Source organism: Panicum virgatum, chromosome 5K (assembly GCF_016808335.1).
Source record: "Panicum virgatum strain AP13 chromosome 5K, P.virgatum_v5, whole genome shotgun sequence".
In the NCBI taxonomy this organism is placed as follows: domain Eukaryota; kingdom Viridiplantae; phylum Streptophyta; class Magnoliopsida; order Poales; family Poaceae; genus Panicum; species Panicum virgatum.
Window position 1 is genome coordinate 10,361,721 of NC_053140.1, and position 69,323 is coordinate 10,431,043.

General features: G+C 47.1%; 7 protein-coding genes and 1 pseudogene across 10 annotated transcripts in view; 2 read left to right on the forward strand and 6 right to left on the reverse strand.

Moving 5' to 3' along the window:
- Positions 1–419: 419 nt before the first annotated feature.
- LOC120706225 lies at positions 420–2,896 on the reverse strand. The gene is made up of 4 exons (XM_039990807.1): positions 2,199–2,896; positions 1,899–2,017; positions 1,618–1,743; positions 420–1,029 (listed from the first exon to the last, which is right to left on the reverse strand). Exons 1-4 carry the CDS (start codon positions 2,412–2,414, stop codon positions 948–950), a joined length of 543 nt encoding a protein of 180 aa, XP_039846741.1. The 5' UTR covers positions 2,415–2,896; the 3' UTR covers positions 420–947.
- Positions 2,897–12,836: 9,940 nt separating this feature from the next.
- On the reverse strand, positions 12,837–18,327 carry LOC120706226 (protein decapping 5-like). 2 transcript variants are annotated; one of them, XM_039990808.1, is made up of 8 exons: positions 17,973–18,327; positions 17,387–17,487; positions 16,342–16,419; positions 15,303–16,265; positions 14,724–14,789; positions 13,773–13,967; positions 13,572–13,685; positions 12,837–13,506 (listed from the first exon to the last, which is right to left on the reverse strand). In XM_039990808.1, the coding sequence occupies exons 1-8, from the start codon at positions 18,190–18,192 to the stop codon at positions 13,306–13,308; spliced, it is 1,938 nt and encodes a 645-aa protein (XP_039846742.1). In that variant the 5' UTR covers positions 18,193–18,327; the 3' UTR covers positions 12,837–13,305. The 2 variants fall into 2 exon arrangements, with proteins under 2 accessions (XP_039846742.1, XP_039846743.1); XM_039990809.1 differs by having other exon boundaries at positions 15,303–16,262; positions 17,973–18,325.
- Positions 18,328–21,121: 2,794 nt separating this feature from the next.
- Positions 21,122–34,822, reverse strand: LOC120706227 (protein ROS1A-like). Of its 2 annotated transcripts, none has more exons than XM_039990810.1 (18): positions 34,305–34,822; positions 29,380–32,295; positions 28,904–28,994; positions 27,284–28,811; positions 27,095–27,174; positions 26,635–26,719; positions 26,465–26,556; positions 26,315–26,383; positions 26,204–26,240; positions 26,032–26,114; positions 24,836–25,282; positions 24,669–24,705; positions 24,528–24,585; positions 24,324–24,463; positions 24,168–24,233; positions 23,964–24,078; positions 23,609–23,647; positions 21,122–21,802 (listed from the first exon to the last, which is right to left on the reverse strand). In XM_039990810.1, exons 2-18 carry the CDS (start codon positions 32,171–32,173, stop codon positions 21,675–21,677), a joined length of 5,889 nt encoding a protein of 1,962 aa, XP_039846744.1. In that variant the 5' UTR covers positions 32,174–32,295; positions 34,305–34,822; the 3' UTR covers positions 21,122–21,674. The 2 variants fall into 2 exon arrangements, with proteins under 2 accessions (XP_039846744.1, XP_039846745.1); XM_039990811.1 differs by lacking the exon at positions 34,305–34,822 and adding an exon at positions 33,309–33,366.
- An 8,329-nt stretch (positions 34,823–43,151) lies between these two features.
- Positions 43,152–44,398, forward strand: LOC120706230 (peptidyl-prolyl cis-trans isomerase CYP26-2, chloroplastic-like). The gene is made up of 2 exons (XM_039990812.1): positions 43,152–44,033; positions 44,152–44,398. Exons 1-2 carry the CDS (start codon positions 43,198–43,200, stop codon positions 44,261–44,263), a joined length of 948 nt encoding a protein of 315 aa, XP_039846746.1. The 5' UTR covers positions 43,152–43,197; the 3' UTR covers positions 44,264–44,398.
- On the reverse strand, positions 44,274–45,042 carry LOC120706232. The gene has a single exon (XM_039990814.1). The coding sequence runs from the start codon at positions 45,038–45,040 to the stop codon at positions 44,483–44,485; it is 558 nt and encodes a 185-aa protein (XP_039846748.1). The 5' UTR covers positions 45,041–45,042; the 3' UTR covers positions 44,274–44,482.
- A 1,211-nt stretch (positions 45,043–46,253) lies between these two features.
- Positions 46,254–47,414, reverse strand: LOC120706231 (receptor-like protein EIX2). The gene has a single exon (XM_039990813.1). It carries the CDS (start codon positions 47,275–47,277, stop codon positions 46,624–46,626), a length of 654 nt encoding a protein of 217 aa, XP_039846747.1. The 5' UTR covers positions 47,278–47,414; the 3' UTR covers positions 46,254–46,623.
- A 462-nt stretch (positions 47,415–47,876) lies between these two features.
- On the reverse strand, positions 47,877–51,656 carry LOC120706229 (annotated as a pseudogene).
- Positions 51,657–65,883: 14,227 nt separating this feature from the next.
- Positions 65,884–69,323, forward strand: part of LOC120706233 (piriformospora indica-insensitive protein 2-like) — a 3,517-nt gene continuing 77 nt past the window's right edge. Inside the window, exons 1-3 of one of the 2 annotated variants that reach the window (XM_039990816.1) lie at positions 65,887–66,548; positions 67,802–68,222; positions 68,304–69,323. The exon at positions 68,304–69,323 is cut by the window's right edge and continues 77 nt beyond it. In XM_039990816.1, coding sequence (XP_039846750.1) covers positions 66,297–66,548; positions 67,802–68,222; positions 68,304–69,046 — 1,416 coding nt within the window. In that variant the 5' untranslated portion in view covers positions 65,887–66,296 and the 3' untranslated portion in view covers positions 69,047–69,323. Of the gene's footprint in view, positions 66,549–67,801 lie in introns of both variants that reach the window. The other variant, XM_039990815.1, reaches the window with a different exon arrangement.

Here is a 69,323-nt window from a genome sequence, read left to right on the forward strand (position 1 = left end):
AGATGGGCTGAGTATGGGTTAAATTTTTTGACCCAAAACCTAACCGGATCCGATGGGATTTGAACATAAGCAGCGTCAACTATCACAGGCCTAGGGGATGAAAACGGATCGGATACGGACGGATATCACTGATATCGTATTTATTTTCATATTTGTGCTCGAATACGGAGTCGGATACAGATAGTGTTAGTTTTTGTCGGATAAGATTGTAATGGATATCGATATCATAAAAATGTAGTAATTTTTAAGCATTCGGATACGGATCAGTTACGGATATTGGATACTCGGAATCGGATACGGACGGATAAAAACCCTTCCAGACCGAATCGAATTCGAATACGGTCGGGAAATATCCGTACCATTTACAACCCCCATCTGCAACAGCCTGTTCAGCTGACTGGTGGATGATGCTGATTTGATTTGAGAGAAAATATTGCTAGCTGGCTGATAGCTAATATTGATTTGATGTAAGAGAAAAACACTGCTAGCTAGTTGGTAACCGGCCGAACAAACTAATGCAAACACTTCCACCCTGCAGGAGCCACTGACGATCCACGTCAACGGTGTCTAAGTCCTAGTGAGGGCTAGTTTGGGAGGTCTGCTTGACTTACCCTATATATGGGGACAAATGCCGTATATATAGACACAACCATCGGAACGAAACCCCTGATTTTCCCTCTGCTTTTTTCAGAGACAAAACTAGCCATCTAACTTTGGTAAATCATCTGTCGATTCACTGCTACAGGTTGGAACCGGAGTATACCCTTTCATTTCTTTCTACATTCTGTGCCGCTGCAGCTGCCGTTACAGTTATGTCAATCCGCTGACTGCTGGTGTCGTAGTGTTCTTGCATGTGTGTTTGTGTATCTACCCGTCAGGCTCAGCTCGGCTTCAGCCCGCCGTGCTGTTCCCCCCGACAGAAGAAGAGCTCCGTCCTCCTCGCAGCATCACTTTCGCCGCTTCGATCTCCTCCATATCACGCCGAGCGGGAGCGTGAACATCGGGAACGGGATCTTTGGCGGTGGTATGCTGCAAGATTGTTCCAGGAAAAGGTTATTGACCTAGTCAACGGCAATCAGAGACAGATAATGCTGAACTGAAAGCATGAACTGCTCTAGTACTATATGGATCTTTATTGTCAGCGTGCATTCTTTCTGTTTAAATGCGATGGATGAACGATTTTCCAGCACAGAAAGCTGTGGCATTTGCAGTATTATACTAGCATAACGACGCAGAAGAGGTTCAGATCGTCGGGATGCAGCCGGCCTTTGAATGCCTGAATGAATTGTTCACGGGGACAGAAAGGTAGTACCGGAAGCAGGTTATCTGAAGAATGCTGCTCGAGTTGCAAAGCATTCGAATCGTCAGAGCGGGCTAACTCCATTTGGGTTTTCAAACCGCCTAAGCACAATTGACTATAAAATTCAAACCTCGCACGATGTCCAAGTTGTCTAATCTCGAACAGAGCCGCTGAACTAACCCATTGCGATTTTTTTTTTTTTTTTGTCGCCCGTGGTTGTCTATTCTGAATGCCCTGATGCTAAACCAGCAAACTACTGTACTCCGAACGACCCCATTTGCTATGTTCAAAGTTTCAGAGTTCAGAGAGATACTTACTGCAAGCTTATGGTCTCGATCTGGGTGAGGTCGGCGTTCAAGAAGCCGTCCCGCGCCGTGGCGTGCTGCCGGACGGCGAGGACCCTGCACCCCAGGCTCCTCACTCTCGTGTACGGGCTCGGCGCCCTGCGCCGGAAGAAGCGAAATGTTCAGTAGAAGTAAAGCAGTTGCAGTTGCAGTTCCATGTTCAGAGTTCAGAAATTCAGAACGCAGGTGTGAAATGAAATCAAATTCGCAGAACTGCCTGCTGGTTCGACCGAATTCGGCGATCGCGCGCTCACCTGTAGAGGAAGCTCTTGTCGTGGAGGCCGACGACGAGCGTGGTGGCGCCGAGCTGGTTGACCGTGGCCACCACCGTCTCCCCGAGCTCCCCCTCCCTCACCACGATCTCCACCTTGGCCTGCAATCCCATCGCATCCACCGTCAGCCATCGCCGCCGAGACAGCGACCGTGGTTGACGCCGCAACAACCGCGTCACGCCGGTGGATTGATTGCGTTGGGTGCGGAGTCCCCGCCCGCCCGACCGGCCAACCAACCCTACCCCAAGTCCCAACCCGACCGCGCCGCCGGCGGCCACGTACCTCGGCGATGCCGTTGCAGAGGTCCTTGAAGGCGAGCGCGAGCTGGAAGCCGCCGAGGCGGAGCCTGCGGCGCTTCCGGCGCGAGCGCGCGGGCGGGCAGACGTGCAGCAGCGTGATGGAGTCGCCGCCGCGGATGAAGTTGCCGACGGCCCACTGCAGCGCGGTGCGGGCGGCGGCCGCGTCCTCCACGACCACCACCACGCGCTGGCTCTCCATCGCACGCAGCGCCGCCCTCCCCTCTCCAAGACTCTTGATCGGAGCCGCCAAGAACTCCCTAGCTGCTGCTGCTGCTGATGGCAACAACTAATTCAGCTGGCTGAGCACCCATTCTGTCCCCATGGCGTGTGCCGCCTACCATGGAAACAAAAAAAGCTCGAGCCTTTTTCTTGGCCTCCTCGCTCCGCAACTGTCAGGACAGGGATGAACTAAGCGTGTACACAAACAGCTACGCACTAATGGCGAGTATGGTTGTTGTAGGCGAGTAGCTGATGGAGTATTAGAGCAAGGCTTATGAATTTCGCCGACTACCGGCTGCAACGCACGCTGGGGCCCGCTAGATTCCATGCACACCAGTGCGTTGGGCCAATAGCAGCGGGAGCAGCTTCTTTCAGCCAGTTGAAGCGGGCGCTTGGCCAGACGCCTTCTCTCTCTTCCACGGGTGATTTAGTCGGTTCCCAGCCGCCCGTAATACTTGCTCTTAGAGCAGAACAGAGCAGAGGAGGCGCGGCCTGTAGGCCGGTAGCTCGCTAGCTAGAGTTAAGAGAGGATGATGAGGTGGGCATGGCCAGGGGACCAAAGGAGGAGGAAGACAAGAGGCGGTGATGGAGAAAGCAAGGAGGATGTGGCAGCTGGTAGGGAAGGACAGCGTCTTGCTAGAACCCACTCCCGCCGTCTGGTTAACATACTGATACTGATGGTCTCATACGGCTCCTAACCCTAACTACTATGCTCGAACTGAAACTGAAATTGAATGGCAACCTTGTGGGTGGTGTGTGCCCGCGTAAGCATGCCATTGCTGGCACCAAGCAGATCATCATCCCATCGTACGTTTAAAAAATAGTTGCTTGGAGGTTACTGTTTGGATGTTTATAAATTTGCTTCTTGTCCGCAAGCTAAACCCTGTTGGATTATTCGCTTTCTTCTGTGTGGCACTGTTGTGTCCGGTGTACGGGGTTGTTTGGTTCTGGAGGCTAAATTTTAGTCTGTGTCATATCAAAGAGAATCTTAATATTAAATAAAAATTAATTATAAAACTAACTGCAGAATCCGAGGGCTAAATTGCGAGACGAATCTAATGAGGTATATCATTTCACGATTAGCGAATCGTTACTGTAGCATAACTGTAGCAAATTATAGATTAATTAGGTTTATTGGATTCGTCTCGCCAATTAGTACTCAGCTGTCAAAAAATATTTATAAACAAATTTTATTTGATACTCTAAAATAGTAAAAAAAAATTGATGTGACAGGGGCTTAAAAAATTCTGTGGAACCAAAGTCGTAGTCGTGCGTGCGTCGCGTACGGTCCCCCTTTTCGTTTGGCTCGCCGCTGCGACATCAAACCCGGGGTGTTTTGGGGGTCACGCGGTGGAGGCAAGCAGCGGATCACGGCATCGGTTTAGGAATCTTGTTACCTCGTGTTATCAACAGCAAGCTCTTTTCTGTGCAATCTTCAGGGAAGGAAGCCAGGTCAGGAAGAAATGGTCAGGACACTGTTGACACAGAATCGCGCCAACACACTGAAAATGTACTAGAACGCGCAACGATCATCAAAACGATCAACATAACGAAAACCCTAGGCGGACCGGTCTGACCGGGTTCGCCGACCGGTCTGACCGGTGCAAACAAGAAGCTCGCGAAGACCTAAAACAGCGAGCTCGGGAGGGACCCCGTCGGAGCTCGTAAACGTAGGGGTGCTCTGAGGTCGGCAGGCTACTCAGAACGTCTTCAAACGCCGTCGAGACGAAGAAAGAAAGCAATCTAGGGTTGAAAAAGATTAGGGTTTGAGAGATAAAAAGTAATGCGATTTTTGTATTGATTCGATTGGGTAATTTTCTCAATCAGCCTTAGCCTTTATATTTATAGGTCGGGAAAAATGTACCCCTTCACGAGTAGAATTACATGAGGACTTTTTACAAAAAATCTAATTCTACTCGGACTGTACAGACCAGACAAGTCTGACCGGTCAGACCGGTCGGCCTCGGCAAGTGACAAATTTGGATGTCAACAGACACATTACATGGGTGTGGCGGCGTCAGATGAGAGTGACCAGACAGGGCCGGGTTTCATTTCTTCTCAATAGTAGTAGGTAATTATGAATTTATAAATGCACTTAAGTAGACTTGGCTAGTGTAGCAGTTGGTCCATTAGGTGGAATCGCTCAAAAGAAATGTGCGTAGATGGTGGTGGCTGAGGGGCTCATGTCATGGCGTCATGCTGCAATCTATGAATATAAATACGCACAGCGTATGCTTGCATTTCTGCTTCTCATCAATAGCTAGCTTTCGTCAGATAGGATTTGTAATTTTGGCATTGTTTTAGGTTGGGCTGCGAAGAGACCTCTTGCTGAACAACCGAAGACCGCAGTGCAGCCATTAAACGTGTGGCGCATTGTAACAGAACCGCCAAATTAAAACTCTAATTAAGCGTAATGGCCGTTATTTGAACACATCGGGCCCGTTAGCTTAACGGTTTAATTTGGCGATCCTTTCTCAACCCACGGCCTGATCGAAACAACACCGGTAGTCCCACGCGAAGGTGGGCGCAGATGGTACAAGCATCACTCATTACTTGAAAATACAAGAGTGATCACGACACGAAACATTTAGTTTTACAAACCGAGTTCAAATACATAAATAATCTACAAGATTAACACTTACATAGACCTGACTGAAGTCGAATACAAAGACCCTACAACTACTCTAGTTTACATCAGTTCTGATCCACCCCGACCGGTCGGACCGGTTCACCCAACCGGTCGAACCGGTCGGCACCCCGCTGCCAACTCAACCGGTCAGACCGGTCTACGCAAAACAGAAAGGCTGCACACTCAGGCCACAAGTGTACAACTCGATAGCGCCCTAATCTAAGGGTCTCTCTCCACCACTTTCCACCCCTCTGCGTCTCTGCGGATGAATTTAACGCAGCAGGGGCAAAAATCGACGTCCGGGTGTCCTGTAATAATAAATGTGGTAATAAACCCTGAGTATTCTAATACTCAGTAAGGCTTACCCGACCAGTGGGTATAACTTAGCCCACATAACTAGACATGCAAGGCTTTTGGCTGGTGGTTATTTTGCAGAAACCGCGGCTAAAGTAAGTCCTTACTTTCATGATTTTAGCCCAGATTGTATATATAATCTAACCATGATCTATCATTCGCATAAACTAACTATAGCAAACATGGTGGAGCAACAGGTATGAAATCAATATAGAGAAACCTTATATTAATCACTTATCATCCCTACTCACACTACGCTGCGACTCGGTGATCAAGGTGCTCATATCCGAGAGCAACTGACGGCGAATCGATCCGATTTAACCTTGCAAGGTGGACCTAACCAACACGGCACGTATTTGCCCCGTCGGACTATACATGCCAACCATTCCCCTCCCCGCTTCGAACTACAAGAACCAGCCAACGCCATATGGTCAGCCGAGCTCAACGTGAGACCACCAAAAGTAAACATATGCATCCCAATTCTCCGCGACTACTCGACTCGCCCCAGGAATTGGGTGCGGGTTCCTGTACTTTCGAAGCAAGGTAGTACTCGGCTTACCGGTTTCGACTACCTCCTACTCCCGGTATGCGGTTAGTACAGTTCAAACATGATCAGCAGGGCCAACAACAGCTCGGTCCTTAACCGACAAAGACGGGACTAAGACACCCAGGAACTCTGTCCTGCTGCCATACCTATACATCATCATTCCCCGTCCGGTCTCAATTCTCCATTCATTGCGTATCGATTTCACAACACATGTACTGGAATATGACTATACCCTGTATCTCGCGAGTAACCGGAAATTACTCGACTTCTAAACATCCTATATCTCGCGAGTGGTAAGAGGTCACTCGTCTTCTACCGGGAACTATTCAGCATAGCACTTCTATCGTCCTATACATACTAGTATAAGCACAAGGAAACCTAGGGATCATGCAGCTAGGGTTCCAATCAATTCCTAATACGTAATGCACAGGTAATAGATAAAACATATACATAGTGAGTCATATTTTAAATTAATAGGACATGCACTGGGGCTTGCCTTGCGTCTGCTGCACCACACTGGGGTTAGCCGGGCCTTGGGCCGACTCCCCGCGAACCTCCTCCTGCGGGGCTTGCTCCTGCGGCTCCTGTGGCTCCGCAACCACCTCGTATACGACCTCCTCCGCCGCGGCTGCTACACGTATGCATATGCGTATGACATGAGAATACATGCATGATTTTATAAAAAAATACAAGTAACCCATAGCCAAATACAATTCTAACTTTTTGCATCAACTAACCCTAATCGAACCCTTCTCAGCCCAGCTATACCGGTCAGACCGGTCCACCCGACCGGTCCTACTCAACCTACCGTGACACCGGTTAGACCGGTCCCTCCGACCGGTCAGACCGGTCCTAACCAGACCAGAACCTAAGACCCTTATCGTGGTGAAATCCAGCCACCAATCCTAAGACCCTTCTAGGAACTAACTCAGGGATACCTTTGGACGTTTTTAACCAGAGGGAATCACCTGAAACCACATAAAACTAGAGATCGACCATCACAAGCAAAATACCTTGAATGAGCTCCTATTCGCGCGAAGGACTTGAATCCCAGGCTTCCCAGGGAGGGGATCGCGGAGAAGATGACTCCCCACGCCGGTTTGACCCTTCCTTGACCTTGGAATTAAATGGAAAGGGAGAGTTTGGGGATTCTAGGGTTTGGGTGAGGAAAGGAGAGGGAGAGAGCTCCAGCTCGGGCTCAACACGGTGGGGAGGAAAGGAGTCGGTGAGGGAGAGAGAGGTTTAAATGAAATGGGGCCCTTAAAAACGGTTGGCTCAGATTCGACCGGTCTGGCCCAGGCTGACAGGAAAAATCTTTCGTTTGGTGATTTGTCGCGTGATTGAAACTAATGATCGTGATTAACTTAATTAACTAATGGATTAACATCAGAGTGTTACACGCATCATGCATGCCACAGCTGGCATCGTCGTGGTATAAGGAAGGTACTACTTTCTGGTATCGTGGTGCTGTCAGCGATGCCGTGGCCCTGCAAATGGAACCCTGGTACAGTAGGTCAGTACTAAATTTTGCAGGCAAGATTTTCTCGTATGCACTCCTACTTCCTCCATTTCACTTTTCACCGTATTCGTGCATTCGGTTAGGTCCTAAGTAGTAAGGAGTCGCGATTTGCCAAATTTTGATACGCTTAGTCTAAAACTGTTCAATTTTTTGCGAGACAAATTGATTCAGCTGCAAAGAATTGTAGCCTCAAGCACGTTAGCAAGGGCAAAGAAGGGATATATAAAGTAAAATGCATAAAAATCTGGTTCTAGAATTCAAGGATTCTAGCCATAATTCAGATTATGCGAATCCACCTAAAATCCAATATTCTAAAAATCCACCGGCCTTAAACAGCCCAGCTTGATTGAATAATTATAATTTCATAATCGCAATGAGCATCGCATGGTCGCGCTCGCGCTACATGGCGCAGAGAGCAACAAGGCCAGACCCAAGATGCCAAGATGGGGGGGGGGGGGGGGGGGCATGGCCATGGCGCACACAGGCTTTTTGCCTTGGAGCGCTCGTGTGTTTTGTTGCTGCTGCTGTCCTGCTCCGCACGTGCGCGTGCGCGTGCTCACTGTCACCGCGACTGTTTAGGACACTGGTGTTAGCTGCGTCAACCAACCCGGTCGGGCCGCCGTGTATCCCACTCGCTTCTTCCTGGGTCCTGCGGGAAGATTCCTCTATCGCGAGCCCAGTAGAGCTTGTCACGGTCCAACTGGCTCGCGCTTTTTTCCTTTTTATATTTAAAAAAATCAAAATTTCAAAAATATATGTCTGTTTTGAAAAATTTTAAAAATACTCCAAGGTCGGCCTATGGTGTGGCGACAAGCCCTAAATGTAATTTTTTTCTTCAAATTTGCAATGAGATCCCTGGCCGGGGGTGCGCGGGGCCTGTGGGGGGCGACAAGGGGGCCTGTCGCCCCCCCTCGGGCGACCGGTGGGCCCCGTCCACAGGCGGGGCCTGTCGCCCCCCTGCGGGCGACAGTGGGGCGTGTCGCCCCCCTCCTCGGGCGACCAGGTCTTGCCCCTCTATATAAACATTTTATCCCCATTTCTTCCTCATTTGAGCCCAAAAATTCCATCAAAAATCCAGAAAAAAAGAGAGGGGTGAGGAGAAGGGAAGCGGCGAAGCCCTGCCGGATTCCGCACTTGTGATCTGCAGGTTAGTACATTTAGCTTATGCATTTTTCCATTGGTATTGTAGAGTAATTTAATTTAATTAGTGCTATAGTAGAACCATTTAAGTAGGAGTTTAATGATATTTTAGTTATGTAGTAGTAAATTAGTTTAGAAAATTAGTACTACGCATTTATTATTACAATTACAGTACTATTAGAGACGTGTTTATAAATTAATTAAGATTTAGAATAGAATTTCGCATATGCAGTATAGAATTTGAGTGTCATCACGTAGTTTTGAATACTTATATGTTGTAGTTGAAATCCATACTTAGTTTTTACGAATTATTGAATAAGGTAGTGAAGTAAAGAGTATAACTCGATAAGTATTCTGTGATATACAGATATGTCGAGCAAGATGCAGTTTCAAGTATTTTATGGTGACTACAATATTTTTTATGGGCCAAATGGAGTAGACCTTTCTGCCTTTAAGTGCACATCTAGCGCCATAGATAAACCTCTAGAAGGAGTTTTGGTTCCATATATAAGTGGCTGCAACGTGGGTTCCGTGTTGATCCGTTGACACATGTGATGACCGTCCAGTCTCTTGTTAATTGGGAGGTAGAAAGTGATTTATGGGAATTGATGATGATACACAGCACTGATGACTGGCAGAAGTACATGCAAGCAGCTCTAGAGCGTGGGTGGCCTCTGGCCATTCTTGTTCAAATCCGGGAGAAGACACAAAATGAAATCCAACATGGTGCAGATCAAGCAACTCCGAGTATCGAAGAGAGACCAACTATGTTGAGTAAGATGAGTCAGAAGAGATGAGCACGATCGACCGAGCGGCAGCAATGCAGTGCTGTAAGTCTGCATGCACTTAGATGCTCTACATGCACAGAGATGCATCGAGTAGTCAGTTCGAGAATCGAATCTAGCATTTTCAGTGTTAGGTCAGCTATCCTCTTCACTGTGTTGTCACGTAGGCTTTTCAGGTGCATTTACACTCCACACTACGAGTATCAGACCTTTGTGCGCCTATAAATACTCCGAAGTTTGTGAACTCCCAGCAGCACTCAAACACCAAAGCTCATTGTATACCCAATGTCTGGAGGTGGGTCTAGCGGGAAGAATTACTACGTTTTGGGAAAGGAAAAGGGGGAGAAAGGGAGACCCCATAATATAGGAGGGGCCTCTTGGACCTGATTCCTTTCCGGAACCAGTGTTTGAGTTTCCGCCATAGCACAAGAGTGAATTTACCAATGAAACTCCTCTTCGACAATACGATAACCGTAGAGAACCGTGGCCAAAATGCAGACATGGTGAGGACTGCTTAGTGCAGATGTGCACCGACAGGATGGATGGCGGTCGGCGTTTCTTTAAATGTCCACACGCATGGGTAATACTCGGTTGTTTCATTTCTTTATCTTCAATGAGACACCTTACATGAAATTTATTTTGCAGTCTTCCGATGCTCCAGAAAACTGTGGTTTTACTTGGTGGGTCGATCCTGCACCAATTGATTCAGTTCAGGAGTTCATCGAGTACCTCCAGATAAAAATCTTTGATCTGGAATGCAAGGTGAACCATTATGAGGAAATGAGCGAGGGTAACAAAGACGACGAAGATGATGATACCAGCAATGCTGCCGGTTCACAGGATGAGCCATGCACTATTCCTTACTGCAACTGCCCTTGTCACAAGAAGAAGGGCCATGCGCCTCCGGCACCACCGCCTGCACCACCTGCAATGGGTGGATACTGCGGAGAAGGCTCAACGCAGTTTGCTATGTGGGGGTACGGCTACTAGGACTACCCTAATGCTAGTGACATGCTGCATCGTTGTGTTTGTTCTGTTTTTTTTAAATTACCTAAGTCATGTTAGGTTAGTCCAGAATCTGTTTACCGTAGTTTGCAACGGGTTCTGTCATTCCACTGCATGTGTGATGTGTGTTTCATTACCGTTGTATTATGATGTAAACTTGATGGTTCATATTATGTAATGTATTTCTTAGTTCTTATTTCTTATCGTTATATTAAATAAATGTGTGCTTTTTAGTATTCTAGTGACATAAAAAGCACCGAAAATATTAAGGACAAGTTCAAAGATTTCATAGATTCCCGACTACAACTGCAAATTAATGGTAAAAGTTACAACACACATAGTCAAGCTCTCAACTGAAAACATAAACAACTAATTGCAGTGGCATGTGCACGCGATAAGGTAATTTCTTGTTGCATCTAAACCTACCATGCCTTATGGAATGTAAAATACCGGGATTACATGGTACTACTCTATTGAGTGCACCGAGGATATTTGTCCTTCCTAATTGCTTCGGACCCGGCTTTCTTCGCATGGCGTGCCCTCTCTCGCTTTCTCTCCCTATCAGCTTCACGTTCCGCCACCGCCTTATGATCCACCTCCTCCATCCTCTTGCGGATCTCTTCTTGCTCATTCTTGCGCTTCTCCTCTTGCTGTTCCTCGTGCTTCATTCGGCGCCAACGTTCTGCAGCCCACATTGCTTGTTGTTCCACAAAATCTTTTGCCTCCTGCGACTGCACGGTGTCGAACCACTGCATAAAATCACAAAGAGGCGGAGGAGACTTTGTCCAACAAAAGTTAGAATCATAACTCAATGTTAGGTCACAAAGAAAAATAGCGTCTGTTGTCCTGCTACCTTGGCTCGGTCTTTGCCGTATCGCTTAGGTGGATCATATTCGTAGTTCTCACACATAAAGAACCTCGTGCTGTAGTCATCTCCTAAAACCTCAGATTGCATGAACTTGCATAACGAACCGCAGAAGCACATTGGCACATCAATTTCTTCGGGTACGGTGGCTTCACACTTGCTCCACGGAATGTATGTTGATCCTGACGAAGACATTAGCGCTATAGTGTGGTGCGCCAAATGACGAACAATGATTTCAATAATGCACCTATCGTATACCAAATCGATGCATGAAAATATAGGTACTGTCATAATTCTATTGCCTTATGCTGCAATATCAATAAGGTATTGTCATAATTCTATTCTAATTCATAATTAATTTAAAAACAAGTCTGTAATAATACTGAAATTGTAATACTAAACGAGTGTTCTAAAGCACCAAATCTAATTTAGCTAATTCGCTAATTAAATTAAATTGTTATACAATATCAACGGATTCATACGGAAGTTACCGGTAGATCACAAGTGCGGAATTCGGCAGAGCTTCGCCGCTTTTTTTTTATCCTCACCCCTCTTTTTTTTGAATTTTTAGGCTCAAATGAGAAGGGAATGGAGGCCCGGGCTTATATAGGGTGGGAGACCCCTGTCGCCCGTTGAAGGGGCGACAGGCCCCCTCCCCCCGGCCAGGGACCTCTTTGCAAGTTCCAAAAAAAAATTACATTAGGGTCCTGTCGCCCAAGCAACAGGACCCTATCGCCTCCCATAGGGCGACCAGGGGTATTTTTGAAATTTTTCAAAACAGACATATATTTTTGAAATTTTAGTTTTTTTTAAATATAAAAAAAGCCGCAACTGGCTCTGTCATCACAGCGGTGGTAATTCGCCTTTGTTTATTTTCCTCGTAAATTTTGCTATGTCCGGTGGCTTGAATTATTTATTTTAAATTTTATATATTCATAATCTTTTCCTAAATTATTTATTTTAATTTTCTATATTCATTTTTTACTATACATATGCATAGTAAAATCTATATTTTTTTAAAAAAATAAAATGGTTAATAATTTATTTGGAACGGAGTACTTTAGTGTGCGTGTGTTCGGCTTGCTTTCTCGTGTCCAGGGTTTGGTGCCCGTGAACGATCTCCCTTTCGGTGACGGCAAAAGTTGGCGGGAAGCGCCGACATTGGGCAGCGCCCCGCCCACCCCCCCCCCCCCCCCCCACAACAGAGTGCAATATGCTTCGACGGGATGGCCCAATCAAGACGAGGAGTCATGGAGGGTAGCTCCCTCACTCTCATCCGCTTGCGGAATACCAGAACCTGTTGCATCCATCCAAATCCAGCTGCCTTATCCAATAGGGCAGGCAGGCATATATCATCAGTAATCCATTCACGTCGACCTGGGCTGAACACACCGTACACCATTGATGAACCAACTCATCACACCACTGCAATCAACCAAACTGATGCCCACCCTACAACAAAAATAGGAAACCACAACCGGCCTATGGCCACAAATTTCAGCTAGGCATTAAACCCTCCCAAAGAAACGACTGCATTGAAACCAATACCACACAACACTTCACAAGCTAAAAAGATTGATTAACTGCAACAGCAGGGGTAATTCAGTTCATCATAGTACAATTGAAGACTTCTGACAGCAGGAAAATTAAAGTTACCCTACCACCAATACAAAACAGACAACACAGCTAATCTGAAAGAAAAAAGTTACGGAGCCAGGCCCAGCTTGCATACCTGGATTGAGATCGGCCTATACAACTACATCTCAAGCGCACGGTACGCACACCAAGGGCCAGCTTATACCCTATCAAGCATCAGCTGCTCATTCACTGGTAACTCTTCCTACAGAACACGGGTATAAACCACATCAATGACCAGAAGCTACAGGCCTTGCCTAGACAAGGCACACCAAAGTTACATGGTGGTAAGTTCCATTTATTTGTTGAACATAGGGGATGCATCATGCATATGGTAAAAGACTACAACACCCGCAAGTATGGTGATGCACTTGTCTGTCTGCTGGCTACAATCAATCTCTCCCATACGACCCACCACGTTGAGGATACGAATTTCCAGGGCCACCTGTGGCCATGTTTCCATAGCCACCACCCTGCCCCATGTTCCCGTAGCCTCTGCCACCATAGTACCCACCACGGGAACGGCCACCACCACGGTAACCACGGGCACCACCACGGTAGGGCTGCCGATGCCTTGGAAACTCGCCAAATGTCTGAACAGCAATAACAATGAGTAAAGCGGTAACAGTGGAAACTCGAGTATAAGTGGCTACTCTACCTCTGTGTCAACTCTCCGCCTTTCTGAAAACCTGCCCCTTCCATTTGGCCCTCCTCCACGTCCAAATGTTCCACTAGAGAGGGAATCAAAAAAGTCATCCTTGACATAAACAGGCTGCATAATGTTCAAAACAGGTCAGGTTCCCTGCACCAATGAAGAAACCATCAACATATCTGACACAACTCTAAAAGAGCATGAAACCTTGACAGCCAACTCTGGGTTTTCTGTTTCCTCAACTTCAAAATCTTCATCAAACACATCACCTCCCATCTCACCATCCTTATCCCTTGACTGGGATTTCTTACCAAGATGACCCCAGACTTCGTCTTTGTTGAACTTCTCATTCATGGCAGTGAAATCAAATTCTTCAGTAAATGCTGTTACGGACTGTGAAAACTGCAAAGAAAGACCATACGAACATGAACAAATCTGACAGTTAACAAGAACCATTTTAATCAGAGAATCATTTTCCAAGGTATTCAAAAAAGATCCAGGTATGGCCCAAGGAGGCCCTTCCAAAATAAATATGGAAGTCCACTCAAAAGGTCTGTATTGTCTGTTCTTGGCGTTATCATAATTCATGAGAACACACCCCTCTTTTCGTGAAGCGTCAACTTCAGCCAATCACTTATCAAACTACAGCCTGTGCACAAATTATGCCTCCAAAACCCCCTCCTGCTCCTAAAAAACCTGCTATAGGGGCATAGGTATAAGACTCAGTGGTTCCCACCTCCCAATGAAGCAATTTCCCCACAGCTTACCTGAAAAAACATTTTTGAAGTGCAATTGGATTGTACATTGCAACATGTGCAGGCCAATCACTAGCAACCAATAAAGTGAAGCTAGGAAACTAATTCAGGAAGTTCTGTTGAAAGAAAATTGAACGATGTACATGTCCAACAGACCTAAGTTGCTCATGCTAAATAGCAAATTCCATGCTTCATAAATGGCAAAAAAAAAAAGAAAATAAATATCAATAAGCTGAATAATACATAGAATGACTTGATTCAGACAGGTAGAAAATAGTGAATGGAAGCCACAGGCACAATGTGAGTATTACAAACGTGTCAAACAATATTCAGGATTAACAATAGCTTCCTTTTGAACTAAATAAGTTCGGATGAAAACAGGAATTGGATTATATCAACATACCGCACTCCCTCTACCCCTTCCACGGCCCCTGAAGTTGTGGTGGTTGTGTGAACCAGATCCATTGTACTGAAAAAAAAAGTGAGGCACGATTCAATGGTACCAAAGACTTGCTGATAATAATAAACATTCATGATATAAAGAAGAAATTCCTTGAGAGAAAACATGCAGCATCAGTTTCAGCACGGTATTTTAAAAGTTAATGTAAGACAAGATGTGCAAGTCAGCAAGGGAATTCATCGCCATGCATTAAAAAGCACGATGAGTAAGGTGTATGCTGAGTTGCCAATAATCATAATAGTGAATTATAGCAGTTGACAGTATGCTTATTGGTTAAAATTTATTGTAGTTTGCTTTCATTATAATAGAAGTTAGGAAAAAAGGAAAAATACTAATTTTCTCAGTTCAGATATTTAAAATGAGCAAGATTATGCTTGTAGGTTTATCAGGTCATGGAGAACTCAGATAAATAAAACATGTACTAAAACATCAGCACATGATTACACACTCAAATATATTTCCATTTTTATTTAAAAAAAAAGAATGTTTACCTCCATAAGACAGGAATAGAAATATGCATACCTTTTGAGGTGTTTGTTTCGGCAATGGTAATATAGGCTCCTTATTTTCAGGCAGAGCACGTGATGGTGGATCAGGTAGCAAAGGGTCAGGTAGCAGTGGTTCTGTAACTTTTGCCTTAGGCTCAACTGGCTTTGATTCTTTGCTGCCCATCTGTAAAGGGGTCTGCATGGAGTGCGAGGATGAAAGCATGGATGTTGTGTTCTGCAATAGCTGACCTGATGGTGCTAACAAAGGCACAGGCATCTCCACTTGGGATGAGCTAGATGGGGCAACAGTCGAAGAAACAGACTGAGATACAGTTTGGTATGCCAGTGTTGAGCCTGGAAGAGCAGCAGCCTTGCTGCTACCAAAAGAATTCAAGTTCTGTGACACTGATGCACTAGTTTCAGCCGTGGAAGTTGGCTGGCTTGGAAAAGGAAAAGTGGCACCAAGAGATGTCACAGGAGGAGCAAACAACGATCCCATGTTCGGCAGAAGAGGCTTTGAACTTTCTGGAGCTAATAAGGTAGCAGAAGCAGGAGCTGTTGTAGCAGGCAGGATACCTGATGAAGGACCTTGACTAGTAACAGGTGGCATCAATGAGGGTTGGAGTTCCGACAGCTTTTGCAGCCCAGATGGCAAAGAAGGATTAAGTCCTGGATATTGGAGATTCTGGGGAACCGACAATCCTGGTGTGGGCTGAAGAAAAGGAGGTGGCTGCAAATGAGGTGGCAGTCCACTTGAATGCCCATAGTATCCTTGCCAATACATTGGGGGAACTGAAAGTGTGGAAGCATTTCCTGCCTGAGGCGCCACTGATGATCCCCATGGAGTGTTCCCTGGTTGATACAGTGGAAGATTGCTCTGAAAACTTGGCCTCTGAAGCCCATATTGAGCTGCCTGGGAGCTGAGGTCTGGTACAACTGTACCCCCAGCTGAAGGCAAACTTGAAGAAGTTGATGCTGGTTGGGAAAAATGTGACTGCTGAACATAACTGCATTAGCTAAGCAGCCCTAAAGGTTAAAGAACAAGTTTCCATTTCATACTGGCACAGTGGTACCTGGATTATGGCAGGATCATTATGCAGGGAAGCTGCTTGTGGTGGCGGCGGTGGTGGAGATGACTTAACTTGCAGATCCTGCAGAAGAAAATTATTTGAACCCAGATAAATTACGATGCTAAATATATCAAATGGGTAGCAGGCAGTGTAAAAGATGAAGTATACAATTTATAAATGCTTGCATTGGAAGCGTAACAAAATTGCATTCATGCACCAAAACATATAAGGCAAAATAATCAATGGATGGCATACAGTTTAGATAATGAAACTTCAGAATAAAATTTTAAATAAGTACATTGAGAACATGGTACATGAGCATTATGGATTGCACACATATCAAATTAAAATATACACAACTGACTACCGCGTAGCTGATATAACTAGTCTGCTGATTCTACTAAATTGGACACTATGTAACATGAAGAAAAATTAGAGAGTCTTCCCAAGCAAGCAAAGTTCAGGTAGGTTAGATGAAACCTTACAAGAGACACAGTAAAGAGGACATAACACACAGCAGTAATAATAGGAAAAGAGAAGATGAATTTTCTAGGTCATGGTTTGGGCACATGGTACAGGCTAGGGTATTGCATATTAAAGATTAAAACATATACTATGCTGTGTAGTACCCTGTGGGCAATCTTACTGTAGGTAAACACACAGTTCTAACAACATGTGTTTAGCAACTTAACAGCAATCTTATATATTCTAGTGATATAAGCACTATGAAAAGGTAGCAAATACAGAAGTGTAAATGTGAAGAATAACAAACATGTGAGGATTTGGCTAAATCTGGCAAGGAATAATTCTGTCCGTGCTTTTGTGCCCCTTGGACCTTCACATTGATGAGCCAACACATGTGATATGAACACAATATAACCAATCTACATCTTGTACTTAAAGCAGAGACAAGGCACCAACAACGTGAAGCAACCACCAAAGTATGCATTAAACAGAACCGTGCACCAGAAATGGTAGCGACAATAATGAGACACAATTCTCGCAACTGAAAGTAACATCAGGAGCCCCGTTGGTGTTTCCAATATACCTTGATATCACTTCCCCGAAAGAGGATGTACTCGTAAACTTTGTCACTAGCGGGAATCTGCATTCCATCTTTCTTCCGTCCTTCGGTCCCAAATGACCGCACTACAAAACAAGGAATAGACAGGTGTAGATCACAACAGCAGCACCTGAAATCAGCTAAGGCCTATGGCGCGCATCTCAGTTTGAAAATTGAGGCTCGAATGATCCGGACATGAGAGGATATAACAGATGAAATAATAACTGCTAACAAACCAAGTTTCGGGGATTTGTATAGTGGGCAAACATAGGTGGTCAAACAACATTCCAAAAATTGAAGCTCAAATGATTCGGACATGAGACGACATAACAGATGGAACAGTAACTGCTAACAAATCAAGTCTCGGGGATTAGTGTGGTGGGCAAACATAGCATTCGGAAGCTTCGAATTCCCCTCAATCCGCCGCACAGAACTAGCAAGGGGGCCCTGGATTCGCCACGCCGGGCGCATCAGGGAGCACCAAATCTAGGGCTAAACCAGGCGCATCTGAGGAAAGCGACAGCAGCGGAGTCGCGGAGTGAGGGCGTCCGAGGAGGGGGAGACCAATTACCGTTGCGCAGGCCGATGCTCGACTCCTCGGTGTTGATGTTGTAGAGGACGCCCTCGTACCTGATCTCGCTCTTGGAGGTCAGGCTGATGAGGTTCCCGATGTACGACTCCGGGGACGCGGCCGCCCCGCCGCCGGAGCCGGACGCGGCCGGCGGCCGCGGGGCCGACGCGGAGGAGGACGCCGACGCCGACGCCGCCGACGGTGGCGCTTCAGCCGCCATGGCCGGCAGCGGGCAGGGGAGGCTAGGGCTAGGGATGCGAGGCGGTGCTGGGACGAGGAAACCCTAGCGCAGGCGGCAGGGGCAGATCCCGTTGGAGGCGTTGGGGCGCTCGCTCTCCTCGCTTCTCTCTATTAAACGGGCTCTCGGATGGATATATGGGCGGCGAGCTGATGTGGAGAGGGTGAAGGGGGGCGGTTTGCTGTGGTTTTTTATTTTTATATTTTATATTTTTGTTTTTACAAAAATATATTTTCATTTTCAAAATTTACAAAAATATACCCCGCCGCCCCGCTGCCGGGCGGCCGGGATCTGGACGCCCCGCTGCGGGGCGGCAGGGGTTTTTGTGCAAAAACTTTTGCGAAAATATACGTGCAAGTCCCTAGGGGCCGATCGCCCTGCAGCGGAGCGGCCGGCCCCCAGGCCGCCCGGCTGCAGGGCGACCGGGTCTCCCACCCTTATATAAGGGTTGGCCGGTCCCCCACCCCTCATTTGCATCACTAAAATTCTAGAAACCAAGAAAAAAGAGGGAGGGAGAGAGGCGAAGCCCTGTCGGATTTTCGAGCCGGCGACTGCGGGTAACCAAAATTCTTCTACGCTTTACAAATAGATTATGTTGTAATTAATTTTGTTGAAACAGTAGATTAGCAATCAATTTAATTATTGTTAGGAGTGATTAGTGGTACATTTAGGTGCAGTTACTTGTAATGATTAGCGTTGATATAGTACATTTAGTGTTAGATTAAGTATTAGAAAGTAATAGAAAATTGTTAGAGAAGTATTAGAAAGTCTTAAAAATTGGAAGATAATATTAAAAAAATTTAGAAAATGTTAGAAAATTGTAGAAAGTATTTTGTTGAAACAGTAGTTTAGCAATCAATTTAATTATTATTAGGAGTGATTAGTGGTACATTTAGGTGTAATTACTAATAATTATTAGCGTTGATATAGTATATTAGCAATCTGATTGCTCACTTGTCATTGTCATTGCTTGCGTCCGACCGGATTAGGGGCCCAGGTTGGGAATTTCTAGAGCCCAAAGATGCCGACCCAAACTTCGAACAAGCCCGGAAGCAGAAATGGATGTGCAGTTTGGATTTCGGAAATGCTAGGGATCAGACGTCGATCCTCCTGTCGGACGTCATATCCACCGTCCAAAACAGCCTCCTCATCCGACGGACGAAACGGCCCCCCACACTTCCTTTCAGAACACCCTTCTATATATTCTCATGTTGCAACGGTTGATTTTGGAGTGTAACAACAAACCATCTACGCCTTCTCTGCTTAGTATTTGTAGACAAGTTCCACATAATGTATTTTTATAGCAGTTTTCAGTTTCGATTTTCCAGGCATTCTTTTTTAATTTTCGTTTGCGCTTATAATAAAAATCCTGAAATGTTATTTTGGTTTCTATTTTGCAGAGGGATTAGGCAACAAAAATGCTGAGGTTGAACACTTCAAGACACGGTTCTCAGTTCACAGGATTCGAGAGCTTGTCCCCACTTTTGTTGATGCTCAAAAGCAGTGGATCAATGAGGCCGGCTTTGGCCCGCTTCTAGCGATGACTGAGTTCTTTGTCCCTGTTAAACTAGTGAGATGGATGATGAAATATGTGGACCCTTTGATCAGCGAATTTAGACTCCGCAACAAGGTCGTTGTCTTCAACCGTGAGCTTGTTTGCAAGATTCTTGGCCTGGAAAATGGGGATGTTCCCCTCAAGCTGTCTGGTGGCTGGGACGATGTCAATGATCTACGTGAAGATTACAAGTAAGGCGAAAGAGCACAAGTTGTGAAGATTACAAGTACGACGAAAGAGCACAAGTTGAGTCGATCGCAACCTATCTATGTATGCTGGACTTACCCGGCTCACAAGAGTTGATATGCTAATTATCAATGTATATACTCAACGTGAACAGTCTTGAATTAAATATAGAACATATATCATGTTCCAGTATCACAATGCAGGACGCGCAAAGGTTTCAGGGTCTAGGATCTGTTTGTCAAATGATGATAAGAATAGGAGTCTATTTAATTAACTTCTGATCTTCTAATAGTAAAGGATGAAGGAATTGTGTTGTTTAAATATCGTTTGACTCTATTGCTGGATTTGATCGTTGAAACGGTAGGGCGCGCATCGCACGCCGAATGTTTTAGTACATAATAATTGCTTTCCTAGAATCATTCCTGCTGGATTAACTCCGCGTCGGGAATGAGTGAAAGAGCCGGATCCACTAATTCCTAGTCTGGAACCATTCCTGGCCGGATTTCAAGCCTTCGCTACCGAACGAGGCCTAAGTATCTAGATTAAGCAAGGAACTCCATTGATTGGTATTGTTACCATAACCCTAGGGCATCACTGCCTACATATCTTGTACATATGATTTGCACCCTAATCAATCAATTATCCCAAACCATACTTGCTTTCAGATATAACTGTAATTGCCTGCCTTGTGCCTAAGGCCCCTACGACCAGTTGGCCGGCTGGGGCTGGCGGCACCCCCGCGGCGCGGGTTCGAGTCCTGGGGGACGCGAATTTCCGATGCCGCGGGGTAAAAAATCCCCCTCGCTGGTGGGCTAGGGTTCGGAGGGTTTCTCGGTCGGGTTAAGAGCCGAGACAGTCGCTTCCTCTTAATGAAACACGGGTGGGGACCGTTTCAACCCCCCGATCGAGTTTTTTTTTAATTGCCTGCCTTGTATACTCGATTAACTTCCATGTATACCAAACCCATTGGCTATATATATTATATACAAATGATCACCCCAACCACCCTCGTTAGGGTGAGAGATGTTTCCTCATTCTACACACTCAGTTCCTCATTCTACACACTTTCAGTTCACCAAAGGTTGAAATAATAGTTTTCCAGCGTAAAAGAAAAGAGGTACAACATAAAATAGTTCGTTTGCATTATGAATTGAAAAGGCTTTCCATTGATTTGAACAATCAAATAACCGCTGATGCTTTTCAAAAATAATAACCGCTGATGAAGCTTACATTGTTTGTACTATAATCAAAGAACATGTATGACCATTGTACTGCAAGGTTCATAATCCTGTTGTACAACAACTGACACCACTTACACAGGTACAATTAGAACGGCTGGCTATGCACTATGTTTTTTTTAATTTGCTATATTGAATTTCGGGAGTAAAGACTGGCTTGACAAGAAGAACAGCTAGGCTGTTACCAAAGATGGAACCTAATTTAACAGGTCATGTCACCACATAACATCAGCATCACAGCGCTGTAACCGGCATTCATTACAAATGCAAGACATTCGGTTAGAAATGATTCGGCGACTTATTGGGTCAGCGCCTCAATATAGGATATCCATCTTCTGGTTAGCTTCTCTATATTTCTTCAATGTATTATTTGTTAGAAATGAGCAACTCAATTGTATTGCCATGCTCAACGGGGTTGCCAAGGTCATGTACAATGTGCACAAAGCACCCTATACTGGTTAGCTCCTCTATATTTCTTCAATGTGTTATTCTTCCTCTCTTGCTGCTCCAGGTTTTTTGCCTCTAACAACCTTGCTGGCAGGAAAATGCAACCTTGCATAAAGCGGCCTTGGTGCCCTCAGTGTCCTATCAAAGCCCCTCACACACACAAATCCTGCACACAATTTAAGGCAGAAGGCATCTAAGCATAAGCAAGTTCTAGATGATAAAACAAAGTTTGTAGATGCTACATTAACTTTGCTCAATTTCCTTAAGACCTGTTGGTTTTGCAGAAAAGATATGGCAAGAATACACTATATACATAAAACATGAATAATGAATGCAATTTACAAAAATGTATTATTCCTTAAACAAAGAAGGGTAAAAAAGAACCCAAAAAGTACCATATTCTTTTTCGCATATTTTTGTCATTATATATTGGTACTTTTAAATCAAGAAAGAGAAACCAGCACTAAAAAATACAAAAAATAATAAACGTCCCAGATTTATTTGGGAGTGGCCCAAAATTAATGTAAACTGACATATTTTATGAGGGAAGAAGAGTTTGGCTGATCAGTTAAACATTAATTGATTCAGTTATTCCCTTGAGAGTCATAAAATAAAATAAAATAAAATAAAGGCACTTGTGTTCTCAAATTCGAAAGTGTCCCATATCACGCCGATTGTTGCCTAGACCTTGATCCTTATTTATCCATAATATCCATTTGCCATAGTGCTTCCCTTTACAAAACTTTATCCTTATTGATCCACATAATATCCATTTGACTTGAGATGGTTGCAACAATGGGGCAATCTCTCCACCATACCTTATCTAAATTTACCCTTTCCTATGACATGTGAGCTTGGGTCGCATGCACAATAGTGTTGACTGCCACCCACAGCAGCAGCTGCCAGTCTACCGCCCTCCTGATGCTAGCTAAACTAATCTATATTCTCACTTAGCGGTCAGCCATTCACTCCTCTTCTTACTCTACCCTTTTCCTCTCTCCCGCTAGCTACTGAGATGTCATACAATCTGAGCGACTTGTGGACATCAATGTCGTGAGAAACTAAGGCAGCAATGGGCACAGGTCAAAGAGATGATTGTTCCGGCCAATTATTATTATTTCTTTTGACCAAAACTCCTTTTAATTTTCCCAAAATTATGCAGCAAATCAAACAAATGTATTGAGAAAATAAGTACATAAGTCAAATAAGAAATAAAGTTCACAATTGATGTCACAAGTGTCATGGTTGACGCTTGATAAAATCAAGGAAAAAAAACATGAGTCTTCTATTATGATCTATTAAGTCAACTATGAAACTACCTACCTTTATACATGCCAAGAATAAAGCAATTGTTAGCAAGAAATGCATCAAGGAGGAAATAGTTCACAATCGCTGTCATAATTGCCATGGTTGATGCTTAAAAAAACTAAGGAAAACAACATGAATAAAAAATGAAACAATCAAAGCTTCCTTTAGTGATGTCTTAAGTTTGCGCACAGACACATGTGCGAACATGGAAGGAAGGGGAGAGGGCGAGGGAAAGGGCAGCAAGGAGGGCAGCAGCTTCTGTTTCTATCTATACACTGAAAAAGCAACGGTGATTGTTATTCAAAGTTGGGGCCACGTGGGTGGTCAACTGGATGCAAGAGTGCAATCTTATGTGCAATAAGATCCATTATACTAATATGCCTTCTGCCTAAGAACAACTTGTTGAGACTAGTCGTACTAGTCTACCAAGACAAATAGTTGGACCAGTGGTCACTTGACTAGTTGACTTAATAACCTTAGTGGTATTATGCTGTCTATCATTCAACAGTACTATCATGTTCCTTAGAAAATGAGCTGGTACCAAACGTAGCACACAGCCAAGAAGCCCCCAATCCACATACGCTTCACGTTAATGTATAGGCGTCAACAATAGATTTCATCATTGTGTGCATACATAATCAAAGCAAAGAGATCAAGTGGGCACCTCTCCAAAAGCATTGCTGTATCTCTTCAGTCGTTAAACCTATTGGCAAAAGGATGTAATATGTAGTTAGTGCTTGGTGAACACAAAACAACAAAAATTTGCCCAACAAAGATCGCTGCATAAACTACAAAACAGTCCTATCCAACTGCAAATATCTTCTTGCTTATTGCTGTATTCTGTCAGATTGTGGTCTGTTGATGGTTTAATCACGAACACAAAACTTGATTATTGCTGTCTATTTTTAAGTTGTATGGTTCAATGCTACAGAATCCCATAACCAGCAGTAAGGAACAAACTTCTGAGAAAATATAAAATATGTAAGATCCAAACTCTTGGTTATCATCAGGAGTAATACCTCTAAATATTGTAGGAACTGAGGTTCCAAAGTAAACAGTTCGTCTTGGGAGGTCCCATATCCAACTTCGTGGAACATCAATTGGATTTTGGCTTGAGTAATGATCAGCAAACACCTGCATAATGACATTCATACACTGATAAATCTGATGGGCCAAGAGTTAGTTCTTCTACTGCAAAAAAAAATGTGGAAACTAATATTCACCTCATTAACTTGAAAATATGTCCCATTAAGTGGGAAGCTTCCTCTCATTGCTGTTCGGCATGGTATCTGCTTAAATTTGATCAAAGAATGAACACTCTTAGTTTTCTCGATGTAATAATACCCAACACCCAAAAATTAGGACTCAAGGAAACTTGCCAGAAGCGTTCCTCTGACTTTCTGAGCCTGCATTTCTCGTATACTGTTGCAACTAAAGCATGTTGAACTTCCACACAATCTACCAGTATCCCCAGAGTTGCAGAATGTCTTGGGTGCATCAGTTGATTGTGCTGTTTCACCTGTTCAATGTTTTTAAACATTAGAAGAATGTAGACGAACTAAGCTCTCAAGCAAATGTCTTACCTGGGGTCCATATAGAAAGAAGATACGGGCAGGGATCATCTGGTTCCCTCTGTTCGAACTGCAAAGATGCACAGAAAACTAAATTCACAATAGATATTCAATACAGAAGCAGTGTTTAGTTGATATCTGCTGAGATCTTACTCCTTCCAGAAGCGGATGTGAATCTGGCAGTTCATAACTGCAAGCAGATGAAAGTAAACAAGTCAGAAAAACAGGTGTGAATCTCATCAGTGATACAGATTGTACAATTATCGAAGGAACTAAGTTATTCTTAATGGCATTAAGTTTTGTCAAGGCTAATGTCATACACTTGGTGTTCTGTCCTCAGGCGACTAATATTCTTGAGCTTTGGAGTTGGAATGGAAGCAGCTTCAGGGGTAATGGCAACCAATGCCTTTGACATGTCAGCATCTTCAATCTCGAGATTGTTTGCTTCAATATAATTCTTCAAGTTTTGTGTAAACTCCTCAATATTAAGATTAATGGTAGGAATTTCATCAGGATCTTCACAAAAGAAATCCTCTATTACGCCCTCCTTTGTTTCTGCATTGTCAGGTTCAGGTTCTGGGCTTGGTGGTTCCTCAATTATCGGCTGATGGTTACCAGAAACAGCATGCTTAGGATAATTTGCATTCCACTCAAGTTGGCCTACATTCCTTGAGTTTATGTACGCTTGGTGCAAAAACTCTACAACACTTGGATCTTCAGATGTAGCCAAACGCTTTTCTTCAGGTGCCGGAAGAGCAAGCCTAGCACTATATTTATACAGATTGTTACCAATTGTCTCTTCAAAGTATTAGATTGCATGCAAAATCATGAAACTGACACAAGACCCAAAAAAAAAGTTTTGACTACTCCAATTAGTGGAAATGGACATTTCAAAGCACAGAAAATGCAACAAGCCAACATATCTCTGAAGTTTTTGTTGAGCTCACACTGGAGTAAAATAAGGCTCACTGGCAATGTCACATTACAGTTTGTTATCTAGCTACAAGACATTATAGATATGTTATGAATATAGCACACTGCAAAAATAGAGCAAATAACTTTTCTCTAAAAGGAAGTTCACTCTCTTTGATTAGAGGTTACATCAGAGTGCATTGAGAGTTGTCTACAACAATATAATAACTTTCTTGATAGCTAAAAGGTTATTTGGTATGTACACTCTGTCATGAGATTCATCGTGTGATATCTATGTATATCAATTCACTTCAATAAATAATGAACAGTATCCCATATAATATACACACACACGCTATTCTAACCTTAGGTGCAGCAGTTTATTCTACACTAATAGCTAAACGGAGCAGAATTACTGAACAAATTTTCAGTAGTTTAGTAACTGGCGAGCTATTACTGAACATTGTGAATGTTCGGTAACTTGGTAAATTTAGTTCAGTATTTTGATGATTATTTTTGCTAGTAATAGAAGGTGGGTGTAGAATAAAAAATAACATCACTCAGCATGTCCATTAGCTGAATAATTTGCATTTCCAGAAATTACCTTGCAAATGCACTAGCAAAGTGCTTACATTCAGCTCTCATTGGACATGAATTGCAATTTGGTTTGCTTTTTGTGCAGAAAACCTAAATGTGGAGGAAAGCGAAAAAGTAAGTCAGTTCACAGTAAAACAGTCCATGTTGGATCACTAGATTTGTAGTTTCATGTTCACCACCTTTCCAAAAGTAATCATTTGGTAGTGAAGCTCATACCTGCATAATGGAAGACATCAATGAATCTGGCCAGCTAAATATATTATCAAATATATTGATTGAACTAATCTTACAATGTCCGTTGATCTAACTTGCATAGTCGAGGCCAAAGGTATTTCTGTATGTGCTCGAGCATGGGATACCTTCATTATAGAAGATCAGATTATATGTCATGGCTGATCATATATCGATAAAGATCAACAACAGAGAATAAAGATAAATACATTTCCAATAGGTGCAACTGAAGAGACTCTGGCAGGGGTTGAAGTGGCACCCATCCAAGCCTCACGCATATCCGACCAACATTGGTGTCCACCTGAATCAGCATACAGAGCTTCAGAATAAGGAATGTACTTGAAAAATCTTTAGGAGGTTGAGGGACTAAAAAACATACTGGAAAAGCCATATGATGCAGAGTCAGTAGACGAACGCACTCAACACTTTTGAGTCCAAGCCCTCTAATGCTTAGAAGGTAGTCCCTGGAAGAATTAAAAGAAATGTGAAAAGACAATAACACCTTGTTCAAATGAAATATTTACTACTGATTACAAAGATGATGTACATAAACTTTTCAGTTTTTCACTCTCCATTTTATAGTTCATATTGGGACATGACCACAAAAAAGATTGCATTGACAACAAATTTTGGGAAGATTACTGAATAAATTCTTTTTTTATGATTCCAAACTCTTTATTCAGTAAACTTGTTAGACACTTAAACTCTTCAGGTTTGTTCAAAGGTTGTTCAAAGTGAAAATGCATTAGTATCACTAAACTATATGCATACAAGGTGCCATATAAGATTAGCAACTCAGTAGTTCTTATAGTTTTCTCAGTGTATTCCACTAGACTTACTTTGCTTTGTCCGGTTGAACGTCTCTTAACCATTCAAGATCAATGCTTCCATGATCTGTCACCAATCGGTCCAGGAATTCCTGCACAGAAGATAGTCAAAACACTAAAATGGTTCAAGGGCAAATGAAAATATGGGTATGCTTGAATGACTAGAAGTTTTTTTGTAGAGCTTCCTTCTATCAGACTCACCTTTATCCGTTCTGCAAGCATGTTGTTCATTCCTCTTTCTCTGATAGTTTCAGAGATTTCTCGCACTTCTGCTTGTCTAACAGCCTCCCAATCAACAGTATCCCTTGCATTATGATTTTGTCGTTTATTCTCACCATTGGAAAGCACTTCTTTTCGTAAACTGTCCCAGTCATAGGTTTTCTTTTTAGGTCGGCCCCGTACCTTCTTAGCCTTCGATCCATCTTGAGAAATTTCTGATGGCCCCTTTTGAGTATCACTGAACTTCTGTGTCGAGTCCGAAGAAACTCCTTGCAAGACCTCTGAATGAGAGTTCTGGTTTTCATGCAAGATTGGAGATTGATGCTTCTCATATGCTGTTTTCTGAACTCTAACACCGTTATCATGTTGGCTGCATCCTGATTGAACTTGCTGTATTGTGTTAGTGTACACCTCTTGAAGGTTTGTATAGACATGCGATTCCATGAAAGGAGCTTCAGTTTTGTCCCTCACAAAATCGTTTCCACAGGAAGAGTGCTCCTTGGGAAATGGCACTTTCTCTGAACTATGTAGCGGTTGGAAATTTTGTTTAATTATTGGTGATGAATCGCCTTGTTGTGAAGGGTCAGAAGGGCAAGTTCTCCTCTCTTGACTTAGTGGTGCATTTACACTGTACAAAGAATGGCTTGAGGAATCAATTACTTTGGCTTTATTATTGTTGCCCATGGCAGAAGCAGGTGGAAGATGATAAAGGCTAGCCTCAGATTGTGTCACACTGGAAGGATGCACTCTATCAGGGTCTGCGCAGAATGATTTATCTATATGGCTGAAGCATGAAACACCTGTGAAATCAGACTCACCATTCTGAACAAAGGACATAGAAGTATGTAATGTCTGATATGATCTGTTTAGATCAAGCAACACACCCTTGTTCACACCTGAGACTGGAAGGAGATTAAGTCCATCATACTCTGATGATCCGGGCATGCCTTTTGGCTCTTGCATTGGCTGAACCGCTGTATACTCAGTTGAGCTGCCAATCCCATTGAACATATTTCTCATGATATAGGCCTCTTCTGTGAAATTTTGCAATGAACTAGAACCTATTGGGTCAATTCTGTGAAAGGGGTAATCTGGGGAATTTTGGGAAGAAACAGCAGAATTTTGTGAAGAAACAACATCCTCCGATGACCCAGCTTCAGCTTCTACCACACTTGAAAAGCCGGCTGCTTGAAGAACAGAACCCGGTGGCCCATTTTCATGGGACTTCATATAAGAGACCTGGCATCCTCCAGCTGTATGGTTTACTCCATATCCAGAAGAGCTTCCAATCAAGTCGTTACTATTACTTACTTCATTATCTTCTGTAGTAACTAATGATCTAATGTCACTTATCTCTTCAATGAATAACTTCCCCTGCAACTTGATAGAATCGCCAAAAAGTCCAGAACAACTATCCTTCTGTTCAGGTGTGTGAGACATCTCAGCCTCAGGTTTTTCAGGGACTTCTGTCTTTGCAGGAAATTTGGCAGCAACTGCCATGAAAGCAGAACTGACAATAGAAAAAGACATAAATTAGTATATGGATACGCTAATTTGCACACTGTATTCTTACTTCAACTAGGCTAGAAGTTTATATTTCACCTAGAAAGATGATCCGAAACATTCTGGGTAAGAAATACACCCACAACTGAGTCCACAACTGATCCTTTCCATCGAGAGAAACGCCTGTCCCCTGTAAATAAATTAGATTATAGAAAAATTAAGTTTCATTGTGGAAACAAAAACACACTGTGATTCACATCTTATGAATTATTCTGGTGTCCCATGTTCAAGTGAACTCCCATATGATCCGATTGATCACAAACCACAGATGATTTCTGCTTTTCAGAGTCTACCAATGCAATTGTGATTGTCAATTTTCTATAACCAGACAATTTAGTGGCAAACCTGATAATATGATTTTCATAGGAGCAAACTGAATATTTGCAGAATATAGACCAATGACTAAGAAAAGGGCTGACTGAACACACCCCATGAAAACAAAAACTTGAGATAGTGGGTAGTACTAAATACAGAAAAATAATGCTAAAAATACAAGATTCAAATGGTTTCCATACCCTGAACTAGATGCATACGAGCAATGAATGAATCAACCCGTCCTTTGAACACTCTTCTTTCTTCATCAAGCCATTTCTCTTTATCCTTGTCTAACCCTTCAGCACCATCACCCATATCTGGTCCCATCAATAAGTTCCACATCATAGTGGTGACCGGATCAATGTTCACTTTGGCCCGAGAACGACTTTTCTTTGCCTTCCCCTCAAATGCAACCAGTGCACCAGATTCACCTCCATAAGGGACAAGAGCATTTTGGGGTATGTCTGCCACAATCTCATCTGTTCTGTTTATGCTTAAGAGCTTAATCTTTTGAATTATTCCATCTAAGGGATCAAGCGTCGGTGCTGTAGCTTGAGGAATGATTCCTCCATAAGTAGCTTTGGTGGTTATGCCACTATGCTTATCATGGTCAGAGCTTTTCAACTCCGCATTTGCCATCCTAGGAGTAATTCCAGTGGAAAGTTCAGAAGCATATGTAATCCCATTGGTTTTTAAGGAGTCAGTACATGCACCTTTTGACGACGCAGTTTTTGCATGACCAACATTTTGTTTTCCTTTAGTACCTTTTTCTTTTGGTTTCCCGTTGGGCTTTGCTTCTTTTTTTGGGCGGCCCCTTTTTCTTGGCTTCTCAGTGGAGTTTTCTTCTGCAGTCGATCTAGGTGGGTCCAGATGGCAGTTCCCACTTCTAGTTGACTGGCTTGTAGGTTGAGAAAGGGCCCTCACAACTTCGTCACTTGTAGTTCCGATATGCTCATCAGTAGCAGCAGCAATGCAGTACTTATGAGCCTCTTGACTGGAAGTGTTGTGTGTTTCAGACAACAAGATTGGCTCCTTAGCCATAACATTTTCAAAGGATTGATGCTGATGAATAGCATTACTCTGAATATAGTTCTCCATGGATGGGTTCACTACGCTGCTAGACAATTGTGTGTACCCTGCTGTTAAATATCCAGAGAATTTATCTGGTAAAGCAAAATTGTTGCTACAGTGATCCTGCATAGATGTGATTTCCCAAGGCTGATTTTGATGCATTCCATTCCTCAGAATATTACTTTCTCCCAGAGGGCTCACAGTACTGCCAGATAATGGTATGTTCTGCGCACTGAAGCTACTGAACTGTTTATCAGGTAAAGGAATAAATTCTTCACCAATGATATTTTGCACAGCAGGTTCAACTTGTTGCTGGACCATGTTGTGCCCTGACACCCCAAAGTCAATAATTTTTTGGAAAGCTCTTGATTTCTCAAGGACCATCAACCTTTGTATGTCAGCCAAGGTACAAACTCCAGGATTTACAGATGAAATTTTATTTGTATTCCGACTATCTGAAAATGTCAACGAGGAAGAAAAATTTCCTGTGGCTCCATTGAGGTGATTGCTGTGATTTTCTGGTCTCATTTTTTTGCGTGTTTCAGGATAATAAGATGTTTGAGAGCTACTGGAATGGGGATCATTACTACAGAACTGCCGTGCTCTATTTGAGTTGCCAAAATCAATTCTAAAAGAAATCTGATTATCACTGATTGCAACGCGTTCTCTTTTTTTACCCATTGCGAGAACATCTGAATAGTCCGGGGCATCATGAACACCAAAAGCTAGCCCAGTTTGGTAGTTATCATCGGTAGCAAACTTCAAGTAATCATTCTTCACAGAAAAATCATTCAGATCTCCATTCGTCACGTTTATTTCACTATGCTTGGGAGGTACAAGTGGACTTTCTGGGATTCTGTAACATTGGGCTATTTGTTTGATTACGGCACCTTCTCCTACACAAGCTTCAGGATTGAAATTGCCCCTCATTGAGACCCTTTCAGTATGCTGAGAATCTGCAGTCATATTTTCCGGCATTCTATAACCATGAAGCATCTGATAATTTCCAGGTGATTTGTCTGTACAAGCTTGAGTTGTGCATATGTACTGATCAAAATTGGCTGATGGGTGCTGCATATGATCTAATGATCTGGTGAGATGAGAGACACATCTAACTGGAAGACTAGAATGAGAATCCAGTAACTGATTTGTTTGAACTTTATCTCTTACACCAAACTGAAAAAATTGACCAGAGTTGTCCATTAGATTAGAATAATTGGCTGGCATCTGATTTACTATAGGATTGTTCAGATCAAAATTAACCCTTTTAGGCATGCTGTCTACCCGTAATTCTTGCAAATTAGCCACCGGATCAACTGAACAAAGAGTGCTGCTGGTATGACTCCAATGGCATGCTACCTGGACATTACCTCTTTCAACTCCAGATATTGATGGTTGATTGTCCCCAGGACCAGTACGTATGTCCTCCGTGTGAGCTTGTGGTACAAGATCCAAATGCCTATGTTGGTCTCCTGCATCAAAGTTCAAACATCTTTGAACTCCTGTTTCAGCTCTAGTATGTGTATCAGCACCTCCCGATGGAGGTTGTTCGGTTGGTGTATTTAGTCCCTTCCTCCGGACATACTTTCTCTTCCCAGTAGGATGACTCCCTTTTTCCTTGGGAGGCTTTGGAGTTTTAGGCTTCTGCAACTTTGTTGACTGTCCTTCTTTAATGACCTTTGGCCTATGTTTTTTCCTCTTAGGTTTTTGAACTGATTTTCCATTCATTTCAGTAACTTCAACCGCTCCAGCATCATCACTAACAGGTTGTGGGTTAGCAGATAACTTCTCAAATGTTACAGGGGGATTAACCTCTCCGGTGGCCAGCTCAATGGAAGAATCCATCTGAAAGGACAGAGAAGTTGAGAAACACAGATTGATACCATCAGGTACATGCACCCTTTGCTCCAGTCCCTCCTGCATATTTCCAAAACTTATGGCACCAATCAAATTGTTATCCACATGAGGTAAGTCGTATCATTCCGTCTCTGGAGGTGCAGGGTTAGATCAACCACAGCCCTATCAAGACTCACAGTCGACTTCACCTGAAAGTCATGAAGACACAATACTGTTACAGATACTCAAAAGATCACAGTCTAACCACAATATTATGAAAACAGTACAATGAGCCGGTTGCACTCGTTACAAACATGAAACATAAATGCAAGAGACTTCAGATAATATCAATGTCCTTGAGTGTGATTAGCATGCTGAGAATCTCTAACCGACCAGTGTTGACATGATCAGTTTGACAACATCTCAGTGCTTGATAATTGTAAGTAGGTACTGCCACGGGTTTCTTGAGACCTTTTCGAGACATGTATAAAATGTGGAGGGCAACTTTGTAGATGAGTATAGCTTTTATGTCATGTAGGTTATCAAGTGAAATAATTGTAAACTATCGAACCCAGATGTAAATATCAAAGTAAAGCAGATTTTCTCCACCAAAATCTAATTCTACACATCAAACAGAAAATTAACCATGATACTTAACTACTTAACTCAAAATCCAAATTAGAAAATGGGATTGAACATTTTTCTCAAAATCAAAATTCAAGAACCTAAATAGCCAAGCAAAAGAGAGGCATTGCCTAAGCTTCAAACCATAGTGTGCCTCAGCCAAAGGCAGGTAGTCAAAGCCTCAAAGATTCCTTGCCCACGAGAGTTGAAAGGAAATGAAGCAAAAGGACATCTTGGTTGTTGTTCATCAGAAATGTTTGGTGTGAATGTAACTTGAGTTTTGAATGGAAGCCATTTATCACATTCAGCCACATAGGCTAGCTTTAATTGATTTCATAAGTATGCAGGACATTTACGAGCTGTCAGAGCACACGTCTGTCATTCTTTTCAATAATAGCAGACTAACTCTGTGATTTCTACAGTAAATATTTTGTCAGATAAATAGCCTACTTTATTACATAAACAAAATATGTTGCACACGAATTGAACAAAAGAAAGAAACCTTTATTTTTCCAACTTTTATTTAGTACAATGAACAACGCTATCACATCAAACCAAATGTGCATATTGGTATTTAAACGATACAGCAATACTATACCAAACACACAATTCAATATGGTAAAAGATGTGAAGATCTTCATAACCAAAGGGCCAGTGCAATCTGCATTAATTCAAACATTTAATGAGGGAATAGTAAAATAGGCAACCACATATTTATAATAAGTTGTTTTCATAAATATATTTTATAATTCCTAAAACACATAGGCACACTCACAATTGTTGTGAACATTGGTGCAGGATTAAGGATTTTATCAAGAGCTGCTGTAATCAGCCAAGCCCACCGCCCCACACCATGTCAGCTGCGTGCAGGGAGGATTTAGCTTTGGAACCAAGCTTTTTTTTTCTATTTTTACAGCTCCCTACTCCAAAATATTGCAAGGTCGATGAGATGGAAGACCAGAAACAACATCTCACGCAGCAAGCATATCATAGGACAATGACACATTAGAAATAGCACAGAACTTGAGCATTTGGTCACTTTTCAGAAACTAAGAAATGCCATATAGCTAGCGCAAACTTTTCAGGACATCCACACCATGCGCCACAGCTTCTGCTTGACCAAATGACTAAGAACACATCAATACTCCAATCCAAAAAAACATGAACATCGCCAGCATCCTTTCGCGCGATTAAAAGAGTAATTCGTCGAAATAAAGCCTAGACAACAACATGACAGAGCTGCATTTGATAAGGAACCGGAACTGAAGCCGCAACTCGTCTCTAAAACCCAAACGTCCCCGCTACCCTATTTTCGCGCCTCTGAACCAATCCTACTCCCGAGCTTGGCAATCCGAGCCCAAATTACACCCCAGGCGGACAAAACCCAACAGAAACGCGATTCAACCTCCTAAACCGCACCCAAACGAACCAAAACCCATCCAAGGACCCAGAAAAGAAATGGAGAACGGGAGCGGCCCCCTCCCACCTCCACAGGCGAATGTACCCGCACGGTTCCCCGCGCCAGGACCCACATTTCAGCACGCCAGAGAGAAGAACACGGCGGGGGTCAGACCCATATCCTCCAGAAGCTCACCTCGCCGGCGGAGCAGATCGGGCGCGTACCCCCCGCGTCGCGCGGTCCTCCCCCGATCTTTGGAGAACCCGATGCGGCGAACAGCCCCGGAAAGGAACAGGGCCTCTCCCCCTACGAGCTCCTCGGCTGCCGAAGACCGCCGCGGCCCGCTCCCTCCTCTCCCCCGCCCCGTCTGGCCGCCAGAGCCCGCGAGGTCGCGAGCGCCTGCGCGACGAGGCCGGTGGCGGCGCAGGCGAGGAGCGGGTGGAGCGCCAGGAGGCCGGAGGGGGAGCCGAGGAGCGGGTGGAGCGCGAGGGAGCCGGCGGGGGGGGGGGCGAATCGGTCCGCGCCGGCGTGGAACGGTCGGGCGCCCTGCTGGATCTGGGCACGCGGCGGCGGCGGAGAGTTGGAGAGGAGAGGACCGCAAGGAGTGAGAGGGAGCGAGAAGGGAGGCGGACGACGAGCTGGGCAGGCGCCTGATGCTGCCAGCCCAACGACCGCTACTCCGGCTCGAGAAAATTAATTCACACTGTTCGGCTGGATGCGGCGGTTGCTGATTTCTCGTTAAAGAAAAGCACACCTGTTGTTGGCTGGTGTTGATTTAGTGTGAGAGAAAAATTAATATCAGCATAATAGAGTGAGAATTGGGAACCAAACTAAAAGAATTGAGAAAAAGAACTGAAGAACAGAGAATGATAAACATTCAACCTATTAATAATTCATTAAGTCAACTAGCAAACTCTGCACCTCTGGCGGCTCCCAGCCAGTCTCCAACTCTCCTATTCCCCACCTCATAGGTGTCGTCCATAACCTTCCAGACGCAGAAACCATTGCGCCCGAGCCCGACCCCCGCTTCCGCTATCTCCGCGAGGTGCGACCGTGCTGTAAGGATCACCGGGGTGTCCGACCCTAGAGGGGGAGTGAATTGGGTCGCTAATTCGTTTTCTAACCTAGGGCTCAAACTACTTGCACAAGATAAACCTAACATGTTCTACACATGCTAGTTATGACTAAGATTTATCTATATTACTCTCTACTTACCCCAAAAGACTTGCAACCTATAGCCAATCCTAATCAAAGTAACTAGGAAAGTGAAGGCACGCAAGATAGAGTAAATGTGGAAACGTAATACGGTAAGTAAAGAGGTAAGGGAGAGAATATGCAAACTCCCATAAAGACACCAAGACACACGATTTAACGTGGTTCGGTTAGGACACCAAGTCCCTCCCTATGTCCACGGTCACTTGTCCAACAAGAACAAGTATGATGCCGAGTCTCTTCGCTTGATCATGTCTTGCGTTCGCCGCCAAGGCTTTCGACAAGCAAAGACTAAGTGACGTCAAGTCACCAAGACAAGGTCACCGCCACCGTTACTCTCGAAGCGTCACCAACGGCACCGTCTTCACTATCGGAGCTTCTCGCCAAGAGGGGTCTCCTTCCCCGCACAAAGTGTCGTTACCGCTTCACACCAAGTCGGAGGGTCACACGATGATTACAATGATTGCTTGCCGCAGCAAGGCTTCTCTCAAGCTTGCTCTCTCAAGAGTTAAGCCTAATCAAACACTAAGCACTCTCATAAGTGTGCTTAAGCTTATATGATGTACAATGAAGCTTTATGGTGGTTGGAGGTGTTCTTCAAGTGTAGTAGACTTTTCTATCTCTTCAGCAACTCTAGCACACAGCAAATGAGGCGTGGGGTGGGATATATATAGCCCAACCCTCCAAAATTATCCGTTAAGAAAAGCTGACAGATTACCTTAGCACCAGTTAATCCGACGCTCAGAAAAATCGTCATCGCCGGTTTAACCCGTGAGTGCATTTTCCCAGCCGACTAGCCGTTACTGCTCCAACGGCTACTTGATCAATTGCACCGATGCTCTTGAATTCATCGTCGGTTTAACCGGTGTATGTAAGCTCAGAAATCCCAAAAACGGAGTCTCTGGACAACTGCACCGACGCTTGTCTTCAAGCATCGTCGGTTCAACCGACGCAAAACCCTAGCCTCAGCTTCTGGGTTTATTGCACCGACGCCTTCACTCTGCTACTCGTCGGTTCATCCGGTGCACTCTGCTAACTGAGTCTTCTCTGAGCCCATTGCACCGGTGAGTGTAATTTGCCTCACGCGCGGTTTATTCGGTGAGTGCAAATTACCTCTGTCTTGGTCCTTTCGACCTGATTTCTTCGGGGTTTTGTATATTTTCATCCCTTGGACCTATAAGCCTGATAATGATCATCTTAACACATATATTAGTCCAAGTGTTGTGTGTGTCATCAATCGCCAAAATATTATATTGAAATATGACATGAGAGGTCATTTTCGCTACACGTGCCTCCTGGCCGCCGCCGCCCAGCGCTAGGACAACGCCTGCCGATGCCCCGCCCAGCGTCATCCGCGCCGGCGGCCCTCTCTACCCGCGGTCCTGCGCCCCTAGCCCTCGACATCGCCCAGCTCCTCCCACACCGGCCGCCCAACGCCTCCGACTCCGGTGCCCCGACTCCGGTCGGCGCGCTCAACTCCGGCCGCCTAGCGCCCCCAACTCTAGCCAGCCGGCGCCCCCAACTACAACCCACGTCCCATACTCCGACTGACCGACGCAGGTGGCCGAGCACCCACGGCCACTTCTCCTTCTCCCCTTCTCTTTCCCACATCACCCTGAAAAATTTCGGTTCCCAAAGTTAGAACCGAAACCGAACCAAAAGAGCCGAAATCGAAATTCATCAGTTCCTACATCTAAAAAGAATCAATTGGTTCCTATTTTTTTAGGAACTAAATTGTCAAAAGAACACAGTTCGGTTAGAACCAAATGCCCAGCCTTAGCTACTGCTGGCCAACCGAATGACTTGGGCTGCTCAGTCCTGTCGGAATCAGACCAACAGCCATCCAGCCGCCAAAAATGATGCAGCCGAACGGAGTGAGCGTGAGTGTCGAAGTCACATTTTGAGTGTCGAGGACTGAATCTACTCAATATTTCCTTTCTTTTTTTATAACAAACTATATATTTCCTTTCTACGAGGTACAAAGTTGTGACATCTATGATCGAACCTCCTAGCCCGAGAATAACTTCCAAGTTGGGCAGGTGACTTTGAATTTATCTTTCAACTTTGATGCACCAAAATTTTCAATAGAAAAAGATTCCTGTGCCAACTAGATATTTGCAACTTTCAACTTGAATTTCAACTCTCAGCTTGTATATATTTGCCTTTATTATTTTTGTTTTGCAATCATGGACTATCAAAAACAATCTCATATGGTGTATCTGTTGCCGCGAAAACTCTGTCGGAAAGATCTTCACGCTTCACGTATGCTAGGGCCGGGAAGATATACTTCGCTCCGAGTACCAAACCCGATCGGCGCGCATGTGGTGCACTTGACGTGCCAGTCAATTTGACCTGCAATTGACAAGAAGGATAAACGTCAAATTACTAGGGCTATCGGCTAGCCAATCGATGCGGATGATGTCAACAGTCGACTATTGAACAGTCAAACTGAGGAAGCAAGCCAATCTAACACGATGCAGCTTCAAAGACAACACCTAGATCCAAATCCTATTGGCTATGGTGATGAAATCATGTGAGGAACCGACAGCGAGCAGATCCAAACTGGATAAACTGTGGTAAAAACTTAAAATAAACTAAATTAACAATTACCGATAACTTGTGATAAGAACTTAAAACAGACCAGATTAAACGGATTAATCTAGCAAAATCTAAACAATAATCGATAACTTGTGATAAAAGCAGCAAAAAGCTAAATTAATGGATCAATTAATCTAACAGATTGATAACTTTTATCGATAAATTGGTGAGTAAGTTAAACCCCGCCGGGCGGATCTAACAGGCTTGATAACTTGAGCGCTATCGACAGAGGAAGAAGTGATATACAGTCAGCCAAGACCAATATACGCAACTCGACTCAGAACTTACCAGCAAATGATGAATGTGCCTGCTGGGAAGAACTCGTAAAGAGAAAATCTATTACAACTAGGGTGAAGCTGCGGTACTGAATGGTAGATGCAATGAATGTAAAGTTGTGTGTGAATGTGGTTGATCAAGTTTTGCAAGAGACGAAGATCTGCTATATATTGCTTACACCTAGACCTCGTTGCCAATACGGTGAGATATAACTTGATTCACAAGAAACAAACTTTTCTAAACAAACAACTCAACCCTAGGAGATAACTTTGCTGATGACATCATCTTGCCACTCTTTCTCAGCTTTATTGGCTGAGACACTCCACCTGGCCCACAGGTCCAAATGCATTATTCATTCTCTTTCATCGGCTGCCTGCTCATTATATTAACACATGTCAAAAAACGGTGTCAATAGTATCATATCTAATTAATTGTCATTTTCACATGGTTAGATCAAAAGGTGTGATGCGTACTGTCGTTTCACTTATGTTTCAAATAGAAAAAAATCTAAATTACTCTCCTGAACTATAGCCAAATTTCATATAACCCCTTAAACTATCGTTTGGTTCATTTTACACCCCAAACTGGGCTTTTTGGTTCAAATTACTCTCTAATATAATTTGTCTTTTTTATTTTTCCATGCAGAGGTGAAGTTTTAAGTTAAAATTTTATAAGATGATAATACATATCATAACACATCTTATAAAAATACATCATATTTTTTATTATTATTTTGATAGGTTAGAATATTTAATAATAAATTAATCATTAGAGTATAAAATTATATGAAAAATAATGATAAAAGTTATAATTTTTTAATATACATTATGATGTCCGGTACTACTATGCAGAATTTGAAATTAAAATTCAACTTGTGTATAGAGACACAAATAAGACAAATTGCATATAGGGGTAAAATGGACTAAATTGCATACTTTAAGAGTAAACTGTTCTGACTTTAGCTATACTTGAAGGGAGTAAATTATATTTTTTTCAAGGTATTGTTTTTGTGTACACGTGCCTATACCTTGGTTTGATTGGAGCTTTCATACTCAGCCTTGATGGTATGCTTTCTTGCGGAAAGTAATGCTAGCGACCTGATGACAAGGTAGCCTCCAAATAGTAAAAAAAATTAGGGCACATTTTGTTGGGCTCCTCCGACTTCAGTTTTGTCACTATAGTGTGGAGCCGGGGAAGCCACTTTTCCCAGCTCCGCCGGCTTCCCCCTCGCGTAGTTGGTTGTCGCATCTTCGGGTTTATTTTAGCTCCGCGCTTCAGTTAGCATATTCCCTGCCGGTTACTATAGCGCAGAGCTGAAGCGCTCACCTCTGGGCGGAGCATAGAAAGAACTTAGGGTGTGTTTAGTTGATAAAAAAGTTTGGATTTTGGTATTGTAGTATATTTTGTTATTACTTTACAAATAATATTCAATCATGAATTAATTAGACTTAAAAGATTCATCTCGTGGTAATCAGTTAGATTGTGTAATTGGTTATTTTTTCAACTATATTTAATGCTTCATGCATGTGTCTAAAAATTCGATGTGATAGGTACTATAGAATATTTTTTTGAACTAAACAGGGCCTTAGGTGATTGACATCGTTTCTTTTGTTGCTGAGCCCTGTTTAGTTCCCAAAAAATTTTCTACAATACCTATTGTAAGGATCGATGGACCAAGAAGGGGGTGAATTGGGACTTTTTCAAATTTCTAAAACAAAATAAAGCAACCTTAACCTATGCAATGCTAGTAAGGCTCAATTCACCAACCGGCTAACTAAATAAACTACACAAGCTATAAAGAATACAACAAGATATGAAACTAAGTAAGGTAGAGCTAAGTTATGATCTCTAAGGTCAAGAACATGAATAATTGCATGAAAGTAAATGCTTGAAAGTAAAGAGTGGGCAAGAGACAATCGGATTTTTTCCCGTGGTGTCGATGTGTTGGCACACACTCCTAATCCACGTTGTGACACTCACTAAGAGTCTTTTCACCTCCCATGTCACCGAGACGAGGGCGCTCACTAAGAGTCTCCGTTCACCATCCCGGCGTGGTGGAGCTCAAGCCACGTACAAACTTCTTCGGGCTCCCACAATCCCTGGAAAAACCAATGTTCTGGACAACTGCACCGACGTTAATTTCAAATATCGTCGGTTTAACTGGTTAGTATAACCTTGAAACATCCTGGAAAACCAACGTTCTGGACAACTGCACCGACGTTAATTTCAAATATCGTCGGTTTAACCGGTGTATGTACTTGTCCAGACTCTGATAACTGCGTTTAACCGACGTATAGAAATTTGGAGTCATCGGTTAAATCGGTGTATAGACTTTTTCTGATTTTGCCTTTTCTGATTTGAGTCTTGAATGAAATCCAAATATTCTTGAGTTATAAGTTGAAAACCACTTATTTGAACTTCTAAGAACCTGAGTGACCATAGTGTGCATCCATTTATGATTGACCATGTCCATGCTCAAGTTATTTGGCCTTAACCCCTCTTAATAGTGCAATCTCTATAAAACTATAAAATCTATACTAACCTAAGTGTCCTTCTCAACCTTGCGACACTTAGGACTAAAAAGATCTTTAGTCTTGTTACATACTTGAGTTGAATGCGGAGATTGCCTTTTTGAATAATGAAATTGATGGGCCTCTTTAACATATGACCAAATGAGCGATAGTATTTCATTAAGCTGCACAAACTCATTAGTCATAATAATGGTTGTCATAATCACCGAAACATACCTAGAGGGCCTAGATGCTTACAATCTCCCCCTTTTTGGTGATTGATGACAACACAAACATAAAAATAACGAGAGAGCGAGAAAGATAAACAGGAGAAACTCAAGCAAACTCGAAAAAGAACCAAAGAGCTCAACGGCTCAAACGGAATCCATAGATATGTCTCAAAACACAGCATACACAAGAGTCAAATGTACATATCCACGAACTAACATAAAATGAGATATAAAACATCAAAGTCCTGTAACTACGAGCTCTCTCTAGCTCTACCCTCCCCCTGACTCCAACTCCCCCTAACTCTCTCCCCCTTTGGCATCAAAGCATCAAAAAGGCGAGCTACGGGTCCTGCTGTCACGGCACGGCAAGGAAGCGGTCCAGGTCGTCGTCGTCGTCGTCGTCGTACGGAGAACCCTCGGTGACGGACGGGAGCTGTGGATCTGAGCTGACTGTAGGTGTAGCTATCATGGAGGCTCTCGTGCTGGCACTGCCTGGGAGAGGGTCCGTAGAAGTGGTAACTGGGTCAGCAGAAGAAGTGTCAACATCTGAAGTCGTGACTGCTGAAGACGAGATGAATCTTTTAAGCCTAATTAGTTTATAATTGGCTATTATTTGTTAAATAACAATGAAATGTGCTACAGTACCAAAATCCAAACTTTTTCACCAACTAAACACACCTTGGCCCTGTTTGGTTCCCTCTAGGGATGAAAACGGTCGGCAAAAGACTCCACCATTTTTACTTTCACATTTTTTTTATCGGAAACGAAATCAGTACGGTATTTTCGAAAACGAAAACGGCGCCGGTATTCCGGTAATTTCGAAAACGAAAATATACGGTCGAGAACACATCGATAACGGTCGAAACCCATCAAAACAGTATTTAAAAAACGATAAACATATCAAACAATAGAGCGTAACATTAACAATATGACTTGACACATCTCATATGCAAGTAGTGAAGATTCGATTAAGATATTAATCCAAATATCGAACCAATTCGTGATAACTGACACATTGACACATAGTAGCATGCACGATAGTATGGCTCAAAGTTACACACAGCATACGTGGCATAGTCATACATGATCATTAACCAAATTCAAATAGAGACTTAAACATATACTAGCATGCCATTAAAAATAGTACTAGTGCAGAGCCGCAGGCTGCCTATGCCTACAGCTGAACCTCAGGCATGCCATCATCATCACCTGCCATATAATTATCATTGACCAGTTCTGAAAATTCATCCTACAAAAATAAAAATATATTAGTACTCATATTATCGTACCAAAGTACAAAACCAATCGCCAATAATGGAATGAGAAGAACCAACCTCACTGCCTCACTAGGTCACTGCCTCACTGAGTCAGAGAGTGGGGAGTGGGGGATTTTGAAGCTAGGGTTAACCTGAAAGACTGGGCCAGCAGGGAAGCCCGCGAGCTATTGGGCCGAGAAAATATGTGTTGGGCTGGGCTTCAAATACGGTAGGATCCCTAAAATACGGTAATACCGTACGGTAATTTTCGAAAACGGTCGGTAGAGGCTGAAATCATTTATAAAAATACCATTTTCGTTTTTGTATTTTCGGTAGCCGTTTTCATTTTTATTTACACCAGAATCTCGGTAAAACCTCGAAAACGGTTCCGGTAATAAAAAATTTTCGTTTTTGTTTTCAACCTTAGCTCCCTCCACTAGGAAGTACTAAGAAACTTTGACCGCTAATTATGATGTTAAATAAAGTCAGTTTACAAAACCAACTCCGGAATCCTGCGCTAGGAATCCTGAAGAATTTAATGAGGTCTTTGACCGCGTGATTAGAGAATGATCACTGTAGCATCACTGTAGCCAATCATCGATTAATTACCATCATTAGATTCGTCGCGAAAAATTATACCCATCTCCATAAAAGTTTTGCAAATAGACTTTATTTAGCGCTCCATGCATGCAAAATTCTTTTTTCGATTTGTGTGTACTAGGATTCCTAGCGTGAAGCAAATAAGGGCCCTGAATTATTGTTAAAAAAGGATCCTAAAAATGGTAGAATCTCGCCGTTGTCAGGTTGGTATATTCAGGTTGTGTCACTGTGAACCGGTAAAGCTGGCACTGGCACTGCCACTCAGAGCTGGCACTGGCACTGCCACCGGCACCGGCACCGGTGAACCGGGATGTAGCAGAGAATCCCAATCCCCTCCGCCCCGGGGGGCAAATGAACCTGATTGGCCACCTTATCCACGCACCGGCCTCGTCACTACACTTTGCAAATGCCCGGCATGCCGTGCCAGCCTGAGCAAAGCAAAATGTCGCAGCGAATCCTCAACACTGCCAAGCCGACGCCAGCGCCGACCCAGCGCCACCACCCTTCGCCGCCGCCTAAGCTCGGCCGCCGCGCGGCCTCTGCGGCGATCGCCATCGCGGCCGCGCCGGCGCTCCGGGCCGTCTCGCCGGCGTCGTCCAGGGCGCAGGAAGTCGAACCCGAAGCCGTTGGCGTCGCCGGTGCCGCGACCGCCGCCGCCACCGTGGCGGCGCCGTGCCTCGCGGAGCTGCCTGTCACCGCGACGGCCTTCCTGGACGTGTCCATAGGCGGGGAGCCCGCGGGGCGCATCACGGTGGGCCTGTTCGGCGACGCGGCCCCGGCGGGCGCGTCCCGGTTCCTGTCCCTCGTCACGGGGGTCGGGTACCGGCGCAAGGAGTTCGTCAAGATCGTGCCGGGCTACGTGCAGCACGGCGGCGTGGTGTCGTACCCGGCCGTCTCCGCGGTGACGGACCGGCTGGCGGCCGAGGCGGACGCCCTGCGCGCGCGGTGCCCCGGCGGCGGCGCCGTGCACGGCGCGGCGGGCGCGGTGTCGATCGTGGTGCGGGACCCGAGCCTGCCGCCGCCGAAGCCGAAGCTGGTGGCCCGGGGCGGGAAGCTGGAGGTGGAGGAGGAGCAGGCGGGCGTGGCGCCCAACGGCACCGAGTTCGTGATCACCACCGGCGCGGCGCCCGAGCTGGACGCGGCCGCGGTGCTGGTGGGCAGGGTGCTGGACGGCATGGACGTCGTCGCCAAGATCGCTGCCGTGCCCACCGTCAGGGACAACGCCGCCTCGCCCTACTTTAGGTGATCCATCCATCAGCTCGATCTGCCCCGCATTCCTGTCGGAATCGACCGATCCTACTCTAGCTACAGCTAGCTGGCTCGCTAGCTAACGACATCTGGGTGTTCGTGTGTGTTGCAGAGTGGCCAAGCTGATCGGTGACAAGAGAGCAGTGGTTGCAGAGAGAGGATTCAACCGTCCGTACACCAAGGTCGTCGTCTCCAACTGCGGCGTGCTAAGTAAAACGGAGTAATATACTAGTATGAGCAAGCAACAATCTTTTTCTTCTTTAGCGCGAGAGACCCGAGAGTTCGTTCTTCTCGTGGCTTCCCCTGTTCTTCCCATCACAAGAATTGAACGGAGATTGACCGGACTGGACGCGAGCAAATCCGTTGCAGCGTCACCTTGGCTTATTGCAGCATGCCAACCGCGCACCTATCAGGTCTATCGCCGTTAGATCATCGGCGCAACCCTAGCGCGAGAGGCGAACGATCTCCGACGCGACGCCCAGCTTCTCCTCCGTGTCCCTGCTCACCTTCTCCAGCGGCGACGCGATACCCCGCGCGTGGAAGAGGCCGGCGCACTTCCGCGGGAACCGGCGCAGGGCGCTCATGGCGTCGGCCGCGCGGGGGTCGTGCACCCGCATGGTGGACACCCTGCCCAGCGCCTCCGCCCCGGCGCGGAGGCATTCCGCGTACAGCGCTCCGCACCGCGCCGCCAGGCGGGCCGCCGCCCCTCCTGCCTCCCCTTGGCTCAGGTCCGCCGCGCGGATCCTGGCGCGGAGCGCCGACCACCTGGCGGCCGTCACCGCGACGACGGCGAGCTCTCGGACCGTCGTGGCGGCGTCGCTCCGGTTGCTGGACCGGAGCAGGTCGAGGCAGAGGCTCGGGTTCGACGTCGTGCGGCAGGTCTGGGGCACCAGGGCCGACGCGCCGGCGGCGGATGATCCCAGGAGGGAGGCGGCGGCGACGGCGGCGCAGAGAAGGGCGCCGAGGAGGGCTTTGGGGCTAGCTCCTGCTGCGATGCTCATTGTCGTTGCCATTGCCGTGGTTTGTGCGAATTCTAGTGCCCCTGCGTCAGGAACCTTATATAGCGCGGATGGGTGTTCATTGAAAGCATTGACACGGCGAGAGGTAACAGATGAAGTGAAAATAAAAGGGTACTAGCTTCCATTTATTGCAACGCTTAACGCACATCACAATTAGGACTCATCTATGCACCATCAAATGTCCTACCAGTTGGTGCAAACTTTCAAAAATTAAGCGCCAGTAAAACCAACTAGTATTTTCCTCTGGCAATGAATACTCAAACCAAAGGTTTGCGCTAAAATTATGCAAACATTGGTTTTAGGTGGCCGAGAGATATTAAATTTTGGGGAAATTTTGTACCACAAAAAAGATGGCCAGTTAAAAAAATACTTGCTAAAATAATCCAGGTACTGAACACGAAAGATTTTTTTTGAGAAAACTTAACACGAAAGATGGCATGTTATTTGGCACTCGGTTAGAATTTGTTCACTTGGGCTTACTGGGCCTTTCTTGCCATACCTCACGTGAGCAAAAATTTACCTTACTGTGCGAGTACTGAGTAAGGTTGGAACAGGCCCAGTCACAAACGAATTCTACCTTACGTTTCGGTTTCTCTCGGGTCTCGGCCATCGCGACGCCGGGCGGTGGCGAGGAAGGGCGTGCTGGTGGCCACCGCGCGGTGCTTGCCTGGTCGGGAGGAACGGCGACCGTAGCGCCCCCATGGCCATGAGGCAGCCCCTCCGCTCTCGCGTCAGGATCCAGGAAGCCTTGGCATAAGCAAATACGCTAGGGCTTCACGATGGGGCAAAAAGGAAATCTAAGTCTCAATTTCTTTTGTTCCAAATTCAACGCGCTGTGTGAGTAAGTTTTCTACCTGCAATTCTGTACCTTATTCCCGTCGTTTATATTTTCGCTATGCTTTGTTATTATTTGTACTTCATGTCATTTTCCCGTTTCATCATACTGTGCCTCCTGTGTTATGTACGCTTGCCATTTCTGCTTCCTTATTGTATAAGTGCTAGGTTCATCATTGGTGGATTTTGAATTTTTAACCCTGGATCCACCACTGACTTAGCGTAACAGTTTGCTAGATATTCTGATTATAAGAACAGCACAAATTAAGCAAGCTGAAACCAAAGTGAAAATACGCTGCGTGCATGAGCAAAAAAACTCGTTGCCAAGCTTTTACCAGTAAGAAATGGATCAGACGCAGAGTAAAGCATGAACAGCAAGAATTGAGCGTTCTTATCAACCTTTACATGCACAACATTTGCACTCCTCCACTACCAGTGGTAATATTATTGCCGAAACTTTTACAGGGGATGGCAGCAGGTGGCAACTGCTACTGCATGCCTACACCCTGACCCTGCATCTAAGTTGTGCCATTATGGAGTTCCGGCTCTTGGTAGCTGCTTAAGAAAATATATACCATTCACCTTAATATTACACAATTCCTGCCCCCAAAGAATGTGGGCGGGGTCAGGACTTATAACAGCGACATTACATTTCGTTTGAAAAAAAAAGATACCAGCAATATGTAATAGTAACAGAAGTCGAAGCGGCGAACAGACTTCTCCGCTTCCATTTATTCATGCATTCCTTGGCTAAATTTAGTTGGAGCACCAATCGTTGCATCTGCTTCATGGTAATCAGTCTGTGGTTCTCTTGTCCATGTAGCAACAAGGACATAGATTTTGTCATACAACTTGTCGGGGAGCTGGAAGTAAGCAATTCTCCAGCTTCTCTTGAATAACAGGACACCAAATGCCAACCAGGTACCAACTACGAAGCCACAGCCAAGTCCAAGATAAAAGAATTCTATCCCATGACCTTCTTCAGTTCCTCCTAGGCGACCTTGCTTTGATACGTCACCTTCCCTCGAGCAATTGTTTTGAAGAGGATGCCCACAAAGACCAATGTTACCAATGTACATATATGGGTTTGCTGCATACAGGGTATCAAGCTGCCGTCCTGATGGAATTCTTCCTGTAAGATTGTTATACGACAAGTCCAAGTAACTTAAGAATGTCAGATTTGACAGAGAGGCTGGTATTTCCCCTGAAAGGTTGTTCCTTGAGAGGTCAAGTGATTCCAGCGATTGCATTTCCCCGATCTTGTTTGAAACAACTCCGCTGAAGCAGTTCCATGACAAATTCAGATTCACTAGCGCATCAAGTGTGGTTATTTCTTCTGGAATTTCGCCGCTTAAATTGTTTGAAGATAAATCAATGCTCATCATATTTGTGTCAAATACTCTACTAATGGAACCGTAGTTCAGTTCCTTCCCCTTCAAGACTGAAAACAAATTAATAATATGAAAGTTTTCGATATCATCATCGTAGCATACTCATGTCTGTCTTTTTCATTGCTATCCGATTCGACAGGTAGCTCGGCAAAGAGCCTGATATCTCATTGTTATTTAGATCTATATACTGAAGACAATCAAGATTTGTGATGTTCACTGGAATGGTCCCAGAGAATTTGTTGTGACTTAACCGTAGAATTCTTAAAGACTTCAATTTTCCAATCCACATCGGCAATCTTCCAGAAAATTTGTTCCTAGCCAAATCTAGGAATATCACACTTGTAAAGTTTTGCGCAAAAGATGGGAACTCTCCCGAAAAACTATTGTTGCTTAAGGCCATAAATTCCATATCTTCCATTACCCCAAGGCATGGTGGCAATTCTCCCTCCAAAAAGTTGTTGGATAAGTCTAGCACAGCCAACCATAATTTACAAAAAGATTTGGGAATATGGCCAGTTATTTGGTTGGAGAATAGAGACAGCTCTATTAGAATTGAGGTTCCAATCTCAGCGGGCAGAGGTCCGGACAAGGAGTTATCAGATAAGTCCAAGATTTGTAGATTTGGTAGCGGAGTGGGTAGCTGACCAGTTAATTGGTTAGAGCTGAGATAGAGTTCTGAAAATGGCATATAGCTCATATTGGTAGGCAAGCTTCCGCTGAGTTGATTGTTGGAGATGTTCAAGCGTTCAACATTTCTAAAGGCATTGGAGAACCACTGTGGAAACATAGGGCCCATTGAAGCCACCCAGGAAACATAGGGCCCATCTGGCAGGCTGCAAAGTGTGCACTAGTTAGTGTAGATGGTGGTTGCCAGTTCGAGCTGAGCTCAATCTTCAGGGCATTATAAGACAAGTCTATGTACTGCAAGTTCCTCGATCTAGCAAAGTGTTTCTCCGTTATCACACCATCCAAGTCATTATTGTTTAGGTAAAGTGAGGTAAGATTAGTGAGCATACCAATCTCATATGGAACATGTCCAGTCAGGCGGTTGCAAGAAAGGTCAAGGGTTCGCAAACCAGTTAATTGCCCTACAGACATTGGGAGCGGTCCTGTGATGTTGTTCCAACTGAGATACAGAAGGACCAAGCTCGTTAACTGCCCTATCCATCTTGGTAGCATCCCTGATAATTGGTTCCCACCAAGGTCCAGAACCTGCAATTTGTTGGGCGAGCAGCGAGGTAGATTCTTGAACAGCTGAGTTATGTCTCCATAAAATTGAGCCGAACCAAGATTCAGGACCTCCAAATTGCATAGACTCTTCATGTCTGTAGTCATGATGCGCATATTCTTGTCATCACCATTATAATTTGAAAGATCAAGGACTTGCAGGGATGCCATGTCACCCAGTGTGTCCGGAATTCGACCATACAAACTAGTGGAGCGGAGGTTAAGGCACGTGAGGCTTGTTATGTTCCGGAACCAACTGGTCTCCATTGGATGGTTGAAGGAGTTTCCGGAGGCATCTAGCTCCTCAAGCTGTCAGGTTGAGGTGTGGCAGTGACTGGTTTGCGCTTGCAAGAGAGCAACTGGAAACATCAAGGACCCTCAAAGAAGGAATAATGTTCATGACATGTGGCCAATCCTCTACTGTGCTGAGGTTCACTTCGTTGAGGTTAAGATATTGGAAGGAAGAAAGACGCGTTAACCACGAGAGATCAGTTGAGTTTGTGCCTCCCATTGAGGAAAGATCCAGATGCTGCAGCTCTGATAAGTTGCCAAGCTGGGGAGGCACGCCGCCGCGAAAAAGTATACCAGAGAGGTTAAGATACTTGAGGCTCTTCAGAGAACCCAAGAACTCGGGAAGACGACCAGTTGGCCCCTCTAGATCGTTGTTACTGAGATCAAGGTGCTCCAGATGTTCCAGAGCAAGCAAAGACGACTTATCTGGCCAACCAAAGCTGTTTCGGCGCTTGGAAGTGTAGGATTGAGAAAGCCGAGCAGAGGAGGGGTGAATGAGAGCCGATAAAAAATTATTGCAATTGGAAGCTCGGCTTAAGATCCCAAGTACACACCCAACCCTAGAATCCTAGGTGAAGTGTGGAGTAGCTATGGATGAGCTACACCAACACAAAACAACCCTAGGAACAAGTGAGAACAATCGCGGAAACAAGTACGAAAAACAACACAAGAAACAGCACGGTATAACTCACCGGTTGATCCGACGTATATGAGTCTAAGTACGTCGGTTGAACCGATGAGTCAGAGCCGGCAGCAGTGAAAAATGATCACCGGTTGATCCGACGTTCAGGTTTGAACACCGTCGGTTCAACCGGCGATACTGCACCAGATGATCCGACAAATTCCAAATGCAATGTCGGTGCAGTTGTCCAGAGCGACCTCAAAATGGACAAACAGAACACCGGATGAACCGACGAGATCGTTCACGAGGACCGGTGCAGTTGTCCAGAGGAACACCAAATCGAAAAGTGCTGAGCACCGGTTAAACCGACGTTAAGGAAACTCTACACGCCGGTTGAACGGGCAAAACAGCAAGCACCGTGGTAACGCCGGTTGATCCGATGCACGTAGATACTAATGCACCGGTGCAACCAAAAACCTAGGTCGAAAAACCCCAATTGAACACCGGTTGAATCATTGACAACGCCGGTTCAACCGGTGATAGGAAAAATTAAGCCCGACGCAGAAACTCTGTTTTTGCTCTCAGTTCGATACAAGACTTGACGATTGGAGGATCAAAACAAGCCCAAATCTCACCAAATTTTGCAGGCACGATCACATAGACCTTGTGAACATACCCACCAAAGGAATCGACGAATCACTCCATGGTTTGGGAGGAATCAAGGAATTCTCGAGCAAGAACGGGGTTTTCTCAAAACGTGAAACGCTCAAGAACGTCGATCCTAAGGAGCTCGTGAATCCTAGGAGTTTTGCACTAGGCAAGAAAGCATGGATTCGCCACAAAGAGCTCTAAGAACCACCACGATCTCGTGCACACAAAGAATCAAAGCGGAATTGAAATTCAACACAAACAAGAGTGCACAGAGTATTGAATTGATACGAAATCGAAAAGCCCCGAGGAAACAAGGATGATAGGGCCTCCTTTCCCAATCGAATTCAATACATGGTCTCAAAAATCCATCTCAAAAATCCTACTCTGGGGAGAGGAAGAGAGAGGGAGAGAGGCGCACGGGAGGAAAGGGGGCAGCGCCTGGACTGGGAGAGGGAGAGAGGAGAGAGTGGGTGAGAGATATTTAAGCCCACTAACTCTAGTACTAAAAGACTAAACTACCCATAGACTTAACTAGATACTAGAAAGCTCGTAGGGGCAAAACCGGAAAGAGATACAAGGACTCATCCGACGGCCAAGTTTCTTTCTTCGAGTCGAAGTTTTCTCCGCGATGCCGCCATGGGGATGAAGATCCGGTCCACGGTTTTGGAGGGTCCGCGAAACACGGGTAGGTGGCCGGTTTTGAGAAAACCGCCAAAATTCCACGCGCGGGAAGATTCCCGCCTCCACGCCGTGGCCCTAGACGCCGTTCCCGCCTCGGCCTTCTGACGGCCCTAGACGCCGCCCGACGCCACGCCGTCGACGCCCGTTCCTCCGCCAGTCCCGAAACCGACGCTCGTGCCTCCACGACTTGGCGTCTTCAACTACAGTCCGCCTTTTGTGGCGCAAACCAAGAAACCTGCATTCCGTCGGCGCTCGCGCCCTCGATCCAGGAGTGGACGCCACAGCTGCCGCCCGGCCCGAGTTCCTGTCCCGGCTGCCCTTCACCGCCGTCCACCGCACGGTCCATCGGCCACAGTACCTCCACAGCAGCTCTCCGTCGACACTCCACGCCCGTGTACCTGCAACCAAAGATCAAATACAAAATCACACCGCACGGTTTGACAATTCACTCATCACAATCAGAAGTGAGTACTCCACATTCCTCAGGAAGTCGAAGCTTGTGGACGTGGCCAGTCCGGTTGCTGCACCGTACGCCTCTCCATTGGCAGCAATCCTGCTCGCCGTGGCTACCATCTCGCCGCCACGAGCTGAGAAACCCTGCAGGGTCGCTAGTGACGCCGTGCTTGAAGGCCAACAGTGCGTTCCTCTCGTGCGGGATCGGAGGCAGCTCACGCTCGCAGTGTTACCACCAGCCGGTAGCTGGGGCTGCTGCTGCTGGGAAGGCGTGGTGAGGAAGAAGCTGCAGGTGATGACGAGCAGCACGAAAATAGAAGCTGGGCGATGCATGATGGCAATGGCAATGGCAACAGCAACGGACGGTTCTCCTAAGTTAAACTGCCCATGGATTTGTTCCTTCCATCAGAAGGCATGGTATGACAGTAAGAACGGCACCATCAGTTCTAATAATGTGTCATTTACTCAGTTGTCTGCAATGGACTGGGTCTGTCCACTCAACGTCTTGACCTCATCTGTCGCATACTTCAAGTCGTCAAGTCCATAGCGAGGTATTGATGGCCTGTCACCCTTGCACAAGCTTACATCTATGATTCTATGTACGGGTTCCTGCTCAACTTGCAGAAGGTGACGTGTTAGTTGTTACTACAGCTTAAGCTAATTTTTTGAAGAACGAACTACAGCAGGTAAAACGCATGCAGACCCAAACATTGTATTATTACTACCTCCGATCAAGTTAACATTAGACGGCAAATGTTGTTGACTGAAGCTATTAATACGCGAGGTTGCTACGCATAATATTTATGAGTTTATTTTACAGCATGTTCCTAAATATCCTACATCTACAACGGTAGCTCCATATATATTAGAGTAACGCAGACTTGGATTTAAACACAATGCTGAGAGTACCGATCAAAGTGGCCGATGGGATCAAATACTTTTATCCTATGTCCTCAGATATTGTTGATCGGGAATAGTTAGTCTGGGAATCACTTCCACTCTTGGGAAATTGTTCTGTTACACTAGACCACCGTCGGCAACTACAGCAAAAAAAAAAAGGCCATCACCCTCGGCCACTTGATTAAAACTCTCAGCAAAACTCACGATTCTTGTAGTGAGCTGATGATCTTATATATAGTTTTTTTTCATCAAGTTATGATTCTTAATAACGAACGATTTTGTTGCTGAATGTATGGGCCATTATTCTCTCACTACCGGAAATTACTAGAATGCCGTGTGCCTCTCTGTTTGCCGTGTGCTTTTTGTCGGGCACACGGCAAAGAGCCACTTTGCCGTGTGCCACGGTGAAAGCACATGGCAAAAAAAACACATGGCAAAATTCATGCTTTGCCGTGTGCTGACACATGGCAAAGACTTCGCCGTGTGCTTTTTGTTTTTTGCACACGGCAAAGTAAATAGTTTGCCGTGTGTTATTTTCGGCACACAAAGTTATAATTTTTTTTCTCTTCTCACCTCGAAACTTTTTCTACCCACCACATACAACATGTAGTACCCAAGTTAAAATTGGGTACATTTTTATTTTTTTGCTATATATAACTAATTAATTGCATTTCGAGCAATTTTTTGAATCAAGTCATATTTGAACTGCAAGTTATTCAAATAATAGAATAAAATGAGTGAAAAAATAATATTCATGTTATTTAGCTCAGTTTGAGGCCTTACACGTGAAATGAAAAGAAATTCTCAACATCTTGTCTAGAAAACACGGTCACGAACGTGTGTTCGAATGATTTTAAAATTTTAAAATCAGCAAATGAAGTCTGAAAACTATGATATTTGTCAATACCTCGTTATATCATATGTGGAGGCAGTGGTAAAAAATTGAGTAGGTTTCGTAATTTTTTCACGTACGATGCTTACAAATGGAAACATCTCTGGAGAAGACTTGGAGATTTGAGAAGGATGCAGTTAAGTTTGGAGTAAAAGTGACAGTCGAATTTGAGTTCGGCTTCGAAAGTTTTTCTACTCTTCACATACAACATGTGGTACTCCATGTTAAAATTTGGATTTTTTTTGTATTTTTTTGCTATATTTAATTAAATAAATACATTTCAAACAACTTTGAAAAAATAGAACTTTGCCGTGGGCTGGAATTGGGCACACGGCAAAGATGCTATGTCATCAATCCATCCCTTCAAATGGGGCTCTCCTATTGGTCCCCTCCTCCCCCACCGGATCAGCCCCCCCTCATTTCTCTCCCACCCCTCACTCTCTCTCCTTCCCTCCCTCCATCTCTGCCGACAGTTGCAGCAGCGCAGCCCCGAGTGGTGGTTGGCGCGACGAGGGCCCCGAACGGCGGCGCGGCCCCGGACGGCGGCGCGGCCCCGGACGGCGGCGCGGCCCCGGACGGCGATGCGGCCACGGCCGGCGGGGGCGCCCGCGGGAGGCGGCGGCCCGGCCACGGGCGGCGGCAGCGCGGCCACAGGCAGTGGCGTGGCCTCGGCCGGCGGCCGGCGGGGGCTTCCGCGGGAGGCGGCGGCGCGGCCCCGGGCGGCGGCGGCGCAACCCCGAACGGCGGCCGGCGGGGGCGCCCGCGGGGCGGCGGCATCGCGGCCACGGGCGGCGGACTGGCCACGGCCGGCTGGGGCGCTCGCGGGAGGCGACGGCCCGGCCCCGAATGGCAGCTGGCAGGGGCGCCCGCGGGCGGCGGCGGCGCGGCCCCGAATGCCGACCGGCGGGGGTGCCCGTGGGCGTCGGCGGCCCGGCCACGGCCGGCGGGGGCGCCCGTGGGAGGCGACAGCCGGCGGGGGCGTTCGCGGGCGGCGGCGGTGGCGGCGCGGCCACGAGCGGCGGCGCCTCCTCTCCTGGCGGGCCGGCGGGGGCATCCGCAGGCAGTGGCGGTGGCGGTGGAGAGACCTCGAGCGGCGGCGCCTCCTCTCCTGGCGGACCGGCGTGGTGGTGGTGACGGTGGCCGGCGGCGTGGTTGTGGTGGCCGGCACTGCCACTGCAGCGGCTGCCGATGTTTTTTTTATTTTTTTGGAAAATTGTTTGCCGAGTGTTAGCTTTGGCGCACGGCAAACGACGCCTTTGCCGACGTCTGAATGTCGTGTGCTCTTTGCCGTGTGCGGCACACGGTAAAGCCTTTGCGTGTGCATATAGGGCTTTGCCGTGTGCTTTGGCACACGGCAAAGCAGCAGTCTCCCGTAGTGTCTCCATTAGATCAACACCCAACATGTTCTATTTCCACCGGCAGCTGAAAAGGTACCACCAGCGGCTGGTTGCTGCTGTGCGTACATGGTGAAGAAGGAGCAGGTGATGATGATGAGCAACATCACGAACATGGCAGCTCACCGGCCCCGTGGGTTGTTCTATTGGAAGGCATGCATGGTAGGCTGGTACCTAGAGTGGCAGGATTATGGGTGCAAATAGATATCGTTTAGATGCACCTCCAACCATTTTTAGTTCAAAATTTTGTACTACTTCTCCAACGTGGAATTCTATTTTGAAAAATAGTTCAAAATTTTGTACTACTTCTCCAACGTGGAATTTTATTTAGAAAAAGTTGTACAAAATTTTACACTAAAGAGGGTATTTTGTACTACTTCTCCAACGTGGAATTTTATTTTGAAAAAGTTGTACAAAATTTTACACTAAAGAGGGTTGGAGGTGCAACTAAAGGTTTACCTCTTTACACTCCTAGGAAGGATCAGTTCAAGACTTGGACTGTAAGTAGCTGAAGAATAGGTCAGTCAACACGTCGTCGTTGCATAAGGTGTTGAAGCCGTCAGTCGTGAGCGTGTTCATCGATTGAATGTCACCTCACACAAGCTTACATCTATGTACTGTGTGGTGCCTGGAAAAACTTGCAGAATGTGATTGTGATGGTGCATGCATGTGGCCGTTTATTATGTTTATGTTTATTATCTATTTGCTTGACATAAGACTGATCTTTAGTGATGAATGATTGCTTGTTGATAATATAGCGGTGATGCAGTGTGATGTGCATAATTGGTTCGTCCTTAATTATGAGTTACGACGATAGCAGATTCCTACTGATTTGGGGTCGGCTAAAGTTTCGTGGTCACATCAAACAATGCTAGCACTATTATAAAAAAATGTACGATGATCTTTTTTTTTTCAAGTCAGACGAAGAGTTCATCCGCCCCTACTCCCTTCCACATGCAGTGTTGTAACTGGACCGCCATTGCAAACTAATTTTCAGGAGTGATTTGTCATTTGTCTGAAAATCATCATTTTTTTGTGTGTGTGGGGTGGGTGGGTGGGTGGGGGGGGGGGGGGGGGCGGGCGGGTCCGTTCAAAAAAAAAATCATTTTTAGGGGTGAAATGCAACAACGACTGCTCCTAGAAATGGGCTGACTTTTAAGGGCGTTCTACGTGTAGACATCCCTCTAAATAAATTTGCAGATCGAGGTGTTCGTCAAGTGATCTGTCTCTAGAAATAGTATCGTGCAAATAGAAATAGATAAAGATAAACTCTATACTAAAATTGTAGAGTTAAGTGAGATTTAAAACTTTATAGTTGACATGTTCAGTGGTCCAAAAAATCAAGTTCGAAACACACCAAACCACGCCATGGATCACCCCTCCCAAACCAGGCTTTCCCATTGGCCGAACATATTATCAATTCAGTCCAACGGTGGTCTCTCTCATTTCCTATTCATATCTTATTCTCTTCTCACGCGTCTGCGCTGCCTAGCTTATCTCTTTCTTTTCATGGAAAATTGGCTGGCGTACACATGAACTGATGAACATATATGTGAATTCTAAAGTGAGACCTAATAGACTAGTGAAATAGAACAATCAAATATTAAATATGATATATTATATGGAAACAAAATATATAAAGAACAGTACCTATTTAATTTTACTTAACTTAAATAACTTTATTTTTTGTCGTGCTTCTTAAAATAAAATCTTTAATATTTGGGTCGGCAATTGGCAAGACTCGAGGGCAACCGGCAAGACTCAAAGGCAACTTGCCAAGCTAGCAGGTTGTCAGCCTTTCGGTTCGAGGTGTGAGCTGGGCACCCACCGGGCTGTTTATGGTATCGGACTGATCGACTCGATGCTCGCCGCGCAATGTGGATATACATCGCCAATTCCGGAGTCCTTGCTCGGCCTTGCGCCACCCTCCACCCCAACGTCACTGGGGTGCTCGGGGAGCGCGCGCGATTGAGTGTTGTCCCATCATAGAAGGTGATTAATATTTCACTGGAACAAATTGTTTTATTGAAATAAAAAAATTTCCATCATAAACAAAATTAAAATTTGTTGGATCCAATCTTACCATCGGAATGAAAAAAATGTTCCACTAGAACAAATTATTCATTGAAACAAATGGAAGAAATGTTGGATCCCAACTTCCAGGAGGAAAGAAAAAAAAAGAAAAGAATTAGCAAAGCTGGACCACCAGTGGGCCGGGAAAAAAGAAAACCGAGTGGGCCAAACGCGGCCGCGGGGCGCTTGTGCGCTCACGCGCACTACCTGGAGCATATTCGCGAACGTCACGCCCGAGCGGCTCCGATCCTAGCGAGCGCAGTAAGGCTGGGCTGGAACGTCGTTTTTGAAGGCTCCTTCATGGGCCTAGCTGGATGGCCCAAACATATTATAGATTCATAAATCACAAGACCTTTCCATCAATCAAGAAAAAAAAACTCGAGCACAAGGCACTGACGACTTGGTGTGGCACCTAGAATTGGTGAACTACCACACCCAACCGTAGATTTCAAGGAACTTTCATTTCAAATCTCCACATGCTGACGGAACCGAGTTGCTTCTCTCCAAACCCCACCAAAATTTCCTGAAGTTTTTTTTTTGAAAAGAAATTTTTCCTGAAGTTGTGTTCCGAGCATAAAGCATTTCCTGGAGTACTTTGGAAAAGCACTCTATCCTCACAGCCGCATCGCATTCTCACAGTTCATCCAATCATCCATACGAAGGTCGCATCCCCTGACAACACCTCGCCGGACGGAACAGAAGCGGAGCTGCGGAGGGAATGGGCGCGTCGTCGTCCGTCGGATGCCAACTGCTCCGCGCCGCCTCGGCCTCCGCTGGTCGCCGTCCTCGAGAGCTCCCACCTGCTCCGCATCTGCTCGCTCCCGTCTGGTCCAATTGGGTTCGCCGCGGATTAACTCCGGCCCGCGCCGACAATGAAGCCGGCGCGTACTGTCGTACTGACCCTACCGACCCGGTCATCAGTAGTCGGCAGATAAGCTACGGTTAAGCTTTAAGCGTGCAGTACGACTACAGTCTACTACAGCTAACGACCGCGGTGCTGTGATAAACTCGGTCTTCAGATCGTGCGAGACTAATTAACGAGCTCGACTTTGGCATCGAGAGTTCAGTGCCCCTGTCTGTTTTGGAATGAATGTATGTGCAGAGTTTTACAAAGCTGTAGCTCCGGTGTCAATGGGATTTGAACTGCTTACCGTTACTCTTTTCGCAAACTATAGCGTTTGCAAATTGAACCGAATAGCCGAAGAAGAAATTTCTGGATTGTTCGGGGCCCCCCACGCCGGAACAGTGAGAAATGGAGGGGCAGGCGCACAGTAAATAAAAGCTCGCAGGAGGGTGCGTGGTGCATGCAGGAATGGAACGTTCTGAGACCCCCTCGGCGCACAGCACTCGGGGCGCGCGCACTCCTCCGGCTGCAACAACAACAACAACTGCTGCTGCTGCTGCCACTAGCAGGAGCACCGGTGCATCGTCTGCCGAAGCTTTCGCAGGGGGGATGGGAAGCACGCGACGGCGATCGGCTGCGCGGCCGCTCCTACTCCACCCCCATGCCATCACTCTCCACCACCGCTCTGCTCAGTGAATGATGATGGGCCTGCCAGCTGCCATGCGAGATCGCCGCCCATCAGGGGGGGGGGGGGGGGGGAGGCCGAGCCGAGGTCCCCCACCGAATATGAATCCATGATTGCCGGCCCGGGCGGCGGTGGCTGGCATGGGCCCCCGCGCCCCCAATCACATGCGCCGCTCGCGCTCTCTCGGCGCCTACGGCCGGCGACGCATGTCCATGCTCTCGCCGCAGATGGATGGTCCCGTCGCGCCTTGCATCGCCTCGCCTGCAGCAAGCTAGCTAGGGTAGTAGGAGCCCAGCTGCCCCCAGGCCACAGGCCAGGCCGGGCCTCCACTACCGGAACAAAAGCGCCCGGCCATCTCTCATCTCACCCCACCCCATCCGATCCGATCCGATCCGAGGCCGCGGCAGCTAACCAGTAGCCAGCTACTCGTAGCTCGTTGCAGGCGTAGTACGTCGCCTCGCTTCGCATTACCTCTCGCCACCTACCGCCCCTTCCTTCCTCCCTCCCTCCGCCGGCCGCCGCCGCCACCTCGCGGTCCCCCTTCCCCATGTCGCTCCGCCGTCCTCCGAGATCGGTCGCAGATGCTCCGCTCGTACCCGAGGCATGCACCACCGGCGCGTCCCTTGCTGTTCGGTTGGCGTTTGACGAGAGGACGAGGGCGGAAACGAAACGGTCGTACGGCGTCACAGCAGCGCAGCGCCGTGTCGATCGGTTGCGGCTGCGTGCACATGGTTAAAACCGTCCGCCCCTGCGCCACGCCCTGTACGTAGCTTTTCAGGTAGGGGTGGTGCACAGGAATGGCATTGTTGCTGGTCCGCATCCGCACGCAGCTCCGTGTCCGCTCGGTCGGCGGTTGCATGCCTGGGGAAGCGCACGCCATTTCGACTCAACACCTTAACTTCAAAAAAAAAAAAAAACTCAACACGGGCGGAGCTCCATCGGGGGCAAGGGCAGCCACACTTGCTCGATCCAAGCGACCGTACGTGCACCAGCATGCTGTGTGTGTATCACGTCACGTTAAGCTCGCAAATAAACAGACCAGCACGTGATTAGCCACCACGCGCGGTTTCCAGAATCCACAGCGGCATATATAAGTAACATCAGGTTTGTATCACAAAGTTAAAAAGAAACAGCGACTGAAGAGAGGCAGAGCATGGGATCTTTACCCTTTCATTTTTTCTGAATCTGAACCTTTCAGTGGCAATGGCACATATAGTATGCGAAAAGGAGCTGTAGCTGTGGGCCGGCCTTATGCTGCTGTGCAGCAACGGTTCCCCACCGGCCTCCCTCTCTTTTGTTTCATCTTTCTGTCCCCGCCAAGCGGGCGCCGCAGCAAATCCGCGAAAGCAGCGCACACAAGTGCTCGGTGCCCCACACACCAGCTCACCACCACCAGGCACCAGAACAGATCACACATGCTTCGTTGATGCTGCCGCCCCACCCATGAAGAGTCAATCATTTTCGTTTCGAAGAAAAAAGGGGTCAATCATTTTTGTTCAGAAAGCAAAAGAGAGAAAAAAAGAAACTATCAAGGGAGTCAATCATATACCACTCGCGACGCTGGTGCTTGTGCTTCCACTGCCACCGTAAAAAAAATCTCTTTTTTTACTCCTACTATCCCAAAAAAAATGCAACTCTCGTTTTCTGGATAAAAAATTTTATGTTTAACCAAACTTATATAAAATAGTATTAATATTTTATATTACATTCTAATATCAAATACATGAAAAAGAAAAGAGGAAAATACACCAAATGGTAGTATAATCAAGTGGTTGATGTTTGGAGTCTAATTTTTAGGACGGTGATGTTTGGATTGGCAAATTTGTGAAGCGCATTATTTCGAGTTCTATTTTTGCCATTTTCTCAAAAAACACACAAGCTAGGTCAAAATGGTATGTAGTAGAGAACAACAAAATAATTGAATAGATGAGGTTAGACCCAAAACCTGACTTCGAGGAGCCGCCATAAGTGGTGGAGGGGGCGGGCGTATGGGGTTAGGTACCGGTGCCAGCTGCAGTTGCAGACTTGCAGTGGCGGATTCAAAGATAATTGTTAGACGGGCATTCCTCTAAACAATTTCAACCTCTCCTTGCACTGCATCCATAATAAGAAATTATGGGGGAGGTGCGAGGGGTGGGGGGCGAGGGCCCCTCCGGATCCACCACTGGATCCGCCGCTACAGACTTGGCCATCCATCTGCCGCTACAGACTTGGCCATCCAGAGAAGAAGTGGGTGACTGAATAGCTGAATGAACTAACACCATATACCTCGGAGGCTCCCGCTATACTTGGCCATTCAGAGAAGAAGTGGGTGACTGAATAGCTGAACTAGCACCAGATACCTTGGAGGCTCCCTCTATATTACTACAAAGTTATAGATCGCGTTGAGGGCTACATTTTGATATAAAGTTTGTCTTCATTCGAGTTTATATATTTTTTATTTAGAGTTTTTACATCGTATTGTTTTGATATAGATGAGACTTAAAATCAAATTTAAGGACTGAGATGACACAACTGAACAAGTTTGAGAACCCAAATGAGTGATTTCTAAGTTTAGGGACCGAAATGACACAGCCAGACATGTTTGAGGACCAATTTAACTCAGGTGAATAAGTTTAAGGACCCAAACTGTCAATTTGCAAGTTTAGAGACCGGAATGACACAGTGGTATAAGTTTTGGGACCGATAATAGACTTTATTCATATATTTTCATACTGAATCTATTTGAAGACACAAATGTAAGTAATTTTTATATGAATTTGATCAAATTTGAGATTATTTGATTTCTCGGGAAGCGAGTGAAAAAATTCTTTCCATTTGTTCTCTTGGAACGAGAACCTCTTCTTCGCCATCAGGCGGGCACTGTTGACCGTTGAGATCGCCGAACCACCCCGGGACCCCCCGTTGCCTCGCACCTGCGACCGTGCACAGTGGCGATGGCGATGGCGGAGCCTTCCTCTCTGCCACTGCGGCGGCGTCGGTACCAGCACCTGGGTATCATACAGGGGGGCTCGAGGTACGGAGTATGTGCCTTGCAGTGCAGCAACGCGTTGCTCTACCATGCTCGCAGCTCAACACTCCCAACAGTGGGCGCCCAGGCGCACAGCGCCGTCGTCCGTACAGCAGCACCGGATCTTGCCGTGACTGACAGCTCCCAATCACGGGGGCTCTGGATCGTCCGGTAACGATCGACTCCTGGGAATTGAACTGAAACCCATGGCACGGGGCGCTGCCCTGCTCTCAGGCTCGGCTCCGAGGCTGCACTGCACGCATGTCGTGCTGTCCGGCCGGGGGTACTAGATGGTTTGAGGGAAAGAGGATTGGTTAACCTGGCCGTACCGGCGGCTTCTGCACCGATTGAGAGCCACAGTAACCGTGTGTTTGGTTGTGGGACTAGTAGGGATGGGTTGGCTCCAACCCTCGTTTTGGGGTTGGCTCCAATCTCTATCATGTTTGGTTTGTGTTTGGGGTTGGGGTTGGATTGGTTTCATTTTTTGTTTGGTTGGAGGGATGAAAAAAAGGATGGAGAATTCATTTAACACCGTGAGCAACCGTGAGCTACTGCTTGGTGGGTCCCACTGGTCATTCTCCGCTCCAGACCCTTCTTCTTCCTCGGTTCCTCTCCTCCTCCCGGTCTCTGCCTGACAATCGCCCAGCCCCGCCGAGATCCGAGCTTCGCCCAGCCCCCACGCTGCTCCGTTGGCGGGACTCGCCCTACCACTCCCCGCTGCCGCCCCTGCAGGACCACGCATCACCACCGAGATGCAGCAGGTGGCTCTGGCCTCTGGGAGCGGAGGCAGAGCAGAGCACCACCCAGCGTCCCAGCGGAGGCAAAGCAGAGGCACTGCCCACTACCATGAAGGGGCATCAGCAGCAGCCGCATTCCTCTCCACTGTTGCTACCGCCCAATAAGCGCCGCTGCACCGCCCCCGCCGTGCTGGCGCTCGTCGTCTACTCCATCCTGCTCCTGCTTGTCTTCCTCCGTCGCCGAGCTCGTCGTCTCCGGATCTGCGAGCAACCGAGCTTGCGTCTCCGATGCCCCGCCAACGACACGCCGCCGTCATCCAGCTGCCGACGCGCCGTTGCGCGGCCTTCGCCGGCCCGCTGCCGTCGCCCAGTCTTGTGGCCCCGCACCGTCTGCTCCGTTGGCAACCGTCGAGAAAAACGGGTCGGCTCCAGGGAGTTCGCTCCGTCCGTCGTTTTTTTGAGGAATGAGATGAATCCGCATCTGTGAGGAATATTCCTCTAAGGGACCAACCCAACCCACCTCAGATTGTATCCAAACAGCCGTAGGGGCGGGTCCAACCCAACCCACCTCGCCCCAACCCTCAACCAAACACACGGTAAAAGCATCACCGGGTGGGTGGGAGCTTGGAGCCTGGGAGCGCGCCGGAGCAGTGCCGGCCGAGGTGTCGCACTGCGCCAGCGCGACCTTTCCAGCGGGCGGCGATGGGCGCGCGGCAGGGCGCGGTGGCATGCGCGCCGTACGTACGGCGCGTCAAGGACGGCGGCCCCCCCGCCCGCCGGGCGGTCGGCCCCATGCGATGCCAGTGGCCTGGGCGCGTGGCCCAGCCCCAGCCAGCAGCAGCTCAGGGTGTGCGGCACGAACAGCACGCTGGCGCCGTGGCGCGGCCGCGCAGGAACAAACTGCCCGGCCGGTGGAACGGCAACGCCATGCCGTGCGCGCGGCCGCGCCCGCCCGGACCAAGCAGGCAGGGCGGCCGTGCTCCGGAGACAGCTACCTGGGGCTCTAGCTCGCACGCTGCAGCTCCTGACCACGCCAGGGCTCTGGCTGCTGGCTCTGGCGATGCATTTGCGTGGCCTACTGGTGCGGTCTGCTCCTCCCTTTCCTTTCCCGCGCCATAGGCAGTGCCACGAGGCGCAGGCGCAGGGCTAGCCGCCGGGCCCGAGTAGGGATGGGACTAGAGCGGGGACACGGGGGGCTGGCGCTAGGTCGGGGTGGGCAAATTTAACCGAAAACCGAAAATTGAACCGAAAGAACCGGGAACCGGAACCGAAAGAACCGAAATCGAGAATTTCGGTTCCTGATTCTGCGGAACCGAAATAGACCGGTTAGTTCGGTTCTTGGGCTCGGTTAACCGAACTAACCGAAGCCCAACCAAAAGCCCAATAGCAGCCCAAGATGTAGAACAGCACATCTTGAACCCTAGCTCTAGCAGACCCCCTCAGCCTCCACCGACAGCCTCTCCACTCCCTCATCCCCCAGCACCCGTGCTCCCGCCGCCTCCACTCCCGCAAGGCCGCATCCCACCAGCCCCGCCACCGTCGTCCGCCAGTCCGCCACCGGCGCCTCCACTCCGCCCGAGGACCGAGCCCGAGGCCCCGACCCCGACCACGGCACGGAGGCGCACCTTCTCCCCCCTGCCCCCTCGCTTCCCGCCCGCGCCCACCGCCGGCCACAGCCCTCAGCCCCACCCTTGGCGAGCAGCCGAGCACGCGCCGGCCGCCCTCCGGCTCCCGCCCCTGGCCACCGTCCCTGCCCGCCCCATGGCCGCCGGTCGCCGGCCCTAGCCCCAGCCCCCTGCGCCGGTGCAGGCTGCAGGTGCGACCAGCGCGCGGCGGCGGCTCCCCCCCGGCAGACGCGACCGACGCGCGGCGACGGCTCCCCCCGGCAGGCACAGCGACAGCGACGACGACCGGATCCCGCCTCGCCCTCCCCGCCCGCCGCCGCGGCACCTCCCTGACCGCCTCCGCGGCCCGTTCCCGGCCGCGGGCCCGCGGCCCCGCCCTCCCCAGCGGCCTCCAGCGGGGCATGCGGCCAGCCGGCGCGCGGGCCGCGACGGCGTTGCGCCTCCCTGGTAGGCCAGGCGCACGACGGCCGCCGGCTGGGCAGCCGTGGTCCTCGCCCATCGGCAGTCCAGGGCTCCAGGCGGCGGTGGTGGCGCGCCCGTCCCCTGCAGGGAAGCCGCCGACGGCGAGCGGCGGTGCGCGTTCCTGGGTCCTCAACTAAGTTCGGTTCCATCGGTTTTAACCGAAACCGAACCGAAAGAACCGAACCCGAAATTTTTCTGTTCCTAATCTTGAAAAGAACCGAACGGTTCCTGTTTTTGAGGAACCAAACTTCTTTAAGAACCGAAGAACCGAACCGATCGGTTCGGTTAGAATTGAATGCCCAGGCCTAGCGCTAGGACGCTGGGCCTGGGGTGCAGATCCAGACGAGGCTGCTCGCGTATTTACGAGCGCAAAATTTAGAATTTTATTAATTTGAAGTATTAAATGAAGTCTATTTATAAATTTTTTTCACTGATGGCTTGTAATTTATAATTAATCAATAATTAGCGGATGGTTACTGTAGTGTTACTGTTGCAAATCATGGATTAAGTAGGCTAGTTAGATTCGTCTCGCGATTTACAGCCCGTCTATGCAAAAAGTTTTGTAAATAGACTTCATTTAATACTCTATGCATGTGTCGAAACATTCGGTGTGATGGTTTTTTGTTTATGGAGTGAGAACTAAACAGTACTTTACCATGTCTACGCCGCCTACTGCTGCTGCTCCTTGCTGGTGTGCGCGACGTGATGGTGGATCAGCCAACGGCGCGGCCCCAGCTGAAGGGCAGGCGTGGGAATGATCTTGGGCCTGAGTGCCGTGGTCCTGTTGCCACGGGTATTGAACGGCTGGGCCTGGCCCACGTGTCAGCCATCCTGTATTATGTGCGGAGCCGCATGCGTCACCCCCCGTACACATGTGTATAGGCAGGGTCACAGGGGCTGTGTTTAGACGAGGGGGAAAGAGGAGAAAAAGTCACATCAGTCACTGTAGCATACTATAGCATTTTTCGTTTGTTTGTGGTAAATATTGTCCTACTATAACCTAACTAGGCTCAAAAGATTCATCTCGCAATGTACATCAAAACTATGCAATTAGTTTTTTTATTTAACTATATTTAGTACTCCATGCATGGATTATTTGCTATATTTAATGTTTCGATGTGATAGGAGATATGATGGATGTGATGAAAAGTTTGGAAATTTGGTGGGAACTAAACACACGCAGGGAGGGAGGGCGAAAATTCGTCCGTCGCAGCAGCTAAGGATGGATCTAAAGATCCGAATTCTTAGAACAAATTTGATATTTTAAAATAGATATGCTTAAAATTTTATGCTAATCTTATTTTTATATTATCAAGCATATTATTACACATAAGAATAACATTTTGTATAAATTTTTTATGTATTATTTGCTCCCTACAATTAAAAAGGTGAAAAAAGATTCGTATCCGTATTCGATCCGTATTCGAATTTTTATATCTATTATTTGAGAATATATATGATAAATTTGAGGTTTAGTTTTTATGAATCTTTACAAGATCAATGTTAAATACAAGACTATGAATTTACATAGTAAATTTTATATCTTATTTGTCCATAATCGAAAAAAAATGACCAAAAATCTGACATTCGAATAGACATCCGAATCCATCCTTAGCAGCAGCAGTAGAAGCGACACGCGACCAGACGTTGCGCTTCCTCCCTTGTGTCTACCCAAGGGAGAGACGTCGCCAAGTCATTTCAGGACAGCTTGTGCACGCAGAGGCAGAGCCGCGCAGGGGCGGATCTAGAATCTCAAAACAGGTTAATTTTTCTTTCTTCTTCTTTCTTTTTTTATTATTCCTCCTTTTCTTCATCATCTTCTTCATTCATGGATAAAAATTCTTGGGGAAACTTTGGGGGCTCCATTGGATCCATAGGCCCCCACGTTGAATCCGCCCCTGCCCCCACCCAGCCCACCGGGGAATTCCCATTGCACCCTCGCCGTCAGTTCACCGGCCGGTCATCGTTATTACGGCGGCTCTGGCTGCCGCTTAAACTTACCCAGCGCAGCCCCTCCGCCCGGCCGTCCATCCCTTCCTCTACACTCTACAGTGCCCTGCCCGGCTGCCCCCCGCTACAAAAACCCAAGCCTCCTCCAGGCCCGCGAGCCTCTCTCCCCACGCACGCCACCGCGCCCGCCTGCCTCTGCCTGTCGTCTGCGGCGGCCGCCCCGCCTGCCTCCGCCTTCTCCTCCCGTCGCCTCGGGATCCCCAGAGCAGCAGCTCGGCATAGGGGAATGTCCCGGGGGGCGCTGCCACCGCCTCCCCGGGCCGCGAGAGTCGCCGCCGCATTTACTCGCCAGCTAGACGGGGCACGCCTCGCGAGAGCCCCCAGCCCGGCCCAGAGGGAGCGGCTGGCAGTGACTATATAGCCTGGTCGCCGGAGCAGGGAGGGCTCGATCCGGAGCCGAGCGCGGGGAGTGGCGCCTCCTCCTTGCCGCGCAGTTCTTGCTCGTCCCGCGTCGCGATGGGGGCTGCGGCTGCCCGCGGCCGCCGGGTGCTGCTGGCCCTCGGCCTCGCGCTGCTCGTGGCGCTCCGTGGCTGCGCGGCCCAAGGGGGCGAGGACGGCGGCGGCGGCTCGGACGCCCCGGCCGCGGCGACGGCGCCGATGGAGGAGAAGGAGCGGGCGGCGCTGTACGCTGCCATCGAGGGCTTCGTCGGCAAGGGGTGGAACGGCTCCGGGCTCTACCCCGACCCCTGCGGCTGGTCGCCCATCCAGGTGCGTCCCCGCCTGCCTGCCTGCTGGCTGCCGATTCGTTGCCGGTGCTAGAGCACTTGCACTTTCCTCTCTCATGAATCTGGTGTTCAATTCCTCGGCACCGGCCTGTTCATCGGCTTCTCCAAAAGCTCTTCGCTTTGTTCTCTTGTCTGCTTTGCCCATGCGGCCATGCCGGTCGCCAATCCTTTCTTGGCGCTGCCTGCCTGCCCTGTTACCTTCGTTCCAAATCCTCGCGGAAAACGACCAGCCGACGTCCAAATTGGTGTCTTGTTTGGGAAATGCCAGATGTTCGTTCCTTAATTGTCCTTTGAACTTGATTTTATTGAACCTTCCTCGTCTTGGTTCCGAAATTTCGGGTTTCCGGCAGCCTCCGTTTTGTCCTGCTTCTGTTCTTCGAGTTCCCTGTTCTTGAACTGTTTGGCTCAAGAGCGCGGCACTGTTCGTTGTGCGCATTCACTTTACTGTTGGACGAGACTTCTCCTTGAGCCTTCACTCTTCATCCGCTCGATTTAGAAGGATCTCGTCTCTTGGGCAGGAGCTTTCCACGCACATGAAAAGGATGATTTGAAATGGCATGTTTCCTCTCGATTCTCGTACAGTACTCGTCTCTTGGGCAGGAGTGGAGTATTTGGTTGTGTTCACTTCTAAAATTTCTCTATCCAAATTTCACTATTTATCTATCACATCAAATTTTTTACCTCATGCATGGAGCGTTAAATGTAGATAAATAAAAAAACTAATTGTATAGTTTTGATGTACATAATGAGACGAATTTTTTGAGCTTAGTTAGATCATGATAGGACAATAATTACCACAAATAAACGAAAAATACTACAGTTGTACTACAGTGTCCTGTTACCGCTATTTTACGGATCTAACACAGCCCTTTTCCTTTTGCTCGGCAGACACGCCTTTTTCTTTCCGAGGAATACATGCCTGTTCTTTACACAAGCTCTCTCCATGGGAATTTCCTCTTGCAATGATTTACCTTTACTCTAGTAGTACGCTGGAATTACAATTTAAAAGAAAGGGGCCAAATTTTAGGTGTACCTTTAAAAGAAATGTCTCCAGCTTGGATCAACCATGGTGGTTGTTACTGCTAGCGGTTACTACTTCCGTTACTGTTCAACATGTGTAGCTTTCCTTGTCTGCACTGCAACTGATGAACACAAATTGGCTGTAGCAATGTGCTTGCCTGTAAAATTCAAATTCTGTGGGTTTAACCTGGTTGTTGGATGCCTGAATCTTTGCAGGGGGTGTCATGTGATCTGTTCAACGGCTTGTGGTACCCAACGGCGATCAGCATTGGCCCAGTTCTTGACAACTCGCTGCAGTGCGCCCCTGACGCCCGGTTCAGCCCCCAGCTGTTCGACCTGAGGCGCCTTAGGACGCTCTCCTTCTACAGCTGCTGCCCGGCGAGCAACCCCACGGCCATCCCCGCCGCCGGCTGGGAGAAGCTCTCGGGGAGCCTCGAGACGCTCGAGTTCCGCACCAACCCGGGCCTCACCGGCGCCATCCCGGTCTCCCTTGGCCGCCTTGCCAGCCTGCAGTCCCTGGTGCTCGTCGAGAACAACCTGACTGGACCCGTGCCCGCCGAGCTCGGCGCGCTGCTGAAGCTGAGGCGGCTGGTGCTGTCCGGGAACGGGCTGTCGGGGCCGATCCCGGCGACGCTCGGTAACGCCCGCCGCCACGACGAGCTGCTGATCGTGGACCTGAGCAAGAACCATCTAACGGGGTCTCTGCCTGCATCGCTAGGTGGCCTGAGGGGGCTCCTCAAGATGGACCTGAGCAATAACCAGCTGGACGGCAGCATCCCGCCAGAGCTCGGCGCGCTCGGGAACCTCACGCTGCTGGACCTCAGGAACAACAGCCTCACCGGCGGGGTGCCCCAGTTCGTGCAGGGCATGACGTCGCTGCAGGACCTGCTGCTCTCGAACAACCCGCTGGGCGGGAGCCTGCCGGCGACCGGGTGGGAGAAGCTGAGCGGCGCGCTCGCGACGCTGGACCTGTCCAACGCCGGCCTGACCGGCGCCATACCGGAGTCCATGGCGTCGCTGGCCAGGCTGCGGTTCCTTGCGCTGGACCACAACCGGCTGACGGGCCCCGTGCCGGCGGGGCTCGCGGAGCTGCCCAGCCTCGGGGCCCTGTACCTGAACGGCAACAACCTGACGGGCGCGCTGGAGTTCGCGCCGGGGTTCTACCGGCGGATGGGGCGGCGGTTCGCGTCGTGGGACAACCCGGGGCTGTGCTACGACGTCGCGGCCGTGGACGCGGCGCACGCGCCGGCGGGGGTGGTGGTGTGCAAGGACCTGCAGGAGCCCAGCGTCGTCCCGCGGGACGGCACGGAGGAGGGCGGGGGCAGGAAGCCCGAGGCGAGCTCGAGCCTCGCGGCGTCGTCGGCGGTGGTCGGGTTCTCGGCAGCCAGGGGCGGCGGGTTCTGGTCCGTGGTGGCCGTTCAGGGCACCGTGGCGGCGGTTCTTGGGTTGGTGCTCCTATAGCAGCGGCAGGTTCAGACAGATGGAACGGGAGAAGAACATGGAGAAACTTGTAGGTAGTTGAGCGCAAACCAGTTTCTGCGTGTTCTGTGATCTTTTGGCCCTTTTTTGGCTGGTGCTTCTGCTCATCATGGATGGATGGACGTGTTGTCGTGGTTAGTTGAAAGCCAGATTACAGTAGAGTGTGAGTTCTGTGTAATTAGCCTGTGTTCTCCTCTGATGTTGCAACATGACGTGGATAATTAGCCGGCATCCTTGGGTTTGGATGTGTCGTGCTGCC

Excerpts from the sequence above, each read along its gene's own strand:
- LOC120706225 (XM_039990807.1), bottom strand. The coding sequence starts at position 2,414 with ATGGAGAGCCAGCGCGTGGTGGTGGTCGTGGAGGACGCGGCCGCCGCC. Across the intron at positions 2,018-2,198 it reads TCTGCAACGGCATCGCCGAG|GCCAAGGTGGAGATCGTGGT; the intron begins GTACGTGGCCGC and ends ATGGGATTGCAG. Across the intron at positions 1,744-1,898 it reads GACAAGAGCTTCCTCTACAG|GGCGCCGAGCCCGTACACGA; the intron begins GTGAGCGCGCGA and ends CTTCCGGCGCAG.
- LOC120706226 (XM_039990808.1), bottom strand. The coding sequence starts at position 18,192 with ATGGCGGCTGAAGCGCCACCGTCGGCGGCGTCGGCGTCGGCGTCCTCC. Across the intron at positions 16,420-17,386 it reads TTCGGGGAAGTGATATCAAG|GATCTGCAAGTTAAGTCATC; the intron begins GTATATTGGAAA and ends TTTCTTCTGCAG. Across the intron at positions 14,790-15,302 it reads CGAAACAAACACCTCAAAAG|TACAATGGATCTGGTTCACA; the intron begins GTATGCATATTT and ends TTTTTTTTTCAG.
- LOC120706227 (XM_039990810.1), bottom strand. The coding sequence starts at position 32,173 with ATGCAGGAGGGACTGGAGCAAAGGGTGCATGTACCTGATGGTATCAAT. Across the intron at positions 23,648-23,963 it reads AGTTCCTACAATATTTAGAG|GTTTAACGACTGAAGAGATA; the intron begins GTATTACTCCTG and ends TTTTGCCAATAG. Across the intron at positions 21,803-23,608 it reads ACAGCAATGCTTTTGGAGAG|GATTTGTGTGTGTGAGGGGC; the intron begins GTGCCCACTTGA and ends AATTGTGTGCAG.
- LOC120706230 (XM_039990812.1), top strand. The coding sequence starts at position 43,198 with ATGCCCGGCATGCCGTGCCAGCCTGAGCAAAGCAAAATGTCGCAGCGA. Across the intron at positions 44,034-44,151 it reads GCCGCCTCGCCCTACTTTAG|AGTGGCCAAGCTGATCGGTG; the intron begins GTGATCCATCCA and ends TGTGTGTTGCAG.
- LOC120706232 (XM_039990814.1), bottom strand. The coding sequence starts at position 45,040 with ATGAGCATCGCAGCAGGAGCTAGCCCCAAAGCCCTCCTCGGCGCCCTT.
- LOC120706231 (XM_039990813.1), bottom strand. The coding sequence starts at position 47,277 with ATGATGAGCATTGATTTATCTTCAAACAATTTAAGCGGCGAAATTCCA.